The sequence below is a fragment of the Taudactylus pleione genome, unplaced genomic scaffold, assembly GCF_031769625.1.
Source record: "Taudactylus pleione unplaced genomic scaffold, aTauple2 ptg000222l, whole genome shotgun sequence".
NCBI classification, from domain to species: domain Eukaryota; kingdom Metazoa; phylum Chordata; class Amphibia; order Anura; family Myobatrachidae; genus Taudactylus; species Taudactylus pleione.
Genome location: NW_028284624.1, coordinates 2134152 through 2206240, shown reverse-complemented (window position 1 = coordinate 2206240; position 72089 = coordinate 2134152). Strand labels below are relative to the sequence as shown.

Sequence of the window (72089 nt, the reverse complement as noted above, 5' to 3'; positions counted from 1 at the left end):
AACAGAACCCTCCGTGAGTGGATGGCATTACATCGATCTGCGATTAGGGTGACAATTAAGATGGAGATGAGTGAACAGCCCATGGCAAGACATTTTGCCCAGGCTGGCCACAATCAAATTTAAATTACATGTTGATAGATCACATTCCTGCTACAATTAGAGGTGGAAATAGATCTCTGAAGTTACTCCATTGTGAGTCCCAATAGATTTATTGTCTGGGTACAATGAGCCCAAAAGGTTTGAATGAAAACTTATGATTACATTGTTTTATGTGAATGTATTTTCTATTATGTATATTCTTCTATAGGGGCATAGTGTTATATGCCTTTATGTGGAGGGGACATTACCTATGGACGGCAGTCTGGGGTATTTGGTTCAGCAGTCTGTTATGACAAATTAACAACAGAGATTTAATATTGGGTTATTTACTTATATGCCACTCTGTCAATTTGATACAGTTTAATTATTTTGATACAATATTGATTTTGGCTGCAGATTCCTTTTTGATTGTTATGCCTACAAGTTTTGTGGGCTGTTATCAGCCAAAAATATTATGGTCATTCTATTCCACAGTGATTTTTACTATCTTTTTAAGTTTTTGTACATGTGTACACAGTTGTTATGGCAACGAGTTGCGGAATTGATGTCACCATGGAGCGTCACATTTCTGGACTGGGTGGCCGTTGCAGCACTTGGTGTTTGGCAAAGGTATAAGGTCAGTGAATGTTTTATTGTATTTTGTACCCTGATGATGCATTAAAGAAGCATCGAAATGTTGGCATCCATCCTGCGTATGTGATTCAGTACATTAATACCTGAGTGCTGCCATGCATAGGATATATTTGTGTTGGGGTCCCAGAGTGGGATCATCTACGGAAGGCACCGGGGATGTTCATGATAGTGTTCATGTGAGTGCCGCCTGAAAGTGACTACTATATAAATAAATATATATATATATATATATATATACACATTTATAAAACAAAATAGGGCTAGCACTCCACATGAACAGCAAAATGCCCAGGTGCCATCAGAAGTATATGGATACTTATTGTATAGAAAGCAATGCTGCGGCACTCACAGGTCTTGTGAAGATAGAATAACTCCAACTCAGGGAATGTTCGTTCAACGTTTCAGTCTTATAGACTTTTATCAAGAACTTCAGTGAAAAAAGTGACAACCACATACCTTTATTATACAAACATAGTGTTTGCTGCAGACCAGTCCTACTTCCGCCTCTCGGCTGGTGCCTCCCCGCAAATGACGTCATCCATGTGCAACTCAGGCATCCCGGCGCGCGTGATGATGTCACACGCTGCCGGAGCTTGGTGCTCCTTTGTTGACATCACCTGACCGGGTAGCTGACACTCCTACCAGTGGGGGAAATATGCGATCATAGGCAAAAATAACATAATATGCCTATACAAAAGAAAAGAAAATGTACAAACATTAGGTATTGGTCCACATAGATGTAACTAAACACTACACCACAAAAATAAAAGCACAGAAGGGAAACAAATAAAATGAATGAATGGAGTAATGGGTGCGTTGCTAGGCAACAAAAAACAAAAAAAAATGTGTACATATCTAGAGAATGTTAGGTGTAACATAACACAAAGTGACACCAACGCTAGACATATATGAACCAGATAAAATAAAAGTGTGATATATACAAACAAATAGTCAACCTATATCTATATAGGAAACATATATTTAAAAAAATGTGTCAATGTGGGATGGTCGGGCATGTACTATAAAAACTATAGAAATGACACGAGAGGAGAATAAGTGTCAGAAAAAGTATATTTTATATATTTCTTAAAAAAAGGATAACAACATTAATGACACTATAAATTGATCCAAATCACCATCAAAGGTAAGATGGCTATAACATACACTATGGTGCACCAAGTCAATGTAGTGCAAACATCAAATAGTGTGTACTGTGGTCTGAAGGTTATGGAGACAATCATTGGACAGATGCTGCTGCCTCTGAAGGATACTGTGTTGTTGACTTACAACACCCGGTATTCTAAGGTGGTCTCCCATCCTTGTACTGACCAGGCCAACAATGTATTGCTTCCGAAATAGGACGAAAATCAGGCACATCCTTTGTTGTATGATAGTAACTATATAAGGATCCAAATATCACAAGGAGCCCAATCATCCAACTCAAGCAACCCAATAACCTGGTGACATGGTTGGCTGGTCCATGATAAAGAAGTATCAAAAATATGAAATTTAAGACTAAGAATGCCAATCCAAGAAGACCTGCTGGCAAAAAATATGGCCAAATAGTCACCAATGAGAGGGAACAAGGACAGAGAAAGACGTAAAGACACCTGAGTGAGATGACAGAAACCACATTTATCAAAAGAAAGGGCAAAACAACACCGTAGTAAACCAATATACGCATCAGCACTGGAACTGTCCACTTGAAAGAATTCATAATCACTGAAAACAAGCAAATGATAAGGTTTCATTGAGGCCAAAAGGTGAAACAGAATTCATCCTGTGTATCCACCATGCCTCAAGTTGTAAAAGTTCCTTGTCCCTATCACCTCCTCTCTTGGAGATGGGCACATGATCGATTGCTTTATATGAAAGAGTAGCCAAGGAATGTCTGTGTTCGCTGTAATGTCTGGCTACTGGTTGATCGATGTCCTTGCCACCCAGTGCCTGATGAATAGCCATCCTGTGCTGAGCCATCCTCACTCTTAATGTACACGAAGTCTTCCCTACATATACAAGTCTGCAGGGGCACCTAATCATATAGATGATATATTTGCTTGTACATGTGACAACATGTCTGATGGGTATTCGTATGCCTGAATGCGGATGAACCACATCTGGTCCAACTTCCAGGTATATGCATGTCGTGCAACCTGTGCACCTGTAACATCCTGGTCTCTTAGTGAGGAAGTGCGTGCTAGGGTTCAGAGAATATTTGGACACATCATTGTGCACAAGCCAGTCCTTGAGGTTTTTACCTCTTTTATATCCAATCATCACCTTGGTGTTCTTAAGTGCCAGGAGACTGGAGTCAGTATTAATGATCGGCCAAAGTTTTTTAGTGGTTGTGTTGACAAATCCACTTCCACTATTGAAGTGGTTGATGAACAAAACTGGTTTGCTTTTCTTTGATCCAGCAGTGTCATTGTGTTCACTCGCAGATGTCTGTAATAAAGCTTTTTCTTTTGCAGATAATAAATCCCTCCAGTTATAACCCCTGTTGGAGAATTTTACCATCATCTTGTTGATGTCTTCCTTTGCTTTGATGGGATCATTAGTTATCCTCTTCACACACAAAAACTGTGAATATGGCAAGCTCTTAATTAAGGAGACAGGATGTTGACACTGTGCGTGGAGAAGTGTATTGCAGTCAGTGGGCTTGCTATACAGTGTGGTATCAAATGAGGTGCCAGTCCAGGTAATATTAACATCAAGGAAGTGTACTTTTTCATGACTGCAATCAAAAGTGAACTTGATGTGGTCATGTGATGAATTGATGGTGTTCATGATGGTGATAAAATCCTCCTGTGTACCAGGCCAAATAACAAAAATATCATCTATATACCGCGTGAAAAATAAAAGATGTTTAATTAAAGTTGCAATTCTCCAAAAACAAAGTTTTTTCAACAGAGAACAGGTATGTGTTGGCAAAGAAGGGTGCCATGTGAGAACCCATGGCACAACCTCTCATTTGTAAGAAAAAAGAATTATCAAAGAGAAAATAATTACGTATAAGTGTCTTTTCCAAAAGTTGGATATAAAGGTCAATGGGTGGTCCCTCATAGTCTACATGAGACCTGAGAAAGTCATGCATACACCTCAAATCTTCCTTGTGCGGAATACTCGTATAAAGTGATACAACATCAATGGAGCATAATAGGAGTTCAGTCGGTAGATTTTGTAACCCATGTAGCTTGTACAGCAGTGCATTGGTATCTTTTAGAAATGTCGGTTCCTCCATAATTAGTGGCTGTATGTAAAAGTCCAGAAATTTTGACACTACACTATATAAGGATCCTCTAGCCGATATGATCGGACTACCTGGTGGAGATTGCAGAGACTTGTGGATTTTGGGTAGTGTGTAGATTAAAGGGACTACCGGATTATTTGTGATAAGCTGTTTTGCTATGTTGGTATCAAGAAAATTATTGGACATCGCTTCACTTAAGATTTTATCAAGCTCTTCTTTAAAGGGAACAGTCAGATCCTGATCTAGTTTAGTGTATACAGCTGTCACTTAACTGTTTATAGATTTCATCCTTGTAGTCACCTATGTCCTGGATAACCATGGCACCTCCCTTGTCTGCTGCCCGAATCATAATGGTAGGATCTTTGCTTAATTGTTTCAAGGCTATGAATTCAGCCCTGGAGAGGTTATGATGCATTTGATGTTTGTTTTTATGATGTGAAGTCACTTCGTGATCTAATAAACGTGTGAAGCTTTTTATTGAGGCATTGTGTGATTGAGGTTCAAAGGAGTATGTTTTCTGCAGAGGCCCTGTTTGATAAGACATATTATCGCTTTCTGATAGTGGAAAAAACTCTTTAAGTTTTAGACTGCGGTTATACCACCATAGATCTTGCTTCCAATGGAAGTTGTCAAATGAACGGGAAGGGATGAATGTCAGACCTTTGTTAAGGACTTTCCTTTCTAAATCATTAATATGCCTATTGGAAAGATTAATAATCAAATCTTCTTCTTGTATGGTCTCTTTCCTCCTCTCCCTCTCCCCCTGCCCTCTACGTCGCGTGTGGGCCCTCATTCTTTTTGTGCACGTGTGGAGATGCCTAAAGGGGGCTTTTGTGACAGAGGAGTCAGGATAGAGTCTTGATCACTCTGGGATGAATTAGCCCCTGCTGACTCGTCTGTATCAAAGATGGGTCTAAATTTCCTAAATCTGTATCTCCAGAACTGAGTAGCAGATGCTCTGCCTGTTGCCCACAAGTAAACTCTTTGCTCTTGGTAATCAATGTTTACTTTAGACAATTTCTCTTTTTTAAATTTGACTAATTCTTTTTTATATTCCTCTACTTGTGTGTTAAGTTTTGTAAGCCACTGGCATGTAGTATGGTGATTTGGATCAATTTATAGTGTCATTAATGTCGTTATCCTTTTTTTTAGGAAATATATAAAATATATTTTTTCGGACACTTTTTCCCCTTGCGTGTCATTTTAATAGTTTTTATAGTACATGCTTGACCATCCCACATTGACACATTTTTTTTAAATATATGTTTCCTATATGGATATAGCTTGAATATTTGTATGTATATATCACACTTTTATTTGGTGTCACTTTGTGTTATGTTACACATTCTCTATGTATGTACACATTTTCGGTTTGTTTTGTTTTTGTTGCCTAGCAACGCACCCTTTACTCCATTCATTCATTTTATTTGTTTCCCTTCTGTCATTTTATTTTTGTGGTGTAGTGTTTAGTTAAATCTATGTGGACCAATTCCTAATGTTTGTACATTTTCTTTTCTTTTGTATAGGCACATAGGCCCTCATTCAGAGCCGCACGTTAACAACAGTACGCTCGTTGCGTTCCGATGTTGACTAACCGCGCATGCGTCGGTGTTACACTGCGCATGTGCGTACGGCAGATTGCGAGCTTTTTTTCTCTCGTTCCTAAAATAGCGTACAGGAAGTGACATGTCAAATGTGATTGACAGAACAGGGCGTTTTTGGGTGTTGACGGGGGTGGAGATGAAAAAACGCAGGCGTGGCGAGGCGTTTTTGGGGCGTACATACATTAGCAGATGCGAACGTCAAATGAGTTCGGACCGTCTCATACGTCACTGGAACATCCGCTTTCCCTTCAAAATGCTCGCACAGCTTAGGGTCAGGATTTCTCGACCACATTGGCGATGGCCTTCTCCTCCGTCCCGGGACTCAACGATGGTGCAGCGATTAATCGCGGCTGGTCAGTAAAGTAATTAGTGTTGGATTGAAAACCGGCTTGGTATGTGTTTGGAAAGCAGTTTATTGGGATAGCACAAAAGCGTACGCAGGTGGAAATCAGAGCTGCTAATGTCATGATTACACAATCAATTAGCGTACATTTTGGGTGTTTTATTTTGGACACAATTTGTTGGTTCTGGCCTATTGTAACAATAATGTCATCATGTTTTAATTAGCTCCCCTTTTTTTTGGTTTACTGTGGAATTTGCATCGCTATGTGATTTTTTAAACGTTCCTTAAAGAGGCCTTTTTTTTTTTTTAAGAGGGTCAGTTTTTGCCTTTAGGGCCAGGATTAAATGTAACCCATTTGTACAATAATGTCACAATACAATGTCAGTTTTTTGTTTTAAATTTATTGTTTAAACACAAACAAATTGGCCTAATATTTTTTGGCCTTTTTTTTGTGGCAAAGATATTTGTTAAAATAAAAAAAAAAGCCATAACTGGTAACATAAACGTAAATACCAAATTTAAAAAAATTTCACAAGAAAGGAGAGGGAAGTTTTGACCAGAAAGGAATATGAGCCAAGCACAGAAGGAGTGTGGGCAAAGTCGCCATTGCTGTCACCGTTTTCTCGCCCGTTTGGCTGGGTGAGGGTGGGCGCCAGACCGGGTCCGGGATGCCATCGGGCTGGCCTGTCCAGAGGCAGATGTTGTGGCCTCTGGACTAGGCACAGGGCTAGGCACATTTGGAGGATTGGCTGATGTTGTGCCAGAGGTGGAGGATCCGGATGTTCCGGCAGGAAGGGAGGTCGGCTCCACCATGTGCTGGCGAACGAGCTGCTCCAGGGCATCGGCGATGCGGATGTTGGCCCTGGTATTTTCCGCCAGGGCCTGAGCAATGGTCACGTTGGCCGCAGCATTTTGCTCCAGGGCCTCAGCCACCCGTATCAGACTGGCGTCCATCCTCTGCAGAATCTCCGTATGGAAATCCGATTTAAAATTGAGTTCTGTGAGGAGGCCCACTGCCTGCGAGGGGGCACGCCCTGGACTGGCTTCTGCAGGGTCCTCAGCCGGATGTACTGGTTCCTCCCCTGCAGAGCCAGCAGAAATTCTGCGGCCAAGGCTCCCCTCTGGAGCAGACTCATCCGCCTCTGTCTCTGTTAGGAAAATTGCGAAAAGACTCACATTACAATCTACATATTGGCACAATAGCATTTCAGAGTTGGTGACATCACAAGACTTACCTTGGCCAACATGAGGAGCCGCAAAGTCTGGCATGTCCGTATCCATGTTGGACACGCCAAACACCTCCACAGCCTGCACACACCCCTGTGCCAGCTCTTCTAAGTCTGTCAACTCCAATGACACAGGGGTGGGACCCCCACCTGTCCCCCTTGCATGCCTAGCCCTGTCGGCAAGTTTTTGCTTGAGACGATATTTGAAGTCTGCCCATCTGTGGAATGAAATTGGAACCATTATCCTTTGTTTTACAATGGGGTTTGTTTATAGGATGGGAAAGTGTTTACTTACCGCCGTTTGACATCCCGGGCTAGACGGACATAATCACCCACCCTATTGACAGCAACGGCGACCTCCTCCCACATTCTCCACTTCTGGCTTTGGCTCATATTCCTGGCTGCCTGGGGCAGGATGTCAACGCACTTCTGGATCAAAACCTCCATCTCCTTGCTTGTGAAATGTGGCTGCCTTTTTTTTTTGGCAGCTTTGGCGGGTTGACTGGGGCCAGCAGTCTCTTCCATGTCATCCTCCTCACCTATTTGGGTAAATATGCAGATTTAGCCACTTCACAACTTGCACAATATTATGTTTTAAAAAAATCATTGAGACAAAATGCATGAAGGCCTTACCGCCGGATTTTTGGCCATTGTTTCCCTGGTCTGAAGCCATGTCTCTGCTTCCAGAATGAAATCAACCAGAAATTAACTGTGATTTCGTGACGTATTTATACATGCGTCCTTAGTTTGCGGCCGCATCATTGATTGTGCGTCCCTATGATTCATCCTTAATTTGTGCGGGAAAATAAACACTATTTATGGCTTGGTGTGTGTGGAGTCGAGGTTGCGTTGTTGGATTGTTGGCGGTTAAGTTGGTTGGATTTGGTTGTTTGCGGTTGGAGGATTTGGCGGAGTTGGTTTTTTTTTTGTTTTGCTACAGTTGTTTTGGTTTTCCGTTCGCATTTTTTTGGTTTATTTTTTTCCATCATTTCCTGATTTGGTAAGTTTTGTGCAGTCTAATTTGTGGCCAATTGGTGTCTACTTCTGGTTTTTGGTTTTATATATTTTTTTTTACACTAATTTCATCTTTTTTAGTTTGTTTTGGCTTTCGGACCCAAAGACCTTTTTGTTGGAAATCTTATATATTCGAGTTGGGTAAGTCCATTATTTTTCTTGCATTTGTGAACTAATTAATGCATTTTTGCCTGTTGGTGTAGTGACTTGCATTTGCGAACTAATTAACGCATTTTTGCCTGTTGGTGTAGTGACTTGCATTTGCGAACTAATTAACGCATTTTTGCCTGTTGGTGTAGTGACTTGCATTTGCGAACTAATTAACGCATTTTTGCCTGTTGGTGTAGTGACTTGCATTTGCGAACTAATTAACGCATTTTTGCCTGTTGGTGTAGTGACTTGCATTTGCGAACTAATTAACGCATTTTTGCCTGTTGGTGTAGTGACTTGCATTTGCGAACTAATTAACGCATTTTTGCCTGTTGGTGTAGTGACTTGCATTTGCGAACTAATTAACGCATTTTTGCCTGTTGGTGTAGTGACTTGCATTTGCGAACTAATTAACGCATTTTTCGAGGCTTATTCATCATGTAAACCAGTTTTGCTTTTCCCTTTTCCATTTTTGGGGTCCATTTGACCCCTATTTGACGTACGGTGTGCAATGTCGTTTTCATCGATGGCCAAATGTGTGTTTCGCCTATTTTATGTGTTGGCTTGCACCAATTTGACAAACAAAAAATCACCCTCTAAATTTTTGATGTCTCATTTTTGGCTTTTTTACAGTTTATACGTATCATGACAATACCCCGGCATGTAAGCAGCTATGGATGGTATCATAAAGCTAAGTTGTTTTATGTTACTTTTGGGGTGGCTCAAAAGCCTTACATTGTAAACTTTGAATTTCAGGTAGATCTGGGGCGAATTGTTCTGGCCCTGCTCCCGGAAGACGACCAACCTCAAACTCGTCCCAGGCGTAGGCATCGTAGGCATGCAAGGCCCCAGATATTTCGAACACGTGTCACCCTTTTTGGAATGCCCGATGATGAGGTTTTAAGACGCTACCGTCTACCTCCCAAAATCATCATAGACACTCTCTCATTAATAGAAAGTGATCTTGAGCGGCAAATTGACAGTCCAACAGCAATACCACCACTTACGCAATTTATGGCGGTGTTACATTTCTGTGCCTCAGGATCGTTTCAAACAACGGTGGGAATAGTGGCGGGCATCTCCCAATCCTCCTTTTCCCGGATCCTGAGGGCAGTGATGGAGGCACTTTTCAAGCACCTCCATCATTTTATTAAAATGCCTTTGGATATGGGTGCCCTTAGTGTGGCCAAGGCCAATTTTTACCAAATAGCTGGCTTCCCACACATCATAGGGGTTGTGGATGGTACTCACATACCACTTCAGCCTCCAGCACGGCTGGAGGCAATATTTAGAAACCGTAAACACTATCACTCCCTGAATGTAATGGTGGTATGTGATGCCTCCCTCCAGATCCTGTCCCTGAATGCTAAATTACCAGGAAGTGCCCATGACTCCTTCGTCATCCGGCAATCAGGGATATGGCAGAAATTAACCAACCTACAAGCTGGTGATGCGTGGCTTCTGGGTAAGTGGAGACCTTTAGTACATAACAATGTTAAGCTTGATACACAGTGTTCCTGATGTTGTCTATTCTTTTTCACAGGAGACAGTGGATACCCTTGCATGTCCTGGCTGCTCACTCCTTATTTGGCTCCCACACCAGGGCCACAAAGTGCGTATAATTCCGCACTTACAGCCACCAGGCAAGTGGTGGAGCACTGTATCGGCCTTTTAAAAGGCAGATTCAGATGCCTCCACCGCTCTGGTGGCGAGCTCATGTATGTGCCGGATATGGTGTCTAAAATTGTGGTCCTGTGTGGGATATTTCACAACATTGCCATAAGGAGTGGTGTCCCAATGCAGCCAGAGGATGCCTTACCTGAGGATGGCCCCCCCGAGGTTGGTCGGAGGTCAGTATGTGGGGGGGCCATACGCGATGATGTGGTGGCCAGATTTTTTAGGTAAGTTGTAACAAAACTACAGTGTTTATACCTAATGTGTTTGTGTTTGTTTGCGAACATCTAATTTTGTGTTTTTTTTCTCACCATCTTCTGTTTGTTCACATAATCTTTGGCACTCCAACGCTCACTACTTCCTGCTACCCTTACCAAACCTGGATCTGGTCCTTTTGGGCATATATTCTGGAACCCATATTGCAACTCCATGTTTGTGGAATCATGTTGGCATGGTCCTTCGTCAACCAGTTCTTGATTTTTTGTTTTTATTTAAATATTTCTTGGTATGTGTTGTATTTGAATTTATCACTGTGTTCTTTTTTTGGGAGTGACCACTTTGTTTTCTCTGTTATGTTGTGAATAAATGTTTGGAGAGTGAAATGGTCTTCCTTTTTTGGGACGTTAACAGCAAGTGTAACCAGGTTAACACAAGTTACATTTGACTAAGGGGTAATCCAGTACTGACGCCAGTTGAGCTAAACTGAAATATGTTTTCAGCTTCCCAACCCACACCAAAAGGAAGCCTGGCCCAACCTTGGGATTTGTAAGATTGGCCTAAGCAGCTTGCGCACCAACTAGGAACCTGTAAAATGTAGAAATATGTAATTGACACTACACCCAAAAAGGGAAATGACATTGTTACTGTTATGTGTTTCTTGTGTCTGTTTGACATACAAAGACAAAACACAATCTAACTTTTAAAAAAGGGAAATCCTTGCAGGAACAGTCTACTTATGTCATGCTAAACTATCTTGGTTTTGGATTTCAAAAATGAGCCAGAACGTATATTTGTATGAATAAATTTATTTAGAAACGTTAACAAAAATAAAAAAACTACTGGCGAAGGAGGCCAGACAGCCGGTCGAGGCCCACCAGAATGCCGATTACATGTTGCCGCATCTGGCCAACACAATCCGCCACCTCTTGCCGACGCCTCTGTTCCTCTGTGGGTGAGAAAAGTGTGTGGGTTAATACAACAATAGGGAATCCACATTAAAAAAACAAAAACACAACCAAATCACTCCTAAACCTAAAAAAAAAAAAAAAAAAAGGGGGTGCTGCCAAAAATACAAGGCCTATGTACAAATTCCCACAGGTGTGATATGTGTATGTTGAAATCACCAGGAAGAGGTAAATGCAAACTGCAAAATCACCAAAAGTCAAGCCACAAAAACACGAAGAAAGGCACGACACATGATTACATACAAACAGTTTGTGCTTTAAAAAAAACAAAATAAAAACATACCGGGAGCCAAAACGGGAGCTCCGGAAATGCCTCCATGATCCTCCTCGGAGGATCCGTCATTCCCCAAAGAATGGGGAGGAGTTATGATGGACTCCGGGGAGGGGGTAATTGGAAGAGGGGTGGGTGGAGGAGAGGGGGAAGTGGGACGGAGGGGAAGGAGGCCCGACATTTCCGGGAGAGGGTCTGGGAAGGATGGGGAGGAGTGGGGAATAGGGGAAAGATTTGGGGTGGAGTGTTGGCTGGGGGTTGGGGATAGTGGCCGGGAACGCCGTCTGGACGGACGGTGACGGCGGAGTCTTGGCTGTCCCCCTAAAATATGTCAAAGAAATTGCGGTTAGTTTATGGACAAATCCGGGCACCAAAACAAAAAAAAAAAAACAACCCAAAAAATAAGCCAAATAGGAGTAGAATGAATAAATCAGAAATAGAGGGAAAACATGCACACGCAGATATGAGTACAAATAATAAATAGGACAGACAGGAAAACATGCACACGCAGATATGAGTACAAATAAGAAATAGGACAGACAGGAAAACATGCACACGCAGATATGAGTACAAATAAGAAATAGGACAGACAGGAAAACATGCACACGCAGATATGAGTACAAATAAGAAATAGGACAGACAGGAAAACATGCACACGCAGATATGAGTACAAATAAGAAATAGGACAGACAGGAAAACATGCACACGCAGATATGAGTACAAATAAGAAATAGGACAGACAGGAAAACATGCACACGCAGATATGAGTACAAATAAGAAATAGGACAGACAGGAAAACATGCACACGCAGATATGAGTACAAATAAGAAATAGAACAGACAGGAAAACATGCACACGCAGATATGAGTACAAATAAGAAATAGGACAGACAGGAAAACATGCACACGCAGATATGAGTACAAATAAGAAATAGGACAGACAGGAAAACATGCACACGCAGATATGAGTACAAATAAGAAATAGGACAGACAGGAAAACATGCACATGCAGATATGAGTACAAATAAGAAATAGGACAGACAGGAAAACATGCACACGCAGATATGAGTACAAATAAGAAATAGGACAGACAGGAAAACATGCACACGCAGATATGAGTACAAATAAGAAATAGGACAGACAGGAAAACATGCACACGCAGATATGAGTACAAATAATAAATAGGATAGACAGGAAAACATGCACACGCAGTTTGCCCCACAAACACAAACATTAAAACCACAATACATAACACTTACTTTCCAAGATCTGCATGCGAAAGCATGCCAGCAAGCGGGGCGTTCGCCGTTGCAGGTCGGACCACCTGCGCTCCAGCTGCCCGATGTTGCGGCGTGAGCCGAAGGACCGCAGGCGGGACCGTGCCTCCGCATACGCGGAGCGCTTCTGCCGGTTGGTCATGGGTTGAGGTTGGCTGGTGATCTGGCGATCCATGACCTCCGTAAGCACCAGCAGCTCGCGCCTGGTGAATGCGGAGGCTCTCATGATGTCAATGGTGTTTTTCTTAAAAATCATTTTTCATAAAGTGTGTAAAAATTTTCTGATTGGCTAATGTATTTTGGAAATTAACAGGAGCAATTTTATTGGTTAGTGTATGAGTCATGTGTTCGACAGGGACAGAAATCTCTGGAGAGTTATGATAGGCTTGATGCAGTGACATGCGTAAGCAAATTTAAATAAAGAAATGAACCCAGGGAAATATGCGGGGATCCACAGCAATAGAACAATTCTTTAATTGTGGTTCACATGTTTTTTGAACAATAAAAGCGAATGTTTCATCCGTACGTATTCTGCGGGTAAACACAAACACGGACAAGAGTAAAGTTTCTTGCATTGTGTTGAAAAAAAACAAACAATTAAGCTAATTGATACATTGATTGGCATGATACGATTGAGGGAGGTAGGCAGAATAAAGGAGCAGGTAATCGACATCTGACAAGGCCACTTCCTGTTTATACTTGTGCGTGCGTTCCTTTCAAGCCATTTCGGGGATGTACGCTCGCTATTTCGTACGCTCGTTAGTTAGAGGAGGGGTCGTCAGAGTTTAGGGAGGAATTTTAGATGCGAACGAAAATACGAGCGAGCCATTGAATTTAAATATTTTTGTACGTACGCCTAACGTACGTGCGCCCGCTTGTGAGTGGGTCTGAATGAGGGCCATATGTTATTTTTGCCTATGATCGCGTATTTCCCCCACCGGTGGGAGTGTCATCTACCCGGTCAGGTGATGTCAACAAAGGAGCACCAAGCTCCGGCAGCATGTGAAGTCATTGTGCGCGCCGGGATTCCTGAGTTGCACATGGATGATGTCATCTGTGGGGAGGCACCAGCCAAGAGGCGGAAGTAGGACTGGTCTGCAGCAAACGCTATGTTTGTATAAAGGTTTGTGTTTGTCACTTTTTTCACTGAAGTTCTTGATAAAAGTCAATAAGACTGAAATGTTGAACGAACATTCCCTGAGTTGGAGTTATTCATTGCTTTCTATATATATATATATATATATATATATATATATATATATGGCAAATATATAGTCAGCACTCACCAGATAAAGAGGCATATTAAGAAGGTTTTAATTTTCCATTACAGCAACAGAATATAGGTAATCAGTCAATGTTTCGATCCCATTTAGGGATTTTCCTCAGGACATAAGAGCAGATCCAAGTTGTTAGACAGCCAAGTGCACACTAAACACCATAACCACTTGCCAGACTATATACCCTCACTGATTAACTTCCAGCACCGCCCATAGGGCACACTGCATGTTTGGACACCATATATACTCAAAGGTATGAAAATTGATCCAGCCCTCATAATAACCAATTGTAAAGGCTCAAGATCTAATCGGGGATGGACCTACCTTACTGGGTATAACGCTGTGAACACTGTACATATCGGAAAGCCATAAGCCATCATAATAGCTATCAATCACTAAGACAGGAAGTAGTATGCGTTCCACCTCTGTGGAATGCACAGTCCGAGCCGGAAGTATACTAGTCACATGTCTGGCTGTATTGGCAGCACAGCAAATACACAAAAAAGGTATAGACAATAACCTGCACTATACAACACACGCCCACCGCAAAATGGAAATGTCGTATGTTTACTGAACCTCACCAACACTTATCTACCATTTAAAAGGAAAAAGCTTAGCACCGTTAATTATGACTATGCTAACCATCAAGTGTACAAATGGTTAGAAGGTGAAATTGGCACAAATAGGTCTAGAAGCTATCAGAGACCATACCAATGTACACAAAGCTTTTATGACTCTTCCTCATCTCAGTCTCAATCAGAGAATGTGAATACTGATTCTAGCCTTAGGAACCCAAATGTTTCAGGACCCCAAGTGGTTCATTTTTAGGCAGAGTAACCAGATCCAACAGAGGAGGTCTAGATACCCTACGAGGAGAGGGCGGGTCAAGAAGAAGGAGAGGCAGGGGCAGCCGCTATTAGATACAGTGTTTAACTTATCTAGCCATGTACTAACTGAGGCTGATTGGAGGTATTGTCTTTAGGCCTCTCTTTTGTGCCCACATGTACACCTGATAAATTCGATTGGTCAGTGGATCACTATAAGTTAGGAAGAAAAATGAGACATCCTGACTACTGACATTCTGGCAATGTTGACATTTCACATGTCGACCACTTGCCCATGTCAGCATTCCGAATATCGACATTCAGACCATGTGAACATTATGGTGTTGACATTCTGAATGTCGAATTTTCCACACCTCACTGTAATGTCCAGTGACAAAATTATCTCTGTTGCAGTACTGTAAAACACACTATTTTTCTAGAAAGTGCTAATAATTTCCAGGCTGGCAATGCTTCCCCTCTTCACATAAGGCTCCACAGATCTGAGTCTTATTTGCTAGCATCTGACCACAGGATTTTTATGGAAATTCTATTTAGCTGATTTCACAGGAAGAAAATACTTTTTTACCTTAGGCAAGCAGACAGGAGCAGTAAACTAATGACATTACAATGCACCAACAGCATGTCAATTACAGATTTACTGAGAGCAATCAGCTATTTCTGATCATTTCAAGACAACCGAATAAAACGCACTCAACCTCAATTGCAGTAATTACAGAAAATGAACAGCCCTATCAACACCTTAAGCGGAGTGTTTATATAGGTATCATGGCTTTATAAATCATGGTTGTTTTGTAGCAATGAGAACTATGTCAATAAAAGTAGCAAGGTGTCTTCAGTTAATTACCTCCAGGGAACATGGATCTAGCATGAAGGATACAGGAAACTACAAATCACACACATTTTGCACTAAAAGCTAAGATGTATACTATGCTTAGTAGAGTAATACCCCTTTTCCACCAAAAACCTGGGTCTGACCTGTGTTTACGAACATGGTTCTAACAAGTGTCAGAGCTGGGTCAGACCTTGTTTATTCTCCTTTTAGACTGCTGCGATAACTTGGGTTATTGCTGGGTCTACCTGGTCAGCTCAGAGTAAAAGGGTCCCTGAAAAATAACCTGGGTCAACTGACCCGGCAATCCAACCCAGGTAGCAACAAGGGGTGGACCCAGGATGGGCATGGGTAATGGAGCAGTCACCCCCCACTTTTTATGACCTCACAAGCTTAGCAGGGCAGACCCGTGTTCAGTGTGAATGGGGCTGACCTGAGAATAAACCAGATCGATGGAGCTGTGTAAACGGTGTCTGACCTGGGTCTGACCTGGGTTGGAACCATGTCTGACAACCCAGGTTGAACCCGGGTTTTTGGTGAAAAAGAGGTATTACACTGCACCTTGGATATTGGTTATTCCTGGATCAGTATCATTTACAATTAACCCTGCAACACCTGTGTATGTCATTAGAATGGTCTTTTTCAGGTTCACAAAGATGAGGTCATAAAAAGTGGATGGTGACTGCTCACTGAAGCTCCAATCAGCAACTTTTTCATTTGACCTGGGCCAGATCACCCAGGTCGCAAGGTTTACACCACACAGTTACCTGGGTGCTTCTTGAGTTTGACTCTGGTAGCTATCAGGGTCAGATTCCCTGGTCACCCAACATGGGTTATTTTTTAAGGACCCTTTTACAGCAAGCCGTGACCCAGGTAGACCCGGGTTATCTGGGCAGTGGAAAAGGGGTATAACTGATACACAAATCACTATGAGAAAGTGATATCAGAAGGCATTGATCAGACACACATGCAATAAATTTAAGAAGCTAGTAGAAAAAACGTATATTCAGATGTAGCCAATTTAGGGGCCTATTCATTATCGGGGCCCGTGTGACCCCTCATAATTAAGTATACAACTCAATACCATTAGCAGCAGTGAACACAAAGACACCTGAGAAATTTAACATTGGTCTGGTGCGGAGACACCTTATCCTGAAGATCAGCTGTGCCTGCGATTCTTATCACTGTGAAACTTAGCACTGCTGAGTCTGACTTGGCAGTGTTAGGGTGCATGCATGAACTTGGGTTCATGCATGCGCACCTAGTGTCTGACTTCCGGTGTAGGATACCTCTTCGCAACCTGTGTCTCCTTCCTATAGGAAAGGAGTGGGGTCCAAGTACCAGCACCATCTGAAGATGGCGAAGATTCCCACTGTCAAGCACAGAAAATTTAGCATTTTCAGAGCTTGATGAATTTAGGTCCCCATCTGTATGGGGACAGCAGACTAGATGGGGATTGAAGGATATCCGTGATATCTTCTACGTTACTTTTACATCGAATGCCAATTTTTACAAAAGCAGATTAAAATTCTAATTTTCAACTACTTTTGTAGAAATTAAGGGATAATGAGTAGACCCCTTAATAGAAAAAGAATCATTTTATGCGGCTTGTAAGGACAGTTATAACATGTATCTTACCATGGCAAAACTGAGAGGGCTCCACACACCATGTGACTAGCCCATGTGACTAGCACTGTTAACAAGGGTAACATGGTTGCACAGTGGTTAGCATTAATGCCTCACATTGCCAAAGCTACTGTATTAGTTCTATTTTAACCAGGGTCTTATCTGTGTGGAGCTTGTATGTTCTCCCTGTGTTTATGTAGATTTCTGCTGGGTGCTTTGGTTTCCCTCTAACATACAAAAACATGGATGAATTGATGCTGACTAAATTGAATCCTAATGTATGTTGGTGAAGTTGGACTGTAAACTCTAAATATTATCTGTACTGCAGTACATAATATAGTGGTATTATATAAATAAATACTAATTTATATAGTTAAAACTGGCTCTAAAGTCAATTAGTGTTAATATCATGTCACATATAGGCCTGATGTATTTCATTTAAATCCAATAAAACAATAATATTTGCAAATAAATACAGAATGTAACACATTGAATTGAAGTATACTTTATTCAGGCCAAGTCCCTATGGGCAAATCTGGTTTCTGCAGGAAAATTACCAAAGAATTGACTTTGGCAATACCAATTCATGCTCCCAGTAATTCATTGGTCCACCATTGGAAAGTATATACCACTGGAACAAAATGTATTGACTTTTCAGCAGTATCTCAATTGTGTGAAAAGAAAGGTAACTATCATTAAATAGAGTAATAATAATAGTATTAGCAACGATAACAACATATGTATTTGAATACAAAATGAAATATTAATTTTGTAAGTATTTGGTAAGTTTAAAAAAGTAGGGGGGGTACAGATGTGTCCTCATACACCTAACCTCAATACGCCATGACGCCTGGTGTGAGTGAGCCTCTGCTTGCGCTGTGTGTGTTTTTTTGGCCAAAAATACATCTTAGTCACAATATGATGTTGTTAAGATGCACGGGGAGACTGCACTGATTCATTTGATATGTGATACTTGTATATCTGTGTGCGACTGAGGGGTAAATTTACTAAAGTTCGATTTGATGGTCGTTATGAAGTGTGATTTAGCTCACCTCAAACCGACTCAAATCGCATTGTGACAACCCTGGTTTTTTTACCAGATTTACTAATGGTCGATTTGTTTTGCAATTTGCAAAACAAATTCAATTTGATTTGGTTTTGATCAGTGATTTGATATTCAATTTGACATGTTCATGTACAAATCGAATGGCAAATCCCACTTCAAACCAAACTGCAAATCCCCAACTGCATTGAACTGCTTAATGCTTTCATTTTCAGCATGAGCAGTTAGTTTTCACACAGATACATGCAGACATCAGTGAGATGCCTGCATGTATCTGACTGTAACAAGGCAACAAATAGTTAAAAGTTAAAAAAAATTGACGTGAGGTCCACCCCCAAAACACAACCAGCCCCGGACTTTTCAAACCAAGTCCTGGTTGACTAAATACAGGTAAAAAATTGCGTAGGGTCTCCCTGTACTTAGTGCAACTAGCACTGGGCTATGGGCAGTGGCGTATCTATAATGGGTGCAGTGTGTATGGGGCACATGGGCCCCCGGGTCCAGGGAGGCCCCGCACCGCACACACTGCACCCATATTTTTTTTAAACTCACCTGTCCAAGGTCCCGCATCGGGTGTCACTGCTGCTCAGAACACCAGAAAAATGGCTGCCGCGGCCATTTTACAGTGTTCTGCGCATGCACAGTTGCCTCCGGGCACTAGAGTGTGCCCGGAGTCTACTGAACATGCACAGAACACCGGAAAATGGCCACCGCAGCTATTTTCCGGTGTTCTGCGCATGCGCAGTAGACTCCAGGCACACTCTAGTGCCTGGAATCTACTAATGCTCCAGTGGCTGGCCAGCCGCATCAGTTGGCTGCCAGCCACCAGGGAGAGAGGAGGAGGCCCTGCACGAGAAGTGCACATTGCCCCCCTCCTCTCTTAAAACGCTCCTGGCTATGGGAACCAGTCCTGGTTCTGGAATTAAAGGGAAAAATTTGTGTAGGGTCTCCCTGTAATTCACAGAACCAGCCCTGGACCCTTTCTAGCGGGGGACTGATGCCACAGCCAGGGGAGCCCTATCACTGGGCCCCCCAGCCGCAGCATCAGCCCTGACCGCTAGTCAGCCCCGGCCAGGGATCCTGGGGAGTTGGGGACCCTCTGATAAAGGGGTCCCCCTCTCCAGGGCACCCCTAACCTAGGCTGCTAGCCCAGGGCTATCCCCTGGGCAGTGGGTGGCGGGTTGATTGTGTCAATATTTATTAAACTTATACTGTGTACGGTGTGTGTGTGTTTCTTTCAACATTTCTTTACAGGTGAACTACTGGTCCCAGGGGCCCTTAATGACCCACATGCTGGTACTTGTGGTTCTCCAAGTACCAGCATGTGGGAGAGGCTTGCTGGGACCTGCAGTCGTACTGTAAAGACAATGTTAAACATATTCTTTTTAACACTACATTGACACAAATATACCCACCACCCACCGCCCAGGGGTAGCGGAGATAGCCCTGGGCTAACAACCTAGGCTAGGGGTACCCTAGCCTTTATTGGAGGGGTCCCCAACTCCCCAGGGCTCCCTGGCCTGAACTGACTAGCGGTCAGGGCTGATGCTGCAGCTGGGGGACCCGGTGATAGGGCTCCCCTGGCTGTTGCATCAGTCCCCTGCTAGAGAGGGTCCAGGGCTGGTTCTGTGAATTACAGGGAGACCCTACACAAACTTTTCCCTGTTATTTCAGAACCAGGACTGGTTCCCACAGCCCAGTGCTGGTTGAACTTAGTACTTAGTAAACCAGGACTGGGTTTGAAAACTCCGGGGCTGGTTGTGTTTTGGGAGTGGACCTCACATCAAATTTTGTTAACATTTAACTCTTTATTTGCTTTTTACAGTCAGATGCATGCAGACATCTCACTGATGTCTGCATGTATCTGTGTTAATTAGACCTGCTGTTAGGGTGATGAGGCTTCCTACGCCTAGATCACGGTATGAGAAACGCTGCTCCTGTATTATTAATTTTCCTTCCAGCCGGCTGGGAAGATAAGGAAACTCAACACACACTTGTGATGAATTCCACTTAGCTCTCAGAGGTAAATCCCTTTTGAGCAGTCTTTTATAAGTTCAGAAAACTGCTGTTACAAACATTTGCCAAAAATGGTTTGACAGAAAAGAATACATATGATTGGTTTAACAAGTACATAGGATGTGTCAATGCATCTTCAGTTTGCCTTTTCTTCAGTGTCCAGACTTAGTATCCTATTCTAGGATCTTTCAGCAGTTGCTCTATTTCAGCTGCTCATTCAATATGATGGTGTTTTAATCTCATGATATTTGTGTGAAGGAAAATGGCTTTTTCTCATAAATACTGATGAATCTTACAGTATATTTTAAATAAACATTATATATTATTATAGACTCTCACAATCCCCTCTTTTTATTAAAACATACTATCTTTCCCTTATTGGAGTCATGGCTTTCATAGTAACTATATTACTTCCATAGTCACCCTATGCAAGTAGATGCAAGCATCATTCATCACTAGAATGCCAAGAATCCCGGCGCATCTTTCCCTAGAAAGAGGGGTTTCTTCCAATGAGCAAAATTATTACAATGATTATAATGATTACTGGGTGAATGAGACCACTAAACGTCCTTTTGACTGAAGGTGAGTTACCTGGGAACACATCCCACCAATGGTGCTGTAAATTATCTTTTAATTGTGTGGCTACTTCCACCAATTTATCTGCTTCTACAATTGTCTGCATTTGTGCATTATGGGCAGAATAGTTCACTTTCTATAAGTGGTGAGCAAGTTTTTCTGTATTATTAATGGCATTAATGATACTTTGGAGATTAACTTTAAGGTTATGGGGAGGTATCTCAGTCACCTGAAATTCGAACTGTACAGCTTGTCTCTTCGCATAGAACACATAAGTAGTGTTCTTCCACCTGAGGTGTGTAACATTAAATAAGCATCCAGAAAAAGGATTTGGTAAATTATAGAGGGAATTTGTATTCATATCATATGTGACTAGGCATACAACCTGAGGCTCTACCTCTATAAACATATCCACCTCTTTATCATGCAATTCCCAGTTGCATACACTGGTTGGGTAGTCTAACTTACAAGGCTCATATAGCTGTGTTTGCTGAGGACATACTAATCCATCATCGGTATCAGTACATAGGGATAAGTCATGTGTCCTTTTACTGGTGTCTATGTGTGTACCTCTCATCTAGGGAGTCCACAACTGAGTGCCTCCAGTAGTTGTCCACAAGGGGACTGGTAAGATGAAGTACTTACACATAACCTGTTTCTGTGTGACATTATAAACATGAACTTCACCCATGCAAAAGTTGTCAGTACACATCTTCTCTCCCTGAATTTGTATCCATAACAAGGAAGATATATTAAACATCATTCTGTATACTTGTTCATTACCTGTCATAAACTGTGTTTGTGCTTTGTCCTTTTGAATACTTTGATGCATGGTTCTGAGGGAACATTCAGTACCATTAAACAGTTCAGAAACATTTGTTGACAGGTAAAGTGTGTTAAACAATGTGCTATTGAACACCTGTAAATATTAATTATCCCAAGATATACTGGCCTGTAATGGGGTAAATACTGTATGTATCCATGTAGCTTGCATTGTAACTAATCTTCTCATATCTTCTCCTGCATTACTCATTTTGCTGGCTAAAGTTTCTATATCTATACTATTAAGTAACTCTATATCTGTGCCTGATGCTCCTAACAATGTATCATATCATTCTCTCTTTTGTCTGCTATAGCATTTTGGATCTGGGGGAAAGAAATATTTAATCTTAATATAGTGGTTTGTCTTTGGGTACCCACATTTACACAAGTGGAGGAAACTTTAACTAGTGAGTCATTCCTTATAGTGGGCTTGCTATTTAGGACGCACATCCTTGTCATTATTACTGAATTATTTGGTAATTGATTGGTATTAGTGCAAACTAGCACTACACCTCTTTCGATAGTTGTTGGGCTTCCTATGGGTATACCAGGGTCTGTACTGAATAACCTGTGCCCAAGTTTTCTAAAATCCATTATAGAACGTAAACTTATCAGTACAACACTTAATTTTTATTCCATTTATGATAGTAATATTATCATGCTCCCTTGGTGCCCAGTAGAGATGCCTTATATTATATTGTCCCAAACCTTTTAAATATATCGAACCTCAGGACCAGGTTACATTAAATCTGTGTAACTGGTAAGTCTGGTTACCATAGACGGCCCTAGAGTACTCTATTTGTCCTCCTGTTGTCCCCTGGTGTGTGTGCAATACCCTTAGACTAATTATAGCCAACATTATCACACAAAAAGGATTCATGATGGTGGTTCAATCTTGACCGTCAACTTCTTGCAATGTGAGGCGTGTATCCACGTGCTCTTTCCTCCAATTTTCACTGAGGTTGGTGTAGTCAACAGAACCTGATATGGACCATCAAATCTTGGCTCCAGAGACTTTCTGACATGTCTCTTAGTGTATACCCAATTGCCTGGTTCCAATGAATGTACACCAAGTACCGCTTCTGGGTCTAGAAGATAGGAGAAAACTAAAGAATGGATGTTATTTACTTGACTACAAAGAGTAGCTACATAGTCTGTTAAATCTGCTTGATTGTGCTGCAACTGTTGGGGGAAATAACACCCTGTCTTAGGAGGTCATAAGAATAGTATTTCATAAGGTGACAACTTATGTTTCTTACTAGGGGTGGTTCTTACTGAATATAAAGCTATGGGCAGACAGTCCACCCATGTCTTGCATGTCTGTGCCATCATCTTTTGTATCTTTAGTTTGAGGGTACCATTTAGTATCTCTACACACCCACTGGCCTGAGGCCTATAAGGGGTGTGAAAGGCTTGTTCAGTGCCCATATCCTTCATGATATGCTGCATAATTTCTCCTGTAAAGTGTGACCCTCTATCATACTCTATAGTTTCTGTTATACCATATCTGCAAATTACTTCACTTATTAATTTGTTGGATGTTGCTTTTGCAGTGGCTTTAGCAACTGGCCAAGCCTCTGGCCAATTAGAGAAGAGGTCTGTACAAATGAGGGCGTACTCATATGTCCCCACCCTAGGCAACTGAATATAGTCTATCTGCAGTCTCTGAAATGGGTATAATGGCTTTGGTGTATGTCTCTGTGGTACTTTTACTGTCTGTCCTGGATTGTGTTTCCCACACAGCTGGCATGATGCTACATATGCTGTAGCTGCTGCATTAATGTCTGGTGCTATCCAGTGCTGGAGCACCATGTTTACCATTGTCTCCTTTGAATTATGCACTGGACCATGGGCCAGTTGGGTCATCAGGGGATATAAGGCCCTTGGGAGGCACCACCTGGTTGCTTTAGCCCAATGCATATTAACACAGGTGGCTCCCTCTTTTTCCCAGCCTCTCTGTGGCTTGTTCTTCAAACTGGTGTAATGCCTGTATGTCCAAGGAGTCTTTCTTTGTGTCTGTTTCTATACCATAGAGGGCTGGGATAGGTAACAGGGCAGCTTGCTTAGCCACAGCATCTGATTTGGCATTCCCCTTGACCTCAGCTGTTTTCTCCTTGGTGTGTGCTACTCTACTTGGAAGCTGTAAGGCTGCAAACAATGATCTAATGAGCTCAGCATGCTTAATGGTTTTACAAGCCAAGCCCATAAAATCCCTACTCTTCCAAATAGGCCTAAAATCATGGGCCACACACCAGGCATACCTAGAGCCAGTGTAAATGTTTGCTGTCTGATTTTCAGCCATTATACATGCCTCAGCGAGTGCCCTCAACTCTGCTTCCTGTGCTGAGCAGGAAGGTGGGAGTGGTTGCTGAATCAATACATCACCTAAGGTGGTGACTGCATACCCTGTTCTTGGGGACCCTTCATGATAATATCTAGAGCCATCTACAAACAATTCCCAGTCTGGATTAGATAAGGGAACATCTGTTTTCTAGTTCCTTCATTTCCATTTTCATAAATTCAAGACAATCATGGTCAGAAAAATGTTGATTTGTATTTTTATGTGACTGTATTTGCAGTACATTATCCCCCTCATCACTGTTGTGTTCCTTATTGCCATTACCTGGTATGTTATCAACAGGTGTATGTATGCCTCCCTCACTATTCCCCTCTTTTGAATCCAGTGTTGGAAGCAATGTAGCAGGATACAACACTGTGCACCTCTTAATGGTCAAATTGGTAGGGCTTAGTAGGGCTACCTCATACTTGGTTAACCTGGCTGCAGAAAGATGCTTAGTTCTGGCCTGGTTAAATATTTCTGTTACTGAGTGGGGAACCTGTATTATCAATGAATGGTCCAGCACTAAATCTGCTGCATTGTCTTTAAGCATAGCTGCAGCTGCTACTGGTCTTATACAAGAGGGTGCTCCTTTGATTATACTATCAAGCTGCAATTAATAATATCCCAGGGACTTTGTTTACCACCAAGTTCCTGCACTAATACCCCTTAAGCATGGCCTTGTGTTTCATGACAGAATAGCATAAAAGGTCTGTCATATCTGGGTAATCCTAGTGCTGGTGCTTGGGTAACTGCAGTTTTTATCTGCATAAAAACTTCCTTCTGTTCTGATGTTAATATTACTGTTTTGTCTTTTATATCTGTCAATGCATCATAGAGGGACTGTATTATGAGGGATGCATTGGAAATCCATTCCTTGCAATACCCTATTAGGAGTAGAAATGCTCTGAGTTGCCTGGTGGTAGTGGGCTCTGGCACTTTCTGTATAGCTGATATCCTATCTTGTGTCAAATGTCTTGAACCTTGAGAAATACAATATCCTAAAAAGGTAACTTGTGCTTGAGCTGTTTTTCAATTTTTCTTTTGACACTCTGCAATTTTGTTCACACAGAAAAATAAGCAATGATTTGGTTTCACTTTGACACTGTCCCTCTGTATCTGCACATAGGTGCAAATCATCCACATACTGCAGCAACTGGGTGGTCTCAAACTGTGGTCTCCCATCTTGCAGAATGATGGACATAGCCTCTGTAAATGCAGATGGAGAGGTTGCCCCTCCTTGGGGTAATCTAGTCCAGCAATACTGTTTGCCCATACTTGTAAAAGCTAAATAGAGCTGACACTCTGATGTAAGAGGTACAGAAAAAAATGCATTAGCTAAGTATATTAATATGACATAAGTTACTGTTGCTGGTGTTTGGTTTAACAAGGTGTGTGGATTAGGCACTATATGTACGTCCGCCACCAACCATTTGTTTACCTCTCTAAGATCATGCACCATCCAGTATTCCTGTTTACCATCTGCCCCCACCTTCTTTTTCACCTGAAATAAAGGGGTGCTCCATGGGGACCTACATTCTCTTATAACCCCTGTTTTCTCATATGCAGCAATCTGCTGCTGTATGGCCTTTTCCTGATCTCTGGTCAATGGGTATTATTTAATCTTTACTGGCACTACACCTGGTTTTAAGGTGAGTGTAACCGGTTGTACATCCAGTAGTCCCACATCTGTTTTACACTTAGACCATAATTTTTCAGGGACTCTTGAAAGCCAGTCTGGGATCATCACTTCTATCTATGTCTGGTGTTGCAGCAAATATATTGCTGCTGCTTGCTGACATTGAAGATTCTGCCCTGTACTTCCTTTCAGTATTACATTACCATCCCTGTACTCAATGGTAGCTTGTAATTCATTAATTATATCTGCTCCTAACAAATTAACTGGATAGGATCTGGAGGTCAGGAATTCTACAGGCACTTTCATTTCTTCTGACCCCAATGCAGCTTTTATGGGCTTACTAACATGTAAGGATACGGTATGTCCTGTTAGTCCTGTTCCAGGAATTGTTAGATTTGTTACATATTTCTTGGAAACATCTTCTGCCTAAGTAGCTCCCCACCTAGCTGCTAATCTCTCCACATATCTGTAGAGAACCATTGGATTCTTTCTGGTGTCTGGGGCTTTATTTACAATATCATTCATCTCTGCTACTGTCCATTGTCTATACTGATTTTGGTTTCTTACTCTTATCATAACTGCTGCATCCTGGGGATTTCTTTCAAACACCTCATTTGTAGTTACAGGTTAAGCCTCTACAGATGTGTTTTGGTATGGGGGTGGACCTGTCCCTTTCTGAAAATACATCTGTTCACCCCCACAGTGTTCACAGCCACAAAGTTCATCATTATTGTCAGTGGCTTGCTTCTTGCACACTCGTGTCCTTTGTCTGTTTTTATTAAACATCCAAGGCATTAAGGTGCCTGACCACCCTTGTATGGGTATAGGGCTGAAATTTCCTCCTGCATAAGGCAGTGGAGGAACTAATGGTGTAACTAGTGATAAGTGTGGAGGTGATGGATAATGAGGTGATCTGGTTAAGCCTTTTTGATCACCGGGTTCCTCTGGCCAGGGCACTTGATTCCCACAAAATGGGCAATTAGTGTTAACATTAGGTACACATTTACCACATACTGGGCATTTCCTGCCATCTCTTACTGGTGTGGTAAATGGAGCCAAACTTGGGTACTTTGGGCTTAAATCAGGGGCTGATAGTGATGCCTGTTGATTTACAAAAGGGGTCACTGGAACAGGCCTCACGGTATTTGGACCACAATCTTCGATAAACTCAGTGTCTTCTGTTACCTTCTGTTCTTTATGTATTTATTTGGCTACCTTTAACCGAGCCTGTACTTGCTTGCCTACTTTCTTACACTCTATCCAAGCCTTGTTTTCTTTTGCAAAGATTTCCCATCTTACAGGGTCTAGGGAATTCACACTGGGCATCCCTGCTTTCTGTAGTATCTTTTGAATATCTTTATGTGCACTTTTCCCCTCCCTGGATTCGACTAGATCCACAGGAGCACATGGTAATTATTTTACCATGCCTGTACTGCCCTGAGCCCCCATTATGTTTTTTGTTTTTTTAATCCAAGTCTTTCCTGAATCCCCTGAGGAATCTTTATTTTATTCAAAAGAACACTCACTACTTATCCTTAATTCTGCATACTGGGTAACCATACAACAATACCTGTCTTATCAGCTTCAAATGCCTATCTGCTAGCAATCACCTAATAACTGGACTGACTACTACTGAACTATCCCTGCACAAATTACTGGGTAACTAATTTATTAGTCCAGCCCAGTCCTTATCTATCCTGGTGGCCAAATATGTTGACACCCTATGAGGAAAATATATATACCACAGGGATCCTCTTATTTATTACAGCTATTAGATCAGGACTTATAAATGATCTGGTTTTCTGTAATATCACTACACATGTACACCCCTCAAACTTTAGTTATATGTGGTTCATATATCAGACTCTGGAGACCTGTTATCCCTGTCCTTAAAAAAGACAATACAGTATTCCCAATGTCACTATAACACTCCCACAGATTATGACCCACTGTTCTAATCTTTCTGGCATGCTACACAGATGAATAACATGTTCAGCCCCAGGCGCTCCTAGGGGTACCAATGAGGAAACATGTATGACCCTATCCCAAATCAATGGGCACCTTTCTCTGCACTCCTAAACACTTTTGCCATGTTAAGGTGCTAGTTGTCACTTTTTACAGCTACTATGAGAGCAAGGAGATCAGTGAATGTCTCAACCCAGGGGTCACAGTTCTCAAAAGACAGGATAAGCCTTTAGTTGCAAATGAAAAGTCCAGTCTTCGGTTGATAATTTAAAGATCTTGTTCCTTCATATACATCTCATAGTTAGCACACATACAATCACACCCTTTTACTCACTTCAAGACAAGACAACTTATAATTTAAAAAAGCAGGTTTGTCATACAATCCATTCATAGATCCCATATTAGCCCATCCATACTGAACCCCACAATACTAATTAGGACAAGCAGAAGAGACCATTGAAAAACGCAAATGCGCATTTGTTTTCAATACTCACCGATCTGAATTTGCTCCTGCGGTTCCAAATTTTCAAGTGGAAATTTGTCAGTACAAGACAGGCAGTTGGGAATCCCGGACGTTTGCCCCCAGAAATGTTAGGGTGATGAGGCATGCTACCCCTGGATCATGGTATGAGAAATGCTGCTCCTGTATTATTAATTTTCCTTCCAGCTGGCTGGGAAGATAAGGAAACTCACCACACACTTGTGATGTTTTCCACTTAGCTCTCAGAGGTACATCCCTTTTGAGCAGTCTTTTATAAGTTCAGAAAACTGCTGTTACAAACATTTGCCAAAAATGGTTTGACAGAAAAAAATACATTTGATTGGTTTAACAAGTACATAGGATGTGTCAATGCGTCTTCAGTTTGCCTTTTCTTCAGTGTCCAGACTTAGTATCCTATTCTAGGATCTTTCAGCTGTTGCTCTATTTCAGCTGCTCATTCAATATGATGGTGTTTCAATCTCATGATATTTGTGTTAAGGAAAATGGCTTTTTCTCATAAATACAGATGAATCTTACAGTATATTTTAAATAAACATTATATATTATTATAGACTCTCACAATCCCCTCTTTTTATTAAAACATACAATTTTTCCCTTATTGGAGTCATGGCTTTCATAGTAACTATATTACTTCCATAGTCACCCTATGCAAGTAGATGCAAGCATCATTCATCACTAGAATGCCAAGAATCCCGGCGTATCTTTCCCTAGAAAGAGGGGTTTCTTCCAACATCAGTACTACAGAAACCACATTTCTTCTCAGGTGTGATCAATGTAATTCTTTCACACGCTAAACACTTTTCCCACTTGGATGCACTCTTGTTATGTGTGATAAAGAGAGTCCCTACTGGTGCAGATGCTTTATTTACCATTTTCCTAAAATTATAAGATAGGAGTTCCACAAAATGAGCAAAATTATTACAATGATTATAACGATTACTGGGTCTCATTTGACCACTAAACGTCCTTTTGACTGAAGGTGATTTACCTGGGAACACATCCCACCAATGGTGCTGTAAATTATCTTTTAATTGTGTGGCTACTTCCACCAATTTATCTGCTTCTACAATTGTCTGCATTTGTGCATGATGGGCAGAATAGTTTACTTTCTATAAGTGGTGAGCAAGTTTTTCTGTATTATTAATGGCATTAATGATACTTTGGAGATTAACTTTAAGGTTATGGGGAGGTATCTCAGTCACCTGAAATTCAAACTGTACAGCTTGTCTCTTTGCATAGAACATATAAGTAGTGTTCTTCCACCTGAGGTGTGTAACATTAAATAAGCATCCAGAAAAAGGATTTGGTAAATTATAGAGGGAAGTTGTATTCATATCATATGTGACTAGGCATACAACCTGAGGCTCTACCTCTATAAACATATCCACCTCTTTATCATGCAATTCCCAGTTGCATACACAGGTTTGGTAGTCTAACTTACAAGGCTCATATAGCTGTGTTTGCTGAGGACATACTAATCCATCATCGGTATCAGTACATAGGGATAAGTCATGTGTCCTTTTACTGGTGTCTATGTGTGTACCTCTCATCTAGGGAGTCCACAACTGAGGGCCTCCAGTAGTTGTCTACAAGGGGTCTGGTAAGATGAAGTACTTACACATAACCTGTTTCTGTGTGACATTATACACATGAACTTCACCAATGCAAAAGTTGTCAGTACACATCTTCTCTCCCTGAATTTGTATCCATAACAAGGAAGATATATTAAACATCATTCTGTATACTTGTTCGTTACCTGTCATAAACTGTGTTTGTGCTTTGTCCTTTTGCATACTTTGATGCATGGTTCTGAGGGAACATTCTGTACCATTAAACAGTTCAGAAACATTTGTTGACAGGTAAAGTGTGTTAAACAATGTGCTATTGAACACCTGTAAATATTAATTATCCCAAGATATACTGGCCTGTAATGGGGTAAATACTGTAAGTATCCATGTAGCTTGCATTGTAACTAATCTTCTCATATCTTCTCCTGCATTACTCATTTTGCTGGCTAAAGTTTCTATATCTATACTATTAAGTAACTCTATATCTGTGCCTGATGCTCATAACAATGTATCATACCATTCTCTCTTTTGTCTGCTATAGCATTTTGGATCTGGGGGAAAGAAATATTTAATCTTAATATAATGGTTTGTCTTTGGGTACCCACATTTACACAAGTGGAGGAAACTTTAACTAGTGAGTCATTCCTTATAGTGGGCTTGCTATTTAGGACGCACATCCTTGTCATTATTACTGAATTATTTGGTAATTGATTGGTATTAGTGCAAACTAGCACTACACCTCTTTCTATAGTTGTTGGGCTTAATATGGGTATACCAGGGTCCGTACTATTGACATACTAAATAACCTGTGCCCAAGTTTTCAAAAATCCTTTATAGCCCGTAAAATTATCAGTACAACACTTAATTTTTATTCCATTTATGATAGTAATATTATCATGCTCCCTTGGTGCCCAGTAGAGATGCCTTATATTATATTGTCCCAAACCTTTTAAATATATCGAACCTCAGGACCAGGTTACATTAAATCTGTGTAACTGGTAAGTCTGGTTACCATAGACGACCCTAGAGTACTCTATTTGTCCTCCTGTTGTCCCCTGGTGTGTGTGCAATACCCTTAGACTAATTATAGCCAACATTATCACACAAAAAGGATTCATGATGGTGGTTCAATCTTGACCGTCAACTTCTTGCAATGTGAGGCGTGTATCCACGTGCTCTTTCCTCCAATTTTCACTGAGGTTGGTGTAGTCAACAGAACCTGATATGGACCATCAAATATTGGCTCCAGAGACTTTCTGACATGTCTCTTAGTGTATACCCAATTGCCCGGCTCCAATGAATGTACACCAAGTACCGCTTCTGGGTCTAGAAGGAAGGAGAAAACTAAAGAATGGATGTTATTTACTTGACTACAAAGAGTAGCTACATAGTCTGTTAAATCTGCTTGATTGTGCTGCAACTGTTGGGGGAAATAACACCCTGTCTTAGGAGGTCATAAGAATAGTATTTCATAAGGTGACAACTTATGTTTCATACTAGGGGTGGTTCTTACTGAATATAAAGCTATGGGCAGACAGTCCACCCATGTCTTGCGTATCTGTGCCATCATCTTTTGTATCTTTAGTTTGAGGGTACCATTTAGTATCTCTACACACCCACTGGCCTGAGGCCTATAAGGGGTGTGAAAGGCTTGTTCAGTGCCCATATCCTTCATGATATGCTGCATAATTTCTCCTGTAAAGTGTGACCCTCTATCATACTCTATAGTTTCTGGTATACCATATCTGCAAATTACTTCACTTACTAATTTGGTGGATGTTGCTTTTGCAGTGGCTTTAGCAACTGGCCAAGCCTCTGGCCAATTAGAGAAGAGGTCTGTACAAATGAGGGCGTACTCATATGTCCCCACCCTAGGCAACTGAATATAGTCTATCTGCAGTCTCTGAAATGGGTATAATGGCTTTGGTGTATGTCTCTGTGGTACTTTTACTGTCTGTCCTGGATTGTGTATCCCACACAGCTGGCATGATGCTACATATGCTGTAGCTGCTGCATTAATGCCTGGTGCTATCCAGTGCTGGAGCACCATGTTTACCATTGCCTCCTTTGAATTATGCACTGGACCATGGGCCAGCTGGGTCATCAGGGGATATAAGGCCCTTGGGAGGCACCACCTGGTGGCTTTAGCCCAATGCATATTAACACAGGTGGCTCCCTCTTTTTCCCAGCCTCTCTGTGGCTTGTTCTTCAAACTGGTGTAATGCCTGTATGTCCAAAGAGTCTTTCTTTGTGTCTGTTTCTATACCATAGAGGGCTGGGATAGGTAACAGGGCAGCTTGCTTAGCCACAGCATCTGATTTGGCATTCCCCTTGACCTCAGCTGTTTTCTCCTTGGTGTGTGCTACTCTACTTGGAAGCTGTAAGGCTGCAAACAATGATCTAATGAGCTCAGCATGCTTAATGATTTTACAAGCCGAGCCCATAAAATCCCTACTCTTCCAAATAGGCCTAAAATCATGGGCCACACGCCAGGCATACCTAGAGTCAGTGTAAATGTTTGCTGTCTGATTTTCAGCCATTATACATGTCTCAGCGAGTGCCCTCAACTCTGCTTCCTGTGCTGAGCAGGAAGGTGGGGGTGGTTGCTGAATCAATACATCACCTAAGGAGGTGACTGCATACCCTGTTCTTGGGGACCCTTCATGATAATATCTAGAGCCATCTACAAACAATTCCCAGTCTGGATTAGATAAGGCAACATCTGTTTTTTAGTTCCTTCATTTCCATTTTCATAAATTTAAGACAATCATGGTCAGAAAAATGTTGATTAGTATTATTACGTGACTGTATTTGCAGTACATTATCCCCCTCATCACTGTTGTGTTCCTTATTGCCATTACCTGGTATGTTATCAACAGGTGTATGTATGCCTCCCTCACTATTCCCCTCTTTTGAATCCTGCGTTGGAAGCAATGTAGCATGATTCAACACTGTGCACCTCTTAATGGTCACATTGGTAGGGCTTAGTAGGGCTACCTCATACTTGGTTAACCTGGCTGCAGAAAGATGCTTAGTTCTGGCCTGGTTAAATATTTCTGTTACTGAGTGGGGAACCTGTATTATCAATGAATGGTCCAGCACTAAATCTGCTGCATTGTCTTTAAGCATAGCTGCAGCTGCTACTGGTCTTATACAAGAGGGTGCTCCTTTGATTATACTATCAAGCTGCAATTAATAATATCCCAGGGACTTTGTTTACCACCAAGTTCCTGCACTAATACCCCTTAAGCATGGCCTTGTGTTTCATGACAGAATAGCATAAAAGGTCTGTCATATCTGGGTAATCCTAGTGCTGGTGCTTGGGTAACTGCAGTTTTTATCTGCATAAAAACTTCCTTCTGTTCTGATGTTAATATTACTGTTTTGTCTTTTATATCTGTCAATGCATCATAGAGGGGCTGTATTATGAGGGATGCATTGGAAATCCAATCCTTGCAATACCCTATTAGGAGTAGAAATGCTCTGAGTTGCCTGGTGGTAGTGGGCTCTGGCACTTTCTGTATAGCTGATATCCTATCTTGTGTCAAATGTCTTGTACCTTGAGAAATACAATGTCCTAAAAAGGTAACTTGTGCTTGAGCTGTTTTTCAATTTTTCTTTTGACACTCTGCAATTTTGTTCACACAGAAAAATAAGCAATGATTTGGTTTCACTTTGACACTGTCCCTCTGTATCTGCACATAGGTGCAAATCATCCACATACTGCAGCAACTGGGTGGTCTCAAACTGTGGTCTCCCATCTTGCAGAATGATGGACATAGCCTCTGTAAATGCAGATGGAGAGGTTGCCCCTCCTTGGGGTAATCTAGTCCAGCAATACTGTTTGCCCATACTTGTAAAAGCTAAATAGAGCTGACACTCTGATGTAAGAGGTACAGAAAAAAATGCATTAGCTAAGTCTATTACTATGACATAAGTTACTGTTGCTGGTGTTTGGTTTAACAAGGTGTGTGGATTATGCACTATATGTACGTCCACCACCAACCATTTGTTTACCTCTCTAAGATCATGCACCATCCAGTATTCCTGTTTACCAACTGCCCCACCTTCTTTTTCACCTGAAATAAAGGGGTTCTCCATGTGGACCTACATTCTCTTATAACCCCTGTTTTCTCATATGCAGCAATCTGCTGCTGTATGGCCTTTTCCTGATCTCTGGTCAATGGGTATTATTTAATCTTTACTGGCACTACACCTGGTTTTAAGGTGAGTGTAACCGGTTGTACATCCAGTAGTCCCACATCTGTTTTACCCTTAGACCATAATTTTTCAGGGACTCCTGAAAGCCAGTCAGGGATCATCACTTCTATCTATGTCTGGTGTTGCAGCAAATATATTGCTGCTGCTAGCTGACATTGAAGATCCTGCCCTGTACTTCCTTTCAGTATTACATTACCATCCCTGTACACAATGGTAGCTTGTAATTCATTAAGGATATCTGCTCCGAACAAATTAACTGGATAGGATCTGGAGGCCAGGAATTCTACAGGCACTTTCATTTCTTTTGACCCCAATGCAACTTTTATGGGCTTACTAACATGTAAGGATACGGTATGTCCTGTTAGTCCTGTTCCAGGAATTGTCTGATTTGTTACAGATATCTAGGGAACATCTTCTGCCCAAGTAGCTCCCCACCTAGCTGCTAATCTCTCCACATATCTGTAGAGAACCATTGGATTCTTTCTGGTGTCTGGGGCTTTATTTACAATATCTTTCATCTCTGCTGCTGCCATGGTCTATACTGATTTTGGTTTCTTACTCTTATCATAACTGCTGCATCCTGGGGATTTCTTTCAAACACCTCATTTGTAGTTACAGGTTAAGCCTCTACAGATGTGTTTTGGTATGGGGGTGGACCTGTCCCTTTCTGAAAATACATCTGTTCACCCCCACAGTGTTCACAGCCACAAGGTTCATCATTATTCTCTGTGGCTTGCTTCTTGCACACTCGTGTCCTGTGTCTGTTTTTATTAAACATCCAAGGCATTAAGGTGCCTGACCACCCTTGTATGGGTATAGGGCTGAAATTTCCTCCTGCATAAGGCAGTGGAGGATCTAGTGGTGTAACTAGTGATAAGTGTGGAGGTGATGGATAATGAGGTGATCTGGTTAAGCCTTTTTGATCACCGGGTTCCTCTGGCCAGGGCACTTGATTCCCACAAAATGGGCAATTAGTGTTAACATTAGGTACACATTTACCACATACTGGGCATTTCCTGCCATCTCTTACTGGTGTGGTAAATGGAGCCAAACTTGGGTACTTTGGGCTTAAATCAGGGGCTGATAGTGATGCCTGTTGATTTACAAAAGGGGTCACTGGAACAGGCCTCACAGTATTTGGACCACAATCTTCCATAAACTCAGTGTCTTCTGTTACCTTCTGTTCTTTATGTATTTATTTGGCTACCTTTAACCGAGCCTGTACTTGCTTGCCTACTTTCTTACACTCTATCCAAGCCTTGTTTTCTTTTGCAAAGATTTCCCATCTTACAGGGTCTAGGGAACCCACACTGGGCATCCCTGCTTTCTGTAGTATCTTTTGAATATCTTTATGTGCACTTTTCCCCTCCCTGGATTCGACTAGATCCACAGGAGCACATGGTAATTCTTTTACCATGCCTGTACTGCCCTGAGCCCCCATTATTTTTTTTGTTTTTTTAATCCAAGTCTTTCCTGAATCCCCTGAGGAACCTTTATTTTATTCAAAAGAACACTCACTACTTATCCTTAATTCTGCATACTGGGTAACCATACAACAATACCTGTCTTATCAGCTTCAAATGCCTATCTGCTAGCAATCACCTAATAACTGGACAGACTACTACTGAACTATCCCTGCACAAATTACTGGGTAACTAATTTATTAGTCCAGCCCAGTCCTTATCTATCTTGGTGGCCAAATATGTTGACACCCTATGAGGTAAATATTTTACCACAGGGATCCTCTTATTTATTACAGCTACTAGATCATGACTTATAAATGATCTGGTTTTCTGTAATATCACTACACATGTACACCCCTCAAACTTTAGTTATATGTGGTTCATATATCAGACTCTGGAGACCTGTTATCCCTGTCCTTAAAAAAGACAATACAGTATTCCCAATGTCACTATAACACTCCCACAGATTATGACCCACTGTTCTAATGTTTCTGGCATGCTACACAGATGAATAACATGTACAACCCTTCAGCCCCAGGTGCTCCTAGGGGTACCAATGAAGAAACATGAATGACCCTATCCCAAATCAATGGGCACCTTTCTCTGCACTCCTAAACACTTTTGCCATGTTTAGGTGCTAGGTGTCACTTTTTGCAGCTACTATGAGAGCAAGGAGATTAGTGAATGTCTCAACCCAGGGGTCACAGTTCTCAAAAGACAGGACAAGCCTTTAGTTGCAAATGAAAAGTGCAGTCTTTGGTTGATAATTTAAAGATCTTGTTCCTTCATATACATCTCATAGTTAGCACACATACAATCACACCCTTTTACTCACTTCAAGACAAGACAACTTATAATTTAAAAAAGCAGGTTTGTCATACAATCTATTCATAGATCCCGTATTAGCACATCCATACTGAACCCCACAATACTAATTAGGAAGTGCAGACGAGAGCATTGAAAAATGCAAATGCGCATTTGTTTTCAATACTCACCGATCGGAATTTGCTCCTGCGGTTCCAAATTTTCAAGTGGAAATTCGTCAGTACAAGACAGGCCGTTGGGAATCCCGGACGTTTGCCCCCAGAAATGTTAGGGTGACGAGGCATCCTACCCCTGGATCATGGTATGAGAAATGCTGCTCCTGTATTATTAATTTTCCTTCCAGCTGGCTGGGAAGATAAGGAAACTCAACACACACTTGTGATGTTTTCCACTTAGCTCTCAGAGGTACATCCCATTTGAGCAGTCTTTTATAAGTTCAGAAAACTGCTGTTACAAACATTTGCCAAAAATGGTTTGACAGAAAAGAATACATATGATTGGTTTAACAAGTACATAGGATGTGTCAATGCATCTTCACTTTGTCTTTTTTTTCACAGTGTCCAAACTTGGTATCCTATTCTGGGATTTTTCAGCTGTTGCTCTATTTCAGCTGCTCATTCAATATGATGGTGTTTCAATATCATGATATTTGTGTCAAGGAAAATGGCTTTTTCTCATAAATACTGGTGAATCTTACAGTATGTTTTAAATAAACACTATAAATTATTATAGACTCTCACACTGCTTATGCTCAAATCGAAAGCATGAGCAGGTCTATTCATTTGGGGATTTGAAGTTCGATTTGAAGTCCGATTTTGAGTTCGATTTTGAGTTGGGCTATGTAAAAGTACCAATGTTTTCCCGATGTTTAATTTGAGGTCGATTTGACTAAAATTGGAATTGAAAATCGATTTTACATTCGACTTGGCCTTTAGTAAATACCCAAATGCAAAATCGAATACAAATCGAATGAAAATCGCATGCCAAATCACTCAAAATCCCAAATCGACCTTTAGTAAATTTACCCCTGAGTCTCTAATGAAGCACAATGGAACTTGGCATGGAAAAAAAATGCTGCATTGCAGCACTTCATATGCAGAGTCAGACTTAGTCACACACAGATATACAAGTGTCATATATCAAATTAATCAGTGCAGTCTCCTGGTGTGTCTTAGTGACCAAAAAAGATATGAAAAAGATGCTTGGCATAATCAGAGTAGCACGGGACCTGACACACTGAGATGGACTATTTGGCACTACTTGAGCAACAGTGTATTAGGACACATCTGTATAAAAGGTTGAGATGAGGCTTGGTATACCACTGGAAGGTTTAGCTGGTAGTCTCTCCTGCTCAAACTGAAGGTTAATCAGCTAATTTGGATTCAATTGTGCTGATCCATCATGTTGTTGGAGAATAGCAACTGCTGCAGGCTGAGTGCTACTGGTGTGAGAGATAGTAGCACAACTCTGGTGAATGGGTGAGGATATAAAGTGTTACCATGTGATAACCACACTTTTGTGCATTATACCTAAAGAGGAATTAACCAGGCTTATAGCTAAACACCAGCATAGATATAACTGTCGACATTATGAATGTTGACATAGTGAATGTTGATGTTCTGATTGCATACCCCCATTAGAACATGATGTGCTCATGGGCACTCAGTTGCTCTCAGGTCTGGTATATATTAACTTATCCTTCCCTTCCTAGTAAACTAAATAAAGGTTGTTTGCTGCTTTCTCCAGTTATTCACATTTTTGTATTATTTACTTGAATAAAATGTTTATTTACTTTTTAATTATGCATTACTATATGTGACTGAATAATATTATACATGAAACTGAGGGGCCAACAATTACTGACATGTGTGTTTAGTTATTGAATACTAATTAATTAATTTGACTACAATTTGCTATAATCAGATGTAAGTTGTTTCATTTAATGTTTGATGTAAGTTACTGATAGCATTTCCACCCCACCATAATAATACATTGTCCATATCTAACATACATATAGTTTCTTTTTAAAACAAGTCTTAATATTCCATGAATATGAACATGTGTTTGGGCTTTTGACAACAGTAAGCCTTCTGCATCTGACAACTTCTGATCAAATCATATATAGGAATCACTCTATAATGGCTATACTTACTAGTAATATCAGCAGGGGTGTCTTCAGAGAGGAAGGGGCCTGTGTGCAGTCTCTGTCCGAGGTCCCTTCCTCTTATCCCAGCAGCACACTGAGGGCCTTATTCAGAGCCGCTCGCAAAAAGCGAGCGCTTGCTCTGAATCAGGACGGCCACATGTTTTTTTAAATCCGGCCTTCTGGCCGCTCACATAGCTGTGGGTGACCGCCCACAGCTTTTGTGAGCAGCCAGGTGATGGTCATGATGGTCGCGACCATCGGGCTTGCGACGAGACCCTTGTGGTAGGGTCTCATTCCTGCAAGCCCCAGTGAGCTTCTGGCTCTAATAGAGCTGGAAGCTCACCACTGACATCACTCGTGATGTCAGTGGGGCTGCCCCCAAATGGCAGGCATTCCTTCGGGAACGCCTCCATTTGGCAAGCCACCCCCTCCAACCCGCCTACCAAATGGGGCGAGCTGTCAGTCAACATCGACAGCCACCCCTTTTTGATGCGAGCGCCGGAGCGAGTGATTTCTCGTTCGCTCCGGGCTTCGCGCGTGCTCAGTGCGCACGCCGCACGTGCGCACTGCCTAACAATCGACCCGCTTGCGAGCAGGTCTGAATCAGGCCCTGAGCTCAGTAAACTCTGAGCACTAGGAGCACTAATAGTAATTTTCCTGGCGATTTTCCTACTGTGCCTGTGCAAAATGACGGGAAAATGGCAGCCGAGCCACTTTCCTGGAGTTTTGTGCAGCGATGTTGCCACTGACATGGGACTTCGAAGAGATAAATTGTCTGTCCATACCTAAGAGAAAGACCATACAGTAGGTGGTCAAACCACATGGCATCACCATTAGTTACTTCTAATTTCTTTATCTACCCAAGCAAATTTTACTGTATACATTTTTTCCTCTTGCGCGCATTTGAAACAGACTGAAACAGAGAGCATTTTAATTTATGATGATAAATTACAAATTAAAAATATACTTTCAATAATTCTTCCCAGTGTTGCTTTTATTTAATTCAGCACCACAAGTGTCATTCTTCAAGTTTAAGGACACCAAGTGTTTGTACCATCAATAAAGGTCTTAATGAGGAAAAACACAAAGTCAACTGACCAAAATGCTGCCAATGCTGGCAATGGTGGCACATGGCAGGCACAACTTTGCTCCCCTACAGGCGTGTGCAATAAAATGAGAAATGTAGCCCTCCCACAAAAATCCAAGATATGCGCAGCTGCCGCACATCACTGATAACTGATTGGCTCTCTAAGCATTTTTTTTTTTTTTATTATAGCATTTTTTGACTTTTTAATCAATTTGCCCAGGAAACACTTTTAGGAACCTTCAGAATTACAGATCTCCCCTTTTTTTAGTATTAATAGATTGACTGCAGTGTCTATAAAATAGTAACTAAAATAACAAAAGGCTTTTAGATTCATGTTACATGGATTGTTAGTAAGAACTTGTAGAAGTCTATCTCTCAGCTGTACATTTCTGTAAAAAAGTGCAGCAGGTGCCCTCTTAAACCAGTAACCACCAGTAACTACAAGTAACTGTGTATTGACACTTCATTACTTTTCTAGTTTTTCTGAAATTACTGTCAATATACTTTAAATTAATGTATATTTAAAACCAAAACCAGTGCTTAGCAAGGGAAAATGTGAATATATTTCTTTTTCTTTTTAGAACCTGCAGCAGTACTAATCATAAAAATAATAATTGATTCTATTTTAACAATGACATTTTGAGCACTGTTTAAACTGAATTTTATCTTCTAGTTCTTCTTCTTCCAAATAGGCTACGCATACAATAAATATTTAATAAGCATTCCCTTGCAGACTGAATCCAGGGCACACATCATCTCATTACCTTGCCTTGGAATACCATCCTCATTGTCACCAGCTTAATTATGCTAAGGAAGAATTGAAATGTGTGGCTGTTGGGATCAAAAAGTAATTAAATTGACTTGGCAAGAGTTGGGTACCTCATTATGTTTCTCGCTTAACACTTTTAATGAATTTTGTTTTGAAGAGAAAAAAAACTGATTGGGAATAAGATGCATTATTTCTCCATGTATTCTTCAGAATGGCAAAATCAAACACACTCAGATACAATCAAAGTAATGCAAAGGGCACCTTTGTACTTTTTTTAATATAGATTTTTTTCGTCAGGGTGATTTGTGAAATGCCACAAATGCTTGTTCTCCGGAGGCTAAGGTACATGTTGCCAAATATCTGAGTTTCAGCAGGCATTTTATCCCCTTGCAAACTGCACAGCTTCTGCTCACAATGTTATTAATTGTTTATTTTTTATAATAGCACATATATATATATATATATATATATATACACCAAAAAAAAAAAATATATATATATATATATATATATATATATACAGAGAGAGAGAGAGAGAGAGAGAGAGAGAGAGAAGGCTCTGAGCATGGATAAAGTTGTTTTTTTGTGCAGGGAGGACTTTCTGTGGTTACTTCCATTACAACAAGATGCTGAGTTAAATGCAAGTAATCTATTATTTCTTCTGCATTGTTTGCCTCTGTACAGACTACAGAGTTGTTTGTATTTCTGTGGTGCACCCTACAACCATCCTTGGACTTAGCTAAATAGTCATTCTCATCATATGCTAAAACACGCAAAATACGTTCCGTAAATGGGCATACACTAAACTCTACATCAACCCTAGCAAGTTTTTGCAAGATGGACTATTTGGCACTACTTGAGCAACAGTGTATTAGGACACATCTGTATAAAAGGTGGAGATGAGGCTTGGTATACCACTGGAAGGTTTAGCTGGTAGTCTCTCCTGCTCAAACTGAAGGTTAATCAGCTAATTTGGATTCAATTGTGCTGATCCATCATGTTGTTGGAGAATAGCAACTGCTGCAGGCTGAGTGCTACTGGTGTGAGAGATAGTAGCACAACTCTGGTGAATGGGTGAGGATATAAAGTGTTACCATGTGATAACCACACTTTTGTGCATTATACCTAAAGAGGAATTAACCAGGCTTATAGCTAAACACCAGCATAGATATAACTGTCGACATTATGAATGTTGACATAGTGAATGTTGATGTACATCTACCCTAGCAAGTTTTTGCAAGAAAATGCCTAATAATGTACTAATAGCAATATTAGCAAGATTTTAGTGGACATTTAAATGCGTAACTAATCACTGTGTGATCATTATGGTGTTATCTAAACATAGGTCCTGATTCAGAGCTGTACACAATGCTGATGTTTTCACAAATTGAGCTATTTGTGCCAATGTTCATGCGTCTGAGTCGCATTGCGCATGCATCAAGGTACATTACCATAGTCACACGCTGCGAGTATTTAATCGCAGTGTGATTGACAGGCAGCAAGCAGTTGGGGGTGGCAATGGGGAGTGTCGGCTAAAAACATAGGCGTCTCAACCATTTCAGGGGAGTGTCACATCCTGTGACCATAGACTTACTCAAGGAATCGATGTTTGCCAGATCTGAATCCAATGTTACTTATCTGTGCGCACATCCACAGCTACAATAAATTGCATCTGCTGGAGCATTAGCGTACAAATCTGAATCAGGACCATAGAGCATTATTTTACTGTGACAGAACTAGAGATGTGCACCAACCTCCATGATTTGTTTTTTTGTTTTGGATCCAGGTTCATCTTTGAGATTTTGGTTTTGCAAAATCACCCTCACATGTTTTAGTTTTGGATCTGTATCTTTTTAAAAAATAAAATACAGCCCAAATGATGTCATTTTGACCTGTTAGCATGCAATCCAATACCTAAGTTTGGTTTTTAAATCCGAGTTCGGAACCGCGGGAAGATACAAATTGGGACTCTGTTCGACTCGGTACCCCAAAGTGATTCCGAACTCAGGGCCTGATTCACAGCCGGACGCAAGTGGCCATTCGCTCATCCGCCGTATGAGCGGAAATAATAAAATTCCAGCGCTCGCTCGTATGTTCGTTCGCAGCTAATTTTCCGCCACATAGTCTCCCAACGCCTCCTCTAGCTAGCGAACGTTCTAAATAGCAACCGTCCTTCTCCTCTTTGTTTGCAGGCAACGCTCGCACAAGTCAATTCCAGAAGTGGCCCTGTCAGTTTTCGATTGCCTGCTATTTCATTCAGCAAACATACTTCAATTGATTAATGGCAATCACTATATTAATTAACTTAATTGTTATTCACATGTTTGCAATCCTTTTTTTTTTCAATGTCAATAAACTTTATTATTGTTAGCGTGTGTCATTGCTTCCGCAGAATACGTACGGTTGTACCAAGGGGATGGTTCTTCAAAATTAAAAGTTGGTTTGAATGCTACTATTGTTTTGCGTTTTTTTTATAGGCCGATTTATCAACTTTTTTTTTAATATTTAAATTAGCTTACGCATGTCACTGCATCAAGCCTATCATAACTCACATTATATTTGTGAGGGTGTAGGTCACATGACTCATACAATAACCAATAGAATGGTTTCTGTTAATTTACAAAGTACATTAGCCAATCAAATTTTTTCTAGGACCTTTATTAAAACTGTTCTGTGTAAAAAAAATCATAGCCATCATGAGAGCCGCCGCTTTTTGTCGCCATGAACTCCTGGTCCTGGACCAGAGAATCACCAATTACACGCGCCCCATCACTAACCTCCGCAAGCGGCTGGCCTACGCGGAGGTGCGGCGCCGCCTGCATGCGATCAGCTACCGCAGAAATATCGGCCAACTTGAAAGAAGGTGGTCCGATCTGAGGCGCAGATCCCCACGCCTGTTGGCCAATTTGCGACAGCAGATCCAGGAAAGTAAGTGTTTTTTTTTATTTTATTTAAAATGTAAGCATACCTGCGTGTACATATTTACCGTATAGCCCTGTTTCTTTATTTGGGACATACCTGCGTGTACATGTTTACCGTATAGCCCTGTTTCTTTATTTGGGACATACCTGCGTGTGCATGTTTACCGTATAGCCCTGTCTCTTTGTTTGGGACATACCTGTGTGTGCATGTTTACCGTATAGCCCTGGGTTTTTTTTAGGTTTTTCTTGCTGTGTAAATTTTTTCCCAAAAAAATGAAATATGTAATAATATTAATTTTTCTACATCATTTAGGGGCTGAGCGCAGACTCCAACGCCAGCGACGTCAGGCTCGTCCCCAATCCCCCACTCCCACCCAAATATCCTCGCCCCACTCTTCCCCAAATTCCCCCTCCAACCCAGACCTGGCCGACCGTGAGGCCCCTCCCTCTCCTCACATTCTCATCCCTCCAAATTCACACTCCCCTCCACCCCCCTCTCTTTTCCTCACTCTCAACTTCCTCCCAAATAACCCCTCCTCCATCCGTGCTGCACTGGCCCACCTCTGATGAGGACGATTTTGGGGCTCAAGGCCCAGTCAGCATTATGACTGGTATGTTTCCCTTTTAAACTATGGTTGTTTTTTCATTATTTTGTTTTTGGTTGATGTTGTCCTTTTGCCTGTGCAGTTCAAAATTGTAAAGTATTTCTAATGTTTTTGATATATATATTTGTGAAACAATGTCTAGGATGTTTTCCCCTTACCCATATGACACATGTCCAAACACTCATACTTGTGTCTTTCTTGTTTACGGTACCAACAAATGTTGAATTTTTGCGTAGTTGTAACTCTCTTTTGTGTTTTTTTTTTAAGAACATTTTTGTCTTTTCGTTTGGCATTCCTTTTGATTTGGAGATGTTTTTTTTCACCTTTTTTCGTATAGTCTGATTTTTTACTTGTTTTGTAAAATATAAATTAAGGTGTCATTTTAGTAATCCGCACATTTTTTTTACCCACAGAGGACCAGAGGCGTAACGCAGAAATTTATGCTGGCTTGCAGATCTTGAGGGGCCATGTCGTTGCCATGCTTGTGGCCTTGGATCAGATTTTGGCGTGCCTGCGCCACTAATTTTTTTTTTCGTCACTCAAAAAATGTTGTTAAAAATAAAATTTATTTTGATTTATTTAAGTCTCATTCCTTGTGTGTAAATCTTAGATTGTTGAACCTTACATAAGTTTACTATTTGTCCCTGATTTTTAAAGAAATGTAAATTTGTTTGTCGAAAGCTCAAGTAAGTATGTAAGCTTGAACATTAAACACATAACAATACCAATAGGTTTGGAGAAGTAACCTCAAAGTGTGATTTTTTTTTGGTGTGGGTAATGTTAAATTTAAAGCTACCTGCTTAGGCCTACAATTGCAAACATACTGATTCACCATAATACCTTTGGTGTTTGTTTTTAGCAGCAAAGCAGGGTACTAAACTTTTCCAAATAAGAAATTACAGTATTTGGCATTAAGCAACTTTGCATTTTTAGAAACAGGTTACACTTGGTTGTAATTTACGATGGAAATGGTTGATGAACGTAAAATTAAATTTTAATGCACACAAATAATAAACACCAAGTGAATACACACAATAAATTCCAAAATTCAAAACACACACACAAGTCAAAAACACACCAAAAACCCCAAAAAAACACAATCAGGAACTGTTTGAAGAAGTAGCATGCCAACATGAATCCACAAATGAGGAGAAGAAATAATTGTTCACGAAGTTATATCCAATGTGTCTACATAAAGTCATTTGTGTTGATCAGGTAGTGGGCATGGATTTTTATGGTCATTTTAGGGATTTAAAAAAAAAAAAAAAAACAGTTAAAAGTGTACTTTAAAATAGTACATGTCTACATTGTGGCATTTTTAAACATTATGAGGAAATAATTACCTAAAAAATCTGGCCACAACTTCATCGCGTATGAGCCCCCCACATACTGACCTCCGACCAACCTCGGGGGGGCCGTCCTCAGGCAAGGCATCCTCTGGCTGCATTGGGACACCACTCCTTATGGTGATGTTGTGAAACATCCCACACAGGACCACAATTTTCGAAACCATAGCCGGCAAATACATGAGGTCACCACCAGAGCAGTGGAGGCATCTGAATCGGCCTTTTAAAAGGCCGATACAGCGCTCCACCACCTGCATGGTAGCTGTAAGTGTGGAATTATACTGACTTTGTGGCCTGGTGTGGGAGGCAAATAAGGAGTGAGCAGCCAGGGCGTGCAAGGATAACCACTGTCTCCTGTGAAAAAATAAAAAAAACATCAGGACCATTGTGTAACAAGCTTTGCATTGGTTTCAACAGAAGGTGTCAACTTACCCAGAAGCCACACATCACCAGCTTGTAGGTTGTTTAATATGTGCCAAATCCCTGATTGCAGGATGATGAAGGAATCATGTGCACTGCCGGGGAATTTGGCATTCAGGGACAGGATCTGGAGGGAGGCATTACATACCACCATTACATTCATCAAGTGAAAGTGCTTTCGGTTTGCTGGAGGCTGAAGTGGTATGTGAGTGCCATCCACAACCCCTATGATGTGTGGGAAGCAAGCTATTTGGTAAAAATTAGCCTTCGCCACATTAAGGGAACCCATATCCAATGGCATTTTAATAAAATGATGGAGGTGTTTAAAAAGGGCGTCCATCACTGCCCTCAGGATCCTTGAAAAGGAGGATTGGGATATTCCAGCGACTATTCCTACAGTGGTTTGAAAGGATCCTGAGGCACAAAAATGTAACACCGACATTAATTGCATAAGTGGTGGTATTGCTGTAGGACTGTCAATTTGCCATTCAAGATCACTCTCTATTAATGAGAGAGTGTCTAAGATGAGTTGTGGCGGAAGACGGTAGCACCTTAACACCTCATCATCTGGCATTCCAAAAAGGGTGACACGTGTTCTATATATCTGGGGCCTTGCACACCTATGAGGCCTATGCCTGGGACGAAGTTGAGGTTGGTCGGGTTCTGGAACCATGGCCAATATAATATGACCAACATCAACCTGAAATGTTAAGCAAGGTAGGTATTGGTTTAGACAAATGTGTTAAGAAAAATATACTTATCTTTTCCAAGAAAACCAAAGATGCTTACAGGCCTGGGATGTGTCATCGGCAAAATCAACCTACATTTCAAAATTAGAAAATTTTTAAGATATTAATTTAAAAAACTATGATTGAAAACAAATTTCGTATCTAAAAAATAAAGAAGGGAGCACACATTAGTTCTCAAAACAGTACGCTACATTTAGTGGTAAGACATGATTTTACATAGAAAAATTGAAAACACATTAGTTCGCTAAATAGTACGCTACTTTTACAGGTAAATAAGGCCACATTAGTTCGCTAAATAGTTTGCTACTTTTACAGTTAAATAAGGACACATTAGTTCGCTAAACAGTACGCTACTTTTACAGTTAAATAAGGCCTCATTAGTTCGCTAAATAGTACACTACTTTTACAGTTAAATAAGGCCACATTAGTTCGCTAAATAGAACGCTACTTTTACAGTTAAATAAGAATACATTAGTTTGCTAAATAGTACGCTACTTTTACAGTTAAATAAGGACACATTAGTTCGCTAAATAGTATGCTACATTTAGTGGTAAGACATGATTGTTCACAGAAAAAAAACAACATTACTTAGCGAAACATATGCTAAGACCAACACATCGAATTTGTAAATTCATGAAACCAAAAACACTTACCAAAAACAGAAAAATATCCCAAAGTTCAAAAACGTCACTCGGTCACTGCCAAAATAACTGTAAAAAAAAAAATTACAACTGTAAACTATTTACTATTATTTTTTACGGTGGTTTTTTTAAATACTTACTCAAAAATTCAAATAAAAAAAGCAGAAAAATATAAAAAAATGCTAACGGAAAATAACGAAGAAAAAAAGCAAAAAGATCCAAATAAACAAGTCCTCCTTCTACACAACAATCGCCAACAATCCACTCCAATGCTAAACCTCCAACAACCAAAACATGCCACCTCGACTCGAGTCACACCATAAATAGGCTTTATTTTCCCGCTCAAATTAAGGATGGACAATAGGAGCACACAAGGAATGATGCGGCCGAATAATGCTGACGCATGTATAAAAACGTCACTGAAGGCCAAAATCAGTCTGCTACATTGACAAAAAAACAGAGTACAGAGCAGCAAAGTACTAGCCAACAGGCACCATGTAAGTGTTTGTTTTTTTTATGGGAAAATGCGTATGTTTAACATTACATTTTAAAACATTTTACTAAAAATCTTTTTTAACATTTTAAAAAAAAGGTGTGGAGGATGCCATGGAAGAGGCTGCTGACCCTAGTAGGCAAACTAGGGCCCAAAAAAAAAGGCAGCCACAATTCACAAGGAAGGAGATGGAGGTTTTGGTGCAAATGTGCAATGACAACCTGGCACAGGCACCAAGGAATATGGGTGCAACCCAGAGATGGAAACTGTGGGACGACATAGCCAGTGGTGTCAATGGTGTGGGTGAGTTTGAACTTTCAACCCGGGCGGTCAAACGCCGGTACGTAAAAACTACATTTTAGTAAAAAGTGTTTACAGGTCAAAATACTGCAGGAATAATGCCAAATTTTAGACCAACAGATGGAGTGACTTCAAATATCGGCTTAAACAAAAACTGGCTGATAGGGCTAGGCATGCAGGGGGTACAGGTGGGGGTCCCACCCCTGTGTCACTTGAGCTCACAGATTTGGAGGAGCTGGCCCAGGGATGTGTGCAGGATGAGGAGGTGTTTGGCGTGTCTAACATGGATACCGACATGCCAGACTTTGCGGCTCCTCATGTTGCCCCAGGTAAATGTTGTAATGTTACCAACTCAGAAATGTGTTTTTGACAATATCTAGATTATAATTTTTCTCTTTTCTCTTTTTTCTCACAGAGACACAGGTGGTTGAGTCTGCTCCAGAGGTAAGCTTTGACCGCAGAATTTCTTCTGGCTCTGCAGGGGAGGAAGCAGTAGATCTGGCTGGGGACCCTGTGGAAGACAGTCCAGGACATTCCCCCTCGCAGGCAGTGGCCCTCCTCACTGATCTCAATGGTAAAATGGATAAGCAGACAGAGATTCTGCTGAGGATGAACGCCAATCTGCTACGGGTGGCGGACGCCCTGGAGCAAAGTGCTGCGGCCAACGGGACCATTGCTAAGGCCCTTGCAGAAAATACTGGGGCCAACATGCAAATAGCAAATGCCCTGGAGCAGCTCGTTCACCAGCACATGTTGGAGCTGGCCTCCCTTCCTGCCGGAACATCAGGACCCTCCACCTCTGGCACAACAACAGCCATCCCTCCAAATATGCCTAGCCCTATGCCTAGTCCAGAGGCTACAACATCTGCCCCTGGCCAGGCCAGCCGAAGGACTTCCAGGACCCGTTCAGGCTCCCTCCAACCCTCGGCCAAACGGTCTAAAAGGCAATGACAGCACTGGCTAATTTCCCCACAATCCATCTCTGTGTTTGCCCCATATTCCTGCATGGCAAAAACCTCCCTCTCCTTTCTTGTGAATTGTTTTTATTTGTTTTATTTCTGTTCAAATGCCACTTATTTTGTGGGTGTGTGGGCAAAATGATTTCTAGATTTTGTCCCATAAAAAAAAAATATGTTTACTTTAAAAAAAACTTGAAACAAAAATAACAAAAAAATTATTACACTTTGGAAACAAAATTGCAAAAATCTATTGTTGATTTATTCACAAACTGGTTAAAAGGTAATCCCTCTAGCAAACTTACAAACAGTACAACGGAAATAGAAACATTTCATATTTTGCCTAAAAAATAAGGGTTAAAATCAATTTATGAGTTTTAATTAACTATTATCCCAAAAAAAAGGACGATTGGTTTCTTGGTCCAAAAATAAATAAATAAATATGCGTACAATATTGTTTGTCTACAAAATAAACACTTACAAATATGTAAAAAGCACACAAAAAACCCAAACATTTGTTAGCTAATTGATTGTATGCCCCAGAAATTAGCAGCTGAGTAGTTCACCTGCGTTCGGATTTTAACTACTAAAAAAGGTCTATTTGCGAAACCCCTTAGAAGCTGTTTAGCAATTAAAAGTTAATTGTTTTTGTTGCCTCACTTGATTAATCGCAACACCATCGATGAGTCTGGGGAAGTACGAGGAGACCATCATCATTGCGGTAGACTATACCAGACCCCAAGCTGAGCGAGCAGTCTTAATGGAAATTGGATCACACAGTGACGTGGACAAAATAGCATCCACATTGGACGTTCGCACAAGATAATACATGTACGCCCAAAAAACGCCTTGCCACGCCTGCGTTTTCTCATCTCCACCCCCGTTACCACCCATAAACGGAACATTCTGTCAATCAAATGACATAGGTCACTTCCTGTTCGCTGTGTATACGAGTGAACGAGAAATGACCGCAATGATCCGGCCGCACATGCGCAATGAGAACCGGACGCATGCGTGGTTTAAAACAATCGAATGCGTACGAGCGAACGACTGATAGCGTCCGGCTCTGAATCAGGCCCACAGACTCAGTTCGACTCTGAGAACCGAACCCACACATTTCTAAGCAAAACACACAAAAAACACTGAGATTATAAAGTTTTTGTGACCTTTGTTTACTAGAGACTCTTCACTTGCAATCACTTCTACTATTTTGTTTATATCTCTATGCCTGATTATAAGGGTTTTTATATTTATAAGAAAAATTGTTTAGTTCCATATATAGAGTAAATTATGTATCTATATACCTATACTTCTAAAGTCTGTATTTGCAGTCAGTGCACAGGAGCAGTGATTTAAGAAGCCCAGTGCAGGGTTACAGTGGGAACTTTCCTGGCATCATTAAAAGTAATAATATTAATAATATTAATAATTATTATTATTATTATTATTATATCGCCATTCTAAGTGAGAAAATAATGATCCGTTTAATGATGAGCAGAACAGTTCAGCAATATTTGTAATTAATTCCTGCCTGATTTAGAGGTTTCAATTGGTATATTAAAGGAAATGTGGAAAGTTCACCTTTACAGTATGTGGTATACAGGTGCTTAAATTATTTTAAATTGTCTTTTAAAATGTGCTTTTTGAATTTAAATATAAATAAGAACTTATCTTTAGAAAAAATATATATCAAAAATACATTTTGTTAAACTGAAAAAATATTTTTAAAATAACTTCTATGTTTCCAGTTTAATATGAGAAAACATTACAATCTCACTGCCAAATACTGTATGCTAAATTTTATATGGCACCTGAGCAAAGGATTGGACTATAGACCACAGACAATTCAGCTCAGGCACAGATTATCTTCATTGTTATTTTTCATTATGTGTCACAGAATCTAATTATTGGATGATTTGTATTTGTATCACTCTTTTGACCAATCAAAACTGTGGTCAGCATTCATTAATCCTTTATAAAATTTTATTTCTATATAATGGTTAATGTTTCTTATGAAATAAAAAAAAAACATTGAACCTTTGCCATCTTGGACTCTGATACCTCATTCAGAAACTTAAAATCCCCATTGTAGCCTTGAACAAATCCTTAATTTCTTGGTGATAATAATGAGAGTCTTATTTGGAATACATACGAATTACCGCCGGACACAAGTAACCCTCCTTAGGGGTGCCTAACCCTAAACTTCTCCCCAGTGCCTAACCCTAATCCCCCCTCTAAGTGCCTAAACCTAATCCCCCCTTCCCCGCCGGGGGGTGTGCCTAACCCTAAGTACCCCCCTGGAGGTGCCTAACCTTAACCATCCCTTCCCCTAGCCTAACCCTAACCTCCCGCGGGGGTGCCTAACCCTAAGTCCCCCCTGGGAGCCCTAAACCTAGCCCTCCCCCATGCTGCTGTCCGCAGCGGCACCCGGCATCACTTCGATCAGGATGCAGGGCGCTGGTCTCCCGGCGTCGGTAAAATGACAGGCGTCTAAAATTAGATGCCTGTCTTTTAACTCTCGCTGGGATAAAGCAGTCGGGAAGCTGGCTGTTTGGTTTACGTCTGCCAGCGTCCCGATTGCATACCTCTTATTTGAGGGTGTTTTATTCAATTTAAAAGTAAGTAAATTGTGTGTAAGTTTCTCAACTTCTCCTATTCATTATTCCTATTACCAAAATGTATATCAATGGAACTTGTTACTTCATTGACCTAATGATTGTTCTGTCGATCTCCTGCCTGATACCTTTCCGCCTATATCAAGTATATCCATCACTAGTTCCCCGAATCATTTAAAGTGTTGGTAGTCTTTTACATACTCAATAATACCTGTTACTAACGTATCAAATCAATGCTATAATGGCTGTACTACACAGATTAAAGCTAATGGAGTTCATTTAGGTAATCTAAAGCAAAGTATTTAATAGGTCTATTTATTAAGACTTGGATGCAGATAAAGTGAACAAAGATAAAGTACCAGCCAATTAGCTCCTAACTGCCATGTCACAGGCTGTGTGTTTGGAAAATTTACAGTTAGAAGCTGGTTGGTTGGTATTTATCTCTGTTCACTTTATCTCCATCCAAGGCTTAGTCAATGGACTCCTCAATGAGAAATGATTTAGCATAAAGCAAAGAAAATACGGGGAAATATATTTTTACACTTCTATATGCAGATAGAGCGTGCCACACTCAAAAGAAAATCTATAAAGAATTGAAAATGCTTATTAATATTTTCACTCCTGTTGTGATGTAGGTCGGCGTCGGCATTTTGCTGGATGGTGGGATTCCGGCATCGGTAATGCAACGGCCGGCATCCCGTCTTCCAGCATCTCAACTGCATCCCGGATGTGTGCCAACACTTGCATACATTAAAGTTTCAATGCCACTCTTTTAACTTCCTGTATCTCTGCCTCTGAAGTTGAACACATAGCTTTTGTTATTTTTCTGCTTTTATCAATTGGTGTGATGACAGATCTGGTGCCTGCCATTCTGAATTGCCTCAATGTATCTTTGTTGGTCAACAGTAACAGTTCTACCATTCAAATCTTGTACTATCCTCAGATAGTACAATATTTGCGCAGGCGCAGTGTCTTTTAGTTTGAACCTGTCACTTAGCAACAATTTCAATCCAGCTATATGGCTCTCCTTGCTCTGCAAAGCAATAAATCATCCACATACACAACTATGATGAATACGCTTTTTTCTTTTCATTTGTAGTATGAGCAGTGATCAGTTTTGGAATGTACAAAGTCAATTTCTAGTAACACACTGTCAAGTTTGATGTATAAGCACAGCATCCACTTTACTTCAGCCCATTCAAAGATTTATTTAATAGACATACATCCAGACCTCTGGAAGTGCCTTGCATTGTAGTGTTCTGGTGGCTGTATGTAGATATTTTCAGCTAGCTCATCATTTAAGAAGGCTGAATCAAAGTGTAGTTTAAACTTTATACAGTGGTAAATCATACATAGCAGATACAGTATAGCAATGAACACACACAATGTACTGTACCTTTCAACAGCTGAGAAGATCTCCCTGTAGTCAATGCTTGATATGTAGGAGTTGGGATTTGTAGTGAGGAAGACTTCCACCTGTGTTTAGTTAATTGCAGAAGACCACATGTTGTGACTGTTTTACACTTGCATCTGTCTGTCCACAACAATCTTGTGTCATTGTTGTCCAAAGCTGTTAGCTCTGTATCTATGGCTGATTTTCATATGTGCCAGTCACTGCTTGACTTTGCTTTCTGTATAGATTAAGATTCACAGAAGACAAAGGGCCTGATTCAGACCCACTCGCGAGCGGCTGTCCGCTCGCAAGTGGGTCGATGTTATGGACTGAGCATGCGCACGACGGAGGGAGCTCCGTCGTGCGCATGCGCCAGATGCGACGAGCGAAGGAAAGTCCTTCGCTCGTTCTGTCCGATCAAAGGGGGCGTGCTGTCAATGTTGATTGACAGCACGCCCCCTTTGGTAGGCGTTCCAGGGGCGTGCCTCCCTGACGGGGGCGTTCCCACGGGAACGCCTCCCGTCAAAAGCCGGCCCACTGACATCACTAGTGATGTCAGTGGGAGTGATTTTGGCTCTGATAGAGCCAAAATCACTCCAGAGCTTGCGGTTGAAAACCTCAACCGCAGGCTCCGGCTCGCAATTTCGATGGTCGCGATGGTCACGACCATCGCGGCCATCAAAATGCACGCTCGTATAGCCTGTGGGTGGTGACCCACAGCTATACAAGCGTCCAGGAGGACGCTCCATTTTCATGGAGCCCGGCCCTCATTCAGAGCGTGCGCTCTGCTCAGAGCGTACGGCTCTGAATGAGGGCCAAAGTTAGCCAACTGTTAGCTGTATCTTCTAGGTGGTTATCCTTTGTTGCTCTTCATAGAACTCCATCTCTTCAGTTGATCACCTGCATCTGGCACAATTCCAGCTGTTGGCATATCCAGCATTACAAGTTTTGTGGTGTGGTTGTACCTAGCTCATCTTTAGTTTAAACTGTTTCATGAATTTATAAGCTTTTGATTGACAATGTTCCACAATCTGTAGCCTTTGCTTTCTTGACAATATCCAAGCATAATACATGAGACAGATGGGATCTAGCTTGAGTCTCTTCTCCTTAGGGAAATGGGTATATGCTCGGCACCCAAAAACACAGAAATGATCGACACTTGGTTTTTTACTGGACCACACCTCCAATGGTGTTTTATCTTTAACTGCCACTGTAGGTGCTCAATTCTTAAGGTATACTGCAGCTAGGACTGCCTCTGCCCACAATCTCTTGTCAAGACCTACATCAATTAGAATAGTCTATGTACTTTTAACTATTGTTCTGTTTGACCTCTCACTTAAGCCATTCTGTTTAGGTGTGTAGGCAATCGTTAATTGGTGTTGTATGCCATTGATCTATAGACAGATAGCAAAATATTTTTTCTCAAATTATCCACCATTGTCAGACCTCATCACTTTTATTTTTAGGTCTGTTTAAGTTTTCATTAGATTCTTGTATTCTGTAATCTTACTGGTTACTTCACTTTTTGATATCAGGAAGTATATGTGCTTCATTCTTGTATACAGTTGTTGTCACCGGGTTATCATTGCAATTACAGTCCCTTTTGTATTGTACACAATACACTGGCCCTCTAAAAATTGGACCATGTAGTGTTTATTTTCCAGTACACTGATAGCAATCAGATTACTTGCTAGGTCTGATACAAATATTACATCTTCTATGTCTGCATCAACTGTTTTGCCTTTGATCCCCAAACGCACAGTACTTGTCCTGACTGTCATGTCTCTAACATTTACAGCATCACACGACTTTAGTAACTTGAACCAACTCTTTTTACAGCTGAAGTACCTCATGACTCCTCAGCAGGGCCGGCAACAGAAATCATGGGGCCCAGTACAAACATTTTTTTAGGGGCCCCCCAACCCAAGGTCCCTGGCAGGTACAGGCCAGTCACTCGAGCATCTGCCTTACCAATATGTGGTTTCACTGGGGAACCACTGAGCCCCCACAGTGTCCCCACACTCGCCTTATTTTATGTTTGCCTGCCACAGCACCGCTGCTTGGGTGTCTTCTTTGGGTCAGCGCCACTCCTCGGCTTGCCAAGCACAAGATCCTCTCTTGCCTCTTGGTGTTGGCTTGACTCTTGACAGACTTAACCTTAGTAACATGGGGGCTGATATTAGCTCCTTTGCATAAGCATACTTTATATATGCATAATATATATATATATATATATATAGTATATATATATATATATAGTATACACACATATCCAATGATTGGCACTCCCATATATATGTAATTGCTACCTGGGTGCCAGCCCAAAAAACAATAATTAAAGTATATAGATCAGAACAAGCTGTAAACATAGGTTTGCGTTAACTGACAGTCAAAAAGCCATACATGTGAACTGACATTTCTGGTTTTAATTAACCCTTTTTTCCTTAACCCTTGGGCCTAATTCAGACCCCCTCACAAGCGCACAGCGCTCGCAAGTGGTTTGATGTTTGCCCCCTGTGCATGCGCCGCATTTGGCATGCACATGCGCAAGCCCCTGCAAGCGACTGAAGTTCAGTCGCTCCGGGGCATGCTACAAGATGGGGTGGCTGTCAATGTTGATTGACAGCTTGCCCCATTTTGTAGGCGGGTAGGGGTGGTGGTTGAGGAACCGCAGGCATTCCCAAAGGAATGCCTGGCATTTGTGGGTGGCCCTACTGACATCACTCGTGATGTCAGTAGTGGACATCCTGCTCTATTAGAGCAGGAAGTCCACTCAGCCTTGCGGGAACAGAGACCCTACCACAGGGTCTCGTTGCAAGCCCAATGGTCGTGATAATCATGACCATCTCCAGGCCGCTCGCAAAAGCTGTGGGTGGTCACGCCTCCGGAAGCATCATCTTTATGGAAAAATATCCAAGTGCCTTTTCGAACAAACCTCGGTACCCTTCCTAGGGCATATAATTTCTGGAAAGACCCTCCGGATGGATCCGGAGAAGTTAAAAGCCATTTCTGACTGGCCGTTACCCAAATCTTTGAAGGCTACTCAACCCTTCATGGGATTTTCAAATTATTACCGGCGGTTTATACCAAATTTCTCCACACTGGTGTCACCTATCACTAATCTCACAAAGAAGGGTGCCAATCCCATCCGCTGTCATCCAAGCCTTCCAAAAATTAAAAGAAGCCTTCTCCACTGCACCTATCCTGTGCCAACCCCAGTTGGACAAACTGTTCACAGTTGAGGTAGATGCCTCTTCAGTAGGGGTAGGGGCAGTGTTGTCTCAAATCTCAAGTGATGGAAAGTACCATCCCTGTGGGTATTTTTCTCGTAAGTTTTCCATTGCCGAAAAAAACTACGGAATTGGTGATCAGGAACTACTAGCAATGCGGTTAGCTTTAATGGAATGGCGGCATTTGTTGGAAGGAGCCAACTTTCCAGTTACCGTGATCACCGATCATAAAAATGTAATCTACCTCCAAACGGCTCACCATTTAAATGCTAGACAGGCCCGTTGGTCCTTGTTCTTTTCAAGATTTAATTTAAAACTTCAATTTCGTCCTGGCAGTCTAAATAAAAAAGCTGACGCCCTCTCACAGTCTTTCTTGTCCAGCACTCAGGAAGAGGATCATCAACGTTCCCGACCAATTTTAGATCCTGTAGTCTTCGCCTCTACTCAAATTTTGACTCCTCCCCCAGGGAAAATTTTTGTGAACCCGGAACTACGGGGGAAAATTACTAACTTGGGTTCATAGCTCTCTGTTTGCTGGCCATTCTGGTATCCTCAAGACTTACAAGTTCCTTCAGCATTCCTATTGGTGGCCCACAATGAAAGGGGATATTCGAGAATTTATTCTTTCATGTGTAAAATACGCTCAGCATAAGACTCCCCGCAGGAAGGCAGCAGGTCTCCTGCAACCCCTATCCATTCCTAATATTCCTTGGACCCATATATCCATGGATTTCTCTGAACTACCATGCTCCCAAGGATACAATACCATACAGGTAGTGGTGGATCGCTTTTCTAAGATGGCACACTTTATTCCATTGATGGGTCTCCCTTCTGCTCCTCAGTTGGCAAGAGTCTTTGTTAAGGAAATATTGGCTTCCTAAAGAGATAATTTCTGCCTGCGGAGTCCAATTCGTAGCTAAATTTTGGAGAGCCTTATGTAGCACTTGCGGAACCAAGTTAAAATTTTCATCAGCCTATCATCCACAAACTAATGGGCAAACCGAAAGAGTTAACCAAGAGCTGGAGACTTTCATAAGACTCTTCGTTTCTTCCTCACAAGATAACTGGCTGGATCTATTACCTTGGGCAGAATTTTCACACAACTTCAAATATCACACTTCCTCCAAAGCCACTCCTTTTTTTATGGTGTTTGGGAGACATCCTCGAGTCCCAGATTTTCAAAATTTACCTACAGTAGAGGTCCCTGCAGTTTCTAAATTGGTGGAGTCCTTCGCAAACATTTGGAAGAGGGTTCATTCGTCTCTGAAGCAGTCGTCTAAGAACTACAAAAAATTTGCAGATAGACGACGCGTCGCTGTTCCACTGCTGAGAGTTGGAGATAAAGTCTGGGTATCCTCTAGGAACATCCAATTGAAAGTACCTAGTATGAAGCTAGCCCCACGCTTCATTAGTCCTTACCGTGTTCGCAAGGTCATCAACCCAGTCGCGTATAAGTTGGAACTCCCTCCTCAACTAAGAATATCCAATACCTTTCATATTTCTTTGCTGCATCCTCTAGTGCTGAATTGTTTTCAAACTTCTGCTCCCAAGTTACCTCAAGTGCAAACTTCTCAAGGTACAGAGTTCGAGGTAGGGAGGATTTTGGACTCTCTGTTTACCAAATCTAACAACCTCCAATATCTCATTGACTGGAAAGGGTATGGTCTGGAAGAAAGGGCATGGATCAGAGCCACAGACATTCACACGCCTCATATGGTTCGAGCCTTCCATATTAGATTTCCTGGTAAACATGGTGGGTGTCCGGTGTCCATCCTGAAACGGGGGGTTCTGTCAGAGTTCAGCCGGGGATCGGCCATCCCTTACCGTCCTGCCAGCTTACTCTGACTTCCCGGGCAATCGGGCAGCTGGTGCAGCGACGTGGGAGGTGCTGAGCGTTCTCCCTGAGGCTGGTGTGTCGGGCAGCCTGGTGCGTGGGGATCAGATTCTCCGTCATGGGCACCGCCATGACACTTTCTTCTCTGACTAGCCTTCCTTCCCTGACAGTCTGGCCAGTCAGCTGATGCTGTGGACCAATCAGTGGGCTTCCAGGGGTATACATCCGGCTCCTGTGTATCAGGTAGTTGCCTGAAAAACCATTGTCGCTGCTAGTGTGACTAATGGTCTCTCATTCCAGGTTCCCTTGCTTCCAGTGATCTTTCCCTGTGTGCAGCTATATCGTCTACCTCACCAGTGCTTTACCACCTCAGCCTGTGTGCAGCCATAGCGTCTATTCACCAGTGCTTTACCACCTCAGCCTGTGTGCAGCTATATCGTCCATCTCACCAGTGCTTTACCACCTCAGCCTGTGTGCAGCTATATTGTCTACCTCACCAGTGCTTTACCATCTCAGCCTGTGTGCAGCTATACCATCTATCTCACCAGTGCTTTACCACCTCAGCCTGTGTGCAGCTATATCGTCCATCTCACCAGTGCTTTACCACCTCAGCCTGTGTGCAGTTATATCGTTCATCTCATCAGTGCGTTACCACCTCGCCTTTGTGCAGTATACCTCCATTCCACCAGTTCATTACCACCCCCGCCTGTGTGCAGTATACTATCCATTTCACCAGTGCTTTAGCATCACAGCCTGAGTGTAATTATACATACCCACCTCTCCAGTGTCATCATCTCTGGATGGCTCCAGCACCACGACCCAGCTCGTTACTGGACTCTGTGGCCCCTACCTACGTGCTACAGTATTGCACTGTGGTGCACTCCTTCTGATTGGCAACCCAGTAGAGTGTGTCCGTAGTGCACACTTCCTTGTACCTCAAGTACAGTATCCCGACCTAGGGGTTCCACCCCTGTCCTTACATGCCTCTTACTGGCACCGACCCTTTGGGCCACGAGTGTTCGTCTCTCCTTTTTCACGCAGGCTTTGGTCACCTAGTCAAAGGACCGCGACCTGCTTATGAGGTGTAGCTCAAGCACATATCCCGATTGGTGGGGTCACTGGTGAACACAATCTCGTGGGTTAGATTCCGCACCTTTGACTAGGTCTCACCAATGACCAAGACCCGTGGATGCGGAGGTCATTCATTCAGGCCCCTCGCCTCCATTTCCTCCCGCAGTCTCAGGCCTCAGCTTTCAGAAACCCGCCTCCCAGCGAGACACAGGCTTTCTGCAAAATAGAGAAATGCTCCTTTGAGCATAAGGAGCTGACATTCCTGGGATACATAATTCTGGGCTCTTACCTCCTGATGGATCAAGAGAAACTCAATGCCATTGTCAACTGGCCTTGTCCGATTAGGTTGAAAGTGATACAATGCTTCATGAGGTTCTGCAAATTCTGCTGTCTGTTTATCAGGAACTACGCGTCAATTGCAGCGTCCATCACCACTCTTACCAACAAGGGTCAAGACACCTGGGTGTGGAATACAAGGCAGAGGATGCTTTTGTCGTTCTAAAATAATGTTTTATCTCAGCACCCATACTGACACAACCCAACTGTGATCAACCTTTTTTCCTGAAAGTGGATGCTACCACGGTTGGAGTTGGGGCGGTGTTTCGCAGAAAGATGAAAGGCAAGTGGTATTCCTGTGGGCTCTTTTCCTGTAATTTCTCTGCTCCAGAGAATAATTATGCCTTTGGGGATAAAGAACTGTTAGCCATCAAGTTAGCCCTCCAGGAATGACGATACTTGTTAGAGGGAGCAAAATTCTGGTGACAGTTTATACTGATAACAAGAACCTGATGTACCTCAAAACAGCTCACTGCATAAACTACCGTCAGTCTAGAAGGTCATTATTCTTTGATTTATTTAATGTGATGACTACCTACCACCCGGGTAACAAAACCATCAAAGCCAACACTTTGTCCCAAGCATTCAGTTATGCAGAGGTGGACGAAGTACAGGAAGACAAGTCCATTCTGAACCCTGCATGCTTTGTAGCAGTCACCAGCAAGATCAAGATTCCACTGGGAAAATCCTTCATAGCATCCTACCTCCAGGCTAAGCTACTTCAGTGGGAACATTCATCATGCTTCATCAGTCATGCAGGCATGATGAGAAATCTTGAACCTATCCTTAGGAATTATTGATAGCCAACTGTGCACTGTGATGTCAAGGACTTTGTGGCAGCTTGTTCTACCTGTGCTCAACATAAGGTTCCACCTTACTCTTCCTCAGGTTCTCTATGTCCACTATGTGTGTCTGATCGTCCTTGGTCCCATATATCCATGGACTTTGTCATTGATTTACCATCCTGTCAAAGCTTCAATACCATCTGGGAGGTAGTGGGCAGATTCTCCAAGGTCGCTCATTTTGTCCTGTTGAAAGGTCTACCCTCAGCTCCAAAACTTGCTGATGTGTTCATAATAGAAATTTTCAGACTGCATGAGTTCCCCAAAGACATTGTCTCAGACTATGGTGTGCAATTTACCTCTAAATTCTGGAGGTCATTATGTAAGTGCTTTAGGGTCAACCTAAGCTTCTCCTCAGCTTACCACCCTCAGAGTAATGGTCAGATGAAGTGAGTAAACTAGGACCTGGAGAAGTTTATTCGGATTTATATTTTACCAAATCAAGATGATTGGGTCTTCCTATTGCCATGGACTGAATTTGCCCACAATAATCTGTTTTATGAAACATTGGGTCACTCTCAATTCTTCATTCAGTACGGCCTGCACACTTTGTTACTGGAATTACCACCCCTCCAGTCAATGTCACTTCCAGCCATCTGTGGTACAGTGAACAAGTTCTTCAAGATCTGGAGAAAGTTAAAGAAGAATCTGTGCAAAGCCACCTCAAGGTATAAACTGTTTGCGGACAGGAAGAGAAGGAGGGGTCCTTAAATGAGCCCTAGTGATAAAGGCTGGCTGTCAACAAAACATTTGTGATTAAAAGTACACACTATGAAGTTTGCTCCCAGATTCATTGGTCCCTTCCAGATTCTCCAGGTGATTAATCCAGTGGCATTTCATCTGAAACTTCCTTTTACACTAAGAATACCCAATGTATTTCATGCCTCCCTCCTCAAACCCTTGGTAATTAATCAATTTTCAACACCTTGCAACTCTCCCTCTGAATTTCTGGTAGACCATCAAGAGGAATATGAAGTGAAGCAGATCTTGGACCCCAGGGTTTCTAGAGTATCTGTTCAGTTTTTGGTAGTTTGGATGGGGTTTGGTCCAGATGAGTGCTGTTGGGTGAAGGCCTCAGATATTCATGCGCCTTAGCTTCTCCAGAAGTTCCACCAAAGGTTTCATAACAAACCATTTGTGGAGTGCTCTGTGCTCACCCCTAGAGGAAGTGGTAATCACAGGGTGCCAGACACCAGCTGTCACTTATGGGGTCAGACAACACTGTCCTGGTCATCAGGGGGCAGTGGATGCTGGAGTCCCTGCTTCCAGCTCCTCCCCTGGTTGTGCTGCTATTGCAGAGTGCAGGTGGCCACAGCTTCCCTAGGGGCGCGTGCACCAACCTGCAGGGGAATTTAAAGAGATAGGCTAACCAAATGTGCCAGAGTATAGGCTCTATTAACTTGCTGCAGCGCCCATGTTCTTTCTGGTTTCCTTCAGCTCATTACTGACCTTGGCTACATTCCTGACCTGATATTGTCTGATCCCTGGTACCGTCCTGTCCGTTTGGTTCTGACTCGGCAAGGTGACCATGTTGTATGACTTCATCGTACTCTTCTCCACTTCAGAGTTCACCGACACTTCAACTAGGGAACCTAGGCTGAGGGCCGCAACCTGTGTACTGTATGCAGCTAAGTCAAAGCCTCCTTGCGGGGGTCTCTGGTGAATACCGCCAGCATGTTATACTCCGTGCCTCAGTACTAGGTCTTGTCAATCCTAAAATACAGGCTAATATCCACTATCCACCTGTGAGTTTGTGACAGTAGCATAGAAATTGCAGTAGCTTGGCCCATACAATCTCTGGTGATAGCTTGGCAGCCCATGACTCCAAAGCTACTGATAGAAAGTGTGATAAAAGCACATAAAAATATGTAAATTTGAGCTATATGTGCCCTAGATTTCTAGCTTCTGTCTAATGGACAGAAGCTAATTGGCAGCATTGATTGTCAGAGCACCTGTGAGATGCTGATAAAGTGTGTCAGTCTCTCTCACTGCCTGGTAAACAGGCAGCAGTCCAGTTATGAGATACTTCGATTACTGGCTGTAAGTACTGTGCTAAAATTGTTGTTTTGTGAGAGGGACATTAGGTTTCCCCACACTGAGAGAGTGAATCATTTGTTTAGTTAGAGCCAGACAAGCCAACGCCCTGTTACTAATTGCTGCTGTGCAAAAGTGTACCCATTTGGTACTCTGGTGCAAGCTTTTGCAGCATCGCCATTGCAACATATTCATCATCTACATGGGCACTTACTGAAGTTATTTGCTGAGGTAAATACAGCATCATACTGTATCTATATATTCATTCCTATTCTTGTATGCATTTAGCTTAGTGTCATAAAGAGTGTGCCTCGGGTTGATTCTTCTCATTAAGTTTTTGTCTTAACAAGACTTCTGTAATGCTACCTACATTTCATGTGCCATCACCTTCCCATGAATAATGGACTACATGTGCTGCTCTGCAGTAAGCCTATGGTTCCCATGTACTTATCCACATCATCAGGGTTGGGGTTATCATCGGGATCACTAGTGGATTTCCATAATTTTTCCACTTCAATTGCATGTGAATGGCAAATTTCCATGTAGCATAGTTCTCTCAACATTTTAACTTGGTGTGCATTTTCACCAACAGTATGAATGAAGGTTTTATTCTGTACTCAAAAAGATTTTTTTTATTCTGTATTGTTACAGCTGCATTCTTGGTATCATTATTTCTGCACAGGCTGGTGACCTGGATCCATAACCTATTGGCAGAAACTATGTTGATAGGTGTCAGCAGTTTGTGATGGAGGTTAGTCCACATGATGAATTGAGATGTTCGTGAACCCTGTGTTTTGGTTTTGGTAAAAGCACCCTCAAATGTTTTAGTTTTGGAAAAACCACCTTTTTGGTTCAGGTTTGGATTTTTTTCAAAAATTGATAAAAACAGCTAAAATAATGTAACTTGGACATGTTTTTGTTCCTATAGTATTATCAGCATCAATAACTTTAATTTTAAGTAATTTCAAGTCAATTTTGACCAGTTCACAGCATCTGAAATCACAAGGGAGGCACTTAAATGCAATCCAAAATATAGTGAGATACAGTTTTTAGATCTGAGTTCCGAACTCAGCGAGAAGACCTGAATCTGGACTCTGTGCTACTCAGAACCCCAAAAAGTGTTCAGAGCCGGGACTCGGTTAGACATGGAACCCCAAAGTTTGGGTGTGTTCAAACTGCTCAACTCTATTGATGAATAGTTTAACCAGCTATTGGTTTATTAACCAATTAGAACAGCATGATGTGAGACAACACATGGTCAATGCAGCACAAAGCAGGAACATGCAGATAAGATAGATCCAGCCAGGAGCAGATTCATGCAGGTGGCGTGCAGTGGGAGGGAACACACATGCAGATACATGCACTGGTAGCAGTGTAACACATCGGGCTGTAAGTAGTGATGACACAGTGTACCCAGTAATGTCTTTCACAATCTTCTCTTGGGAGACACTCAGGAGCACATCCTTAGTGGAACCTGAAAGAGGAAAATGCACAGTAATGGCACACATGCACACTAATGCATTTGGGTCAGAGATTGGGTATGCCCAGTAATGCACCTCTGTTACTATAGGGACATGGTAGATAAGAGGAGACAGCATAGAGTGCTCTCCTCAACAGCCCTCGCTCTTATAAAAGCAAAATAGGAATTTAATTTCTCTGCTGGTACTTAAGGAGTCTTGTTTTGTTTGATATTTTTTCAATTCAGCTTCATGTCTCACAATTCTATTTTACCCAACCCATCAACTTCAGCTTTGTCCCTTATGACCTATCCTTTTCAGGATGAAGAGACTTGGCTGGTCATAATTTTTTTCTAATAGATACCCAGCCAAGTAGTTCTATCACTGGAGCTAGGGGTGCCGAGATGCAGTGAGTGGGTACAAATTACCCAATCCCAGGCCTCTTTAGGGCCCTGGAGTGCAGGCAAGCCACATACCCCCAGATGTATACTTTGTGGTGGTAATTCCTCATTTGTATGTACACAATAAAGTAACATATAAGGAAATGTAAATAGCCTATGGGTCTAACTATCAGTTTAAAGCAAATATGTTTTTAGTCTGAAATATTTAACCATAGTTTACTATGTTTCAATGTAAATGGCACCAATGCAAACGTATTGCGTACTGTCTATATATTGTAAGTGCATTAGAAATACTGATTTGCTGTGTTTTTGTAATTAAATGTATAATTTCCCTGGGAATCACCTCCCCCAAAGATTTAAATGACATCACATATTTCACTTTAGCTCTCCTGCAGCAATGTATGTATTTTCAAGTCATACATATTTGAGATCTTTATTATACATATTCCCTCCCTAGTTCAAAGATACAATATGTAAGCAGACATGTATGACTTTGATACAATTTTTTATTAATGAAACAAACCCAAAAACATAGATTTATAGGTGTTTATCATTTTTTACCACCTGTATCTTCTAATTGAGGTCACATCCAGCTATGTTGGTTGGTGTGACATAGGTAGATGGTGTCACCTCTGCCAATAATCGAGTTGGCTCAGCCTTACCTGTGCCAGATTCATCTGTGGTTGTGGCATGATCTATAATTGATATTTGGGGGTGCTTCAGCAGTGGATGGAATTGCAAAGCTGCACACAGGCAAATGCAGCAGGAGGTGTATGATAGTATTGTGTTAATTTTGATTTTGGATAAAAACAGGCAAATGCCACCTCATAAGGTAAAACTTTAAATCAATACTCTAAATGGGTTACTTTAAACACTTTGAGTGCACAGTTTGTAGCCTGAAGATGTTGGAAGTCAGAGATTCTCTCCTAAAGAAGTGCAGTATAGATGTATTCTCCAGTGCATTTGGCACCCAAGAGAAGAGAGAAAATATGTATTTGGTGTATTGTCCAATACCATAAAAACTCATAATAGATGTTTAAAATTCAGTCTCCACTATTAATAATTAATCCCCATAGTTTTCAAAAAAAAATGTAGCAACTAGGAATGTCCCGCACCTTTGAAGTGCATCACATTATTTTTATCAATGGAGATTTCACAACAAGCTCTCTAGGAGAACTGTAAAAGACCATTTCCTATCCAGTGTTCTAAGATATAGCCTGACTGGTTTAAGATCCTACCTTTATACTTGAATATGGTTACTGTGAGAAGGGATCCTGCGATAATTTTCCTTTCCCACCTCCATAATGATAATGCATTTTTATTATTTGAGTGTCATGTATAACATTGTGTCTATTAGATATCTATTGTCCAGAGACATGAGTGTACCAGGCCCCTAATTTTCTGTTACCTGCCCTGGTGATGGTGCAAAAGGGAAGAAGTGTGGCTAGCCACCAGAGCGGCAGAAGTAAATAAAAAAACCTGCCCCAAATTAAAACTGGATGAAGACCTCAAGGGGTTCTAGGCAAGTGATTATTCCAAAGTCCTGTCCTCTTTGATTCATCCTTGCAATATTACATTTTTGAGGCAAACTGAAACAGAAGGTGAAACTTAGGGGTAAATTTACTAAGCTGACGATTTCTAGTCGATGTATTCATGTGTTTCATTTTTCGAACAGGTTACTGAATGTACTAAGCTGCCGAGATGTGAGACATTAAGGGCCCGCTGGTACCTGTAGTTCCACAGCAAAAGAAATATAAAAAAACACAGAACACACACACCGTGACAGTACAAGTTTAATAAAACATACATGCACACTCACACTCCCTATCTCACATACTCAACTATGTATCCCTGAAGCCCATCATGTCCACTTGTCCAAGCAGATAATCCATAGGGTACCTGAAAAAAAATCCATACTCACCTCCTCCTATGTATGGATCATGTCCTCTTCATTCCAAGGTAGGCATCCATAGGGCTTGGCAAAACAAAAAAATGCAATGACCAGAGCCACGAACACAGTACTGTCCTCTAAGGACTGTACTACCCAAATGACGGCTCCGCCACGGGATTTCACTATAGAAATCCCTGTGCTGAGAGAGGTGAGCCTTCTGCCTCTCAGCCAATGAATGGTTAAAATGATTTAAAATAAATATATATAGTATCCCTAATCCTAATAGTGTATGATATAATGTGGTATTTAATAAGGCTATTATTTACTAAAAGATCAGCCTTGTAGTATAGTATGCTTATCGGAATGGAGCAAAGGAGGCTGGTGTCCAGTGTCCAGTTAGCTTATTTTTTTTTTTAAAAAGAATGCAAGCGCACGGCTCCCCAGCCTGAAGCATGAGCTTCACTGGCTCTGCCCTTGCTATGTTCCTGGCTCTACATAGACTGACACCAATCTACTTTCTAATGGACCTCAAAATTTGAAAAAGATTGAGAAATGTAAAATCCTGCGACTTGCAGGCATTAGCAAAATTCTGGCGAGTTTGCCCATTGTTTTAAAGTGGCAATCATATAAAATGCAAAACCAAACCAAACATCAGTCTATTACATTTCCCCCTGAAGGGCTGTTTTTGAGTTGGGAGCAAAACAAAAAAGCAAGTACTGTAACTTTGTGGAATAAACCATATTGCAAATACATTTATTTTTTTGCATGCAGGTAAATACTCTCTGCTTTTGCAAATACCTGTACTGGACAGCTTTACTTTTACACTGCAATTTATATTAGAGTTTGAACATAGCCCTCTCAAATCTAAATCTCTCTGCACATTTTAAATTTACTATACCCACAGTGCAGCATGGTTTTACCAAGGTGCAGCTTTATTGGTTTCTTTTTTTTTTTTTGCTTTACTCCCAACTCAGAATCAGCCCCAGAGCATGCATTGAAAACTATAAACAAGAGGCCTGTTCAAAACCACTCACTAACAGCCCAGGTCTTTTAATGATGCTATCATTTACTGCAGCCCCTTAACAGGGTGCCAATGCGCCCTGTGCAGCATACTGCCACAAAGACACACCCGAGAAGGTGGGTGAGTGGTTGGTAAAGCCATAACCTGGTAACTAGGGCTCTCTGAACATACAAAAGATGCTCCATGTGGCAGTACAGAGCCCACACTACTGTGGGAGACATAATGACTTCTCTCCACACACAGTGCGTGAGCTAGGAGATGGTACAGGGCATGGGTTGCGGAGTCGGGTGAACAAGGCTGGTTCCCCTTGTACTCCAGCACCGGTCGCACCACCCTCTTTATGCTACTGCACTGGTTATAGAAAAACCTTACTTAAACTGTGTTTGAACATCTATCCTTACAAGATAATGAATCTACCACTTTAAAGATCTACTTTCATTGATCCTCCATGTATAATCTATAATACAATTTAAGGCAAAGATTAAAAAATGATCTATGTTGGATTTCATAGTAACTTCAACTTGACAATATTGTTTAAAATGGGTTTGAATTGAAGACCAGGTGGATAATATAAGATTGTTTGATTATGTGCTTAAATGGGTTTACGGAGGCTGGTATTTGCTTAGTATGTATTTTAGTCCGATATGTGCTTGTGAATATTGTCTTGCTAATTCATGCAAAACAAATGTTAGATATTTGAACTAAAGGCATCCTTCTATCTCCACATTTGCTGCACAGACACGAATGTGTTCACTTTATTTCTTACAAATCTCTGAGTTTAAGAAGACATACAAATAGATTTTGCATTTCTGGACTCAATTGCACTAAATGGGTTCATGCATGGTAATATAACAAAAGGTGGAATTTACAAAGGAAAAGGTTAAGACTGTTAAATGGTATTCTCATACTTTGGCACATCATGATAGAATTTTATTGACATGCTTTAGGAAAAAGTCATAATAATCTAAAAGAAATTAAAAAGAAATAGTCAACAACATTTAAAAAAGTTGTTTTCTGAAAATAAGCTTGCATATTAAATGTGTATAACAATTTTGCAAATAATTTGCTACTGTAAAGGAGTACGGAATTTTGGATCATGTAATTTAGATGGTGGCCCTTTGTGTCAGTGCTTTACCCAATTGAATTTAAAGCATTACATAGGCTATGGCTAAGACAACCTACTAACATCCTGTAGGAACTAATTTGTGAAGGACTCTTTGCACAGTAAATCAATATAAACACAGCTATGGATGGACATCGGAGGCCAATGGTTGGCACCTATTGATGTTCCTGGCTTGATCAAAATAGTTTTTTAATCAATGCCAGGATTGTAATGGTTGGCAACCATTGCACCCATCTTTCTGATGGCCATCCAATGCTGCATGTCTTCTGTGCAGTTGCAGACACATTGGAGCAGTGTGCATAGCCCAGTACCTTTTGTGAATGCGCAAATTAATACAGTAGCCATCAATGGTTAAATTATTGATGGTTATCTTGCGATGGTACTAGGTCTCAGTGCTCAGCTATTCAACAAACTCTTGGTATCTCTAAAGTTTTGTTGTGATTTCCTGCATCCAGTTCCAAGAAACCTCATCTCAGTCTTACTGCGTACTGACTTCTGCCTGTGTCCTGTCCTGCCTTCAATTTCCCCTAAACTGCCTTACATAATCTCAGTCTCTTCATGTACAGACTTCTGCTTGTATTCTGACCAGCTAGTGGACTATCCCAGATATCTCTGAGCCATTGCAACTATACTGTGTGCTAACATGATACATACGATCAGACTTCAGAACCCTATCCACTACCACAAGGGAAAAGGTACTTTAATCTTAAAGTTGTGATTACATAGATACTGGTACTACAATAGAGCAAAGGTAGGCTAATCAAAGTCTTTGGAAACCAAGTATCTTCTCAGAGCCTTTGGATAAGCCAAAAGATGGTATTCAAAGTTTCAATTCCTCATTCACACCCCGAAACACGTTTAAATTACTTACACTTATCTTTTTCAAGCAGAAATGATGGAGGCAAATTGGATTTGCTTTAAATGATTAAAGGTAGCCAAATTAATTTTTCGACCCACAATGACACAGTCTCCAACTACTAGCATTCTAAAATGGGTAACCGGATATCTGGTAGCATGGGCGCAAGTGACTGGTTTCTTGTATCGGAAGTCTGCTTGCATTCCAACATGAGAAAGAAGTTAGATGATAAGGATTAAACTAATTGTTTGCATTCCATCTCTGTTTACAGATACTTCAAGTTCTTATGCGTTCCACTGTAATTAAATGGTAGCTGAAACTTTCTAAACTTATTTCCATATATATATGCAAGAATAAATAAAATAGATATTAATGATTGGTTGGCGGCATCTCTCCAGAGGGAAACCTGCAGAAATGTTCTTTTTGCTAGGTGGGAAAGTTTTATAAATCTTCTCGCCTGTTCCACTAAAGAAGCTATACACCATTGTTTTTGTAATATGTTAAGGTGTAAGACTCGCATATGCTTACAAGACCCGCCAATTTCTTTTTCAGTTCATATGAGACTTGTCTTTGACTTCTGTATGCTTTGTGATATTTTATGTACTAAGCAATTACCCTCATACTAGTTTGAACATGACTTGTTATACTGTACCTAAATTTAGTTTTTGACAAATGACTGTTTTTAATGTGGATAAAACTTCAGTACTTCTCTTATGCTTCAATAAAGAAAAAATGTTTATTTGTTTTTTAAATAGATATTAATACCGAAAAATACAGATTTATAAAATAGATTTATATGATAAAAAACAACATTAATAAAAATAGAGATTCTTCATAAAACACTTTGATCTCGAACTCAGAATTAAGTATGAGTATTTACATTTTTAAGAGATAGGTCCATCTCGTTTCCTTAATTGCCAATTGTGCTGCTATTTACCTATATCTCCATTGTGGTGGAATGTGATCAATGGCAAAAAAAATTTTATATATTTTTCCACAGTCTAAATTGCTTTTTTGAAACGGGCAGATAGAGTGTATGAGTCAAAACCCTTTTTATTATCATAGTGGTGTTCAGCCAAATGTATTTTGAGTGGTCCCAAAGTGTGACAAAGGATAATTCACAATTACATTGGATCAAATAAATAACATTCTTGTGTGGCATTTCAGAAAATGTTTAATAAAGGTTTTTCCTTTTATTTCAGATTTAAAATTTTTCTTGTTATTCCCCTTGACCAACATCTTGTATACTCTACACTAAAATAGTCTTTAGTTTTTATCTACTTTTTTTACTTGAACTTTCTAGGATAATGTTGGCTTCAACTTTCTAGGGAACTTTTAACTACTGTATATGATTTTTGCAGTAAATGAATTTGGGATGTTCTGGTAATATATATTTTAATACAGGCTCATTGAGCAGTGTCACATTTAGGTGTACAAAAAGGGCTGATTTACTGAAGGGTAAATATTACTTTTGCTTTAGAAAACTTTGTTTTTGCATTGTCCTGTACTATTGGGGTTATGATCTACAAAAACCCCTGATATGGGAACTTAATTATCAAACATTAAGATGGTACACCCTGTTCTGGTAATGCCGTCCTTACATTTGGCCTCACCCCAAAAGGGCTCCACATTAGCCTAATCCCACTCATTCCCTAGCCCCCGAAGCAACCACCTCATCCGAAGAAACCAACCGCGAGGATTTGATGCTCCCAACCAGAAGCGGATATGGAATTTAAAATAGTCCTGGAAAGAAATGAATGTGACTTCATGTATACAGGACACAATCCACTGTAGGTGGAGCCAGTACAATAATGGACAGTGTCATGTACACAGGACACAATCCACTGTAGGTGGAGCCAGTACAATAATGGACAGTGTTTTAAAAACTTTTCTGTAAAAGTGTATAAAGAAAAAAAATGATACACATTGGGCCTTATTCTGGCCGGACACCAGTAGAAATATAGATTGTAAGCTTGCGAGCAGGGCCTTCCTACCTATATATCTGTCTGTTATTACCCAGTTTTGTTCTATCAATGTTGACAATTGTAAAGCGCAACGGAATATGCTGCGCTATATAAGAAACTGTTAATAAATAAAAACTGTTAATAAATGTCAGTGTATGTTGTGGATTTCAAGATACTGTGCATGCGACAAAGTAAGAAATCAGCAACTGCACTTGTACTGGATCAGGCATATGCATGCAGACAGAGATTGCCAGTGCATGCAAATTGATCCCTTTACACTTTCTGTGACATGGGCGTTTCTGGATGGTAACTTGGCGGTGACTATGCGATTGCACTGAACTGTTCCATCTTCATCGTAGCGTAGAGATGGAAATTGGTTTCCTATTTCAGATATATATTTTGCACCCAGCAAGGGGTGGGTGCAGTCCAGATACTAATGATAAGGGATGCCTGGTTTTCACAGCTGCCTACACAGCAGACACACAGTAATACTTAGGACAGACCCCACTCAACTGCCTCCACAGGTATGCTCAGGCAGTCCAGGGGTCATAAAACTGTCACTCTAGGATGACAGTTCCATTCCCAAACCAGGCTGAACCAACCCCTTGTCACTGCCTACAAAGGTATCCTCCAGCAGTAAGGGGATATTCTCATTGCTGTTTGGGAGCGAAAATATTGGTATTACCCCTAACCAATAAGTTACCGTGCCTATAAGTCTAATTGCTGCCTAATCATTCATATTTCAAATGGGCAATGTAAATGTATATGATAGAGTAAATCTTTTATTAACCTTTTAGTATTAATCTGGCCTAACTCTACTAATAACTTCAATACATGCATAAATCTAATGTGGTAACATAGTTAAGTAGTAGATTATTGAAGGTAATGTACTGAAGTCCATATGTTTGTCATCTCTGTATATAATTACTGATGGTACATAGGAGTTAATACTATTCAGCAGATTTTAATAAATTTGATATTGGTTGTTGTTTTTAATCTTATATACATCTAGAACAGTGCCTCCTATTTTCTTTTTCAGTGGGCAGTATAGGCTTCCACATGCAGATACAGAGATCATTTGTATACCCTGGTGGACTATGGCATTATAAGAAGTAATTAGCTTACTGCAGCTGTGCATAAAATAAGCCGCAGGTGCATGTGGCTCAGACTCAAGCCTCTAATTACCTGTTCCCAAAACTTTAGGTTGTCAAAAAATACAGAGAGTACCTCTTCGGCTGATGTAACAACCATACAATACAGAGAGTGTCCTACTCACAGCCATACAATAC

The 72089-nt window shown here is 41.1% G+C and overlaps 2 pseudogenes; both read right to left on the bottom strand.

Annotated features, from left to right (window-relative positions):
• Positions 1-20867: 20867 nt before the first annotated feature.
• On the bottom strand, positions 20868-22372 carry LOC148517322 (uncharacterized; annotated as a pseudogene).
• A 6715-nt stretch (positions 22373-29087) lies between these two features.
• Positions 29088-33891, bottom strand: LOC148517321 (uncharacterized; annotated as a pseudogene).
• Positions 33892-72089: the final 38198 nt, after the last annotated feature.